The sequence below is a fragment of the Equus caballus genome, chromosome 26 (assembly GCF_041296265.1).
Source record: "Equus caballus isolate H_3958 breed thoroughbred chromosome 26, TB-T2T, whole genome shotgun sequence".
NCBI lineage: Eukaryota > Metazoa > Chordata > Mammalia > Perissodactyla > Equidae > Equus > Equus caballus.
In genome coordinates this window covers 34,135,075-34,207,163 of record NC_091709.1, presented here as the reverse complement: position 1 = coordinate 34,207,163, position 72,089 = coordinate 34,135,075, and the positions used below count along the sequence as shown (strand labels likewise).

Sequence of the window (72,089 nt, the reverse complement as noted above, 5' to 3'; positions counted from 1 at the left end):
CTGTGGCAGCATCCCACATACAAAATAGAGGGAGATTGGCAACAGATGTTAGGTCAGGGCTAATCTTCCAGAAAGAAAGAAAGAAAGAAGGAAAGAAGGAAATAAAGAAAGAAAGAAAGAGAAACAGAATGATAATGTCATTTGCTACATACACTTCAGAAAGCAAATGTCATTTTCCCATTGCATCTTTGTAGCAGTATATATTTTGTTGTTAAAAAATAGACTTCTTAAGGTAACTTTTGTTCTCATATTTTGCATTTGTTCAGGGAATCAATACCTAAAGTTTAAATAGATGTTTTTTTCTTAGCATCTTCTATACATTAAAACTTTTAATCATTGAATTAAGTGTACAAGAGCTTGTGTCAGATGGGAAACTATTAAAAAGCAAATTAAAACGAATTCCCATTTTTCCATATAGTCACAGGGAAGCCAAACTAAGAGTTTCATTAAATCTAACAGACTCATTTTAGCCATTAGTTTCAACCTCTTCCTCCTACCAAACCTCTGGCCAGAGCTGCTTAATTAATTCATTTGACTTTTCCCCTTTTCCTTTCTCGAGCCTTCCCTCTGGGGCTAATGAGTAGCTACTTGTCTAGTAGGTAGACAGCAGGAGGGAGCAAATGGTAATCAGCCCCATGAAGAGCTGATATTCTTTCCCTTCATTTCTGTTTCACAGACTGGTGAAACGGAGCAAAGGCCTTCAAGTCGCAAAACTTTAGCAATTAGTTCAGCATTTGCAGGAAGTTGCTGCATTTTCAGAATTTTTAGTCTTGGAAAGTTTCTCAATGCATGCTGTTCCTTTCGTTCACAGTTTTTTTTTTTTTTTTTTTATTGTGCCGGGAAAATACCTATTTATCTCCACAGTCCTATCTGAGGCATTAGCTCAGTGTCCCCCAGACGGCTTGGCGCAGAGTTAACCCCCCTTTACCCAGCATCTCCGTGTTCCCGGTGCAGGTTTTCTTTTGACAGGAATGTATTGACTGCCCTCTTCCTGGAAAGCATGATGGTGCTCACCACCAAGTGGTCTTAAATGTTTTTCTTTTTGTCTTTAGTAAATATCTGTATTCAAATATTATATAAAAAGAGAAAAGAGAAAAAATGTTAACATTGTACATGGATGAATCATCAAAAATTGAAAACATTTGTGTAACCAGCACTCATATCAGCAAACAGGACATCATTATCGTTCCAGAACGACGTTGATCACTCCTCCCCGTCGTTCACTGCCTCTCCTTCCCAAAGACAATCACAGCCCTGACTTTTACCATAAATTAGTTTTCCCCCACTTTTGAACCTTATATAAAGCATATACTCTTTGACATCTACTTTTTGCTCAAAATTATGTCTGTAAGATTCTCGCATATGGTTTTATCATTTTCATTGCTGAATAGTATACCATTGGATGTATAACGATTTTATTTATATATTCTAGTATGAGAGCATTTAGATTGTTTCAGGGTTTTTTTTTTTTTTTCAGTATGGCGAATAGAGCTGTTATAAACATTATTGTACATATCTTTAGGTGCATATATGCTCACATCTCTCTGGAATAGAATTTCTGAAATACTGGACATACTAATGATCAGCTTTAGTAGATACTGCCATATACTTTTGCAAAGTGTTGTCAATTTATACATGCCCAGCATTATATGAGAGCTCCAGCTGTCCACATTACATGCTCAGCAACGCTGGTTCTTCTCCTTTAATTTTAGTCATCCTGCTCTGTGTGCATGAAGTGGTATGTATGTGGGGTTTTTTTTTTTTTTTTTTTTTAAAGATTTTATTTTTTCCTTTTTCTCCCCAAAGCCCCCCAGTACATAGTTGTGTATTCTTCGTTGTGGGTTCTTCTAGTTGTGGGATGTGGGACGCTGCCTCAGCATGGTCTGATGAACAGTGCCATGTCCGCGCCCAGGATTCGAACCAACGAAACACTGGGCCGCCTGCTGCGGAGTGCGCGAACCTAACCACTCGGCCACAGGGCCAGCCCCCGTATGTGTGGTTTTTACTTTGCTTTTCTGTTATCACTAATGAGGTTTAGTGGCTTTTTCTTCTGTGTATTGGCCATTTTGCACATTCTCTTTTGTGAAATATCTGCTTAAGTTTTGCAGATTTCTTTATTGTATCTCCCATTCTATCATATATATATATATTTTTTTACATATTTTTTGTAAATATCGCAAATATCTTCACCTATGGTATGAGGTTTGCATTTTCACTAATTTATTAGTATTTTTTGTATTCCTATTTGTAATATTGTTCATTTTTCATTTTCTTATTTATGTTAATGCTTATTGTGATCTACTGAAGAATTGTTGCTTACTTCTAAAGTCATGAATGTATTTCTGTCTTCTGTATTCTAGAAGTTTTCATGTTTACCGTTTGCACATGAATCTAGAGTCCATTGGAGATTTATTTTTGTGCAAAGTGTGATGTAAGGAGTCAAGTTCCAATTTTTTTCCTTATGAATATCCAGTTGAATTAGCAACATTTTCTGAAAGACTATTCTTTCTCCACTACATTGCAGAGAAACCTTTGTCATAAATCAAATGTCCATACATGTGAGTCTATTTCTGGATTCCTTTATCTTTTATCTACTCTTGCACCAATACCCACACTAACCTAACTACTACAGCTCTATGAAAGGGATTGATATCCTATTTTGTAAGTCCTCTGGCTTGGTTCTTCTTTATGTTGTCTTAGCTATTTTTTGCCCTTTTCATTTCCATACAAACTTTAGAATCAGCTTGGCAATTTCTAAAAAAATCTTGATGAGATTTTGATTGAGATGGTCCTGAATCTACAGACCGATTGGGACGAGTTGGCTTTTTAACAGTATTACACCTTCCAATCAACACTTGTGGTAAATACCTCCATTTATTTAGATCTTCTTAAGTTAAATTTAAAGTGAGATATTTGTTTAAACGCAATTGCGAAGTCTATTATTACATTTCATTTAAAAGCTTTATTGCTGGTATAAAGAAATGCACTGATTTTGTATTCATTATCTTCAATGACCTTGTTGAGTTCATTTATTAATTACAATAATCTATCTGTAGAATCCTTTGGATTACCTACATATATAGTCATATCATTTTGAATAATGTTTGTGCTATTTATTTCTGCATAATTCTTCTACATTTTTTTTCTCCTTGAATTATTATAGTGGGTAGGAACTCCAGTACAAAAATAAGTAGCAGAGCTCACTCTGATCTCCTTGATTCATTCTCAGGCTTGAGAGCGAGGGATTTCTATATATCACCATTGAACAAAAGGTTTGATGTAGGTTTTCTTGTAGATACCTTCTATCAGTTTAAGAAAATCTCCATTTATTCCTAGCTTACAATGTTCATTTGTTTTATAAATGAAGGCTGAGTTTTGTAACCTGCTTTTACTGTATCTATTGAGAATATCCTGGGCTACCTCCTTTTTTTCTGCTTATGGAGAATTTAAGTGACTATTTTTTAAATGTCAAATCATATTCATATTCTTAGAATAAACATATTTTGTTTGTGATATGCTATCCTTTTAAAACATTGCAAGACTGGGGCTGGCCCCGTGGCCGAGTGGTTAAGTTCGCGCACTCCGCAGCAGGCGGCCCAGTGTTTCGTTAGTTCGAATCCTGGGCGCGGACATGGCACTGCTCATCAGACCACGCTGAGGCAGCGTCCCACATGCCACAACTAGAAGAACCCACAACGAAGAATATGCAACTATGTACCGGGGGGCTTTGGGGAGAAAAAGGAAAAAATAAAATCTTTAAAAAAAAAAAAAAAAAAAAAAAACATTGCAAGACTTAATTTGTTAACATTTGGTTTAAAATTTTTACATCTAAATTCACATGAAAGAATGGCCTGTTGTTTCACATTTTTGCAATGTCATTGTTCAGTTTCATATCACTATCTGGACCATGTATGGATGTGTTTCCATTGTCTCTCTCTTTTTCTTTTTTTCTTTGTCACATTTCTTGGACTGCTGACATTTTTGATTGAAAACAGGCCTTGTAGAAGCTTTGCATTGATGTTATTTTCTCTAGATGATTCCTTTCATTTTCTGGTAGTTGGGTAGATGAAGACCGGATAACATTAATACTCGCAGTGTTTTAGCCGATTTAAGGGTGGGTTGCAGTCTTCGTAAATTATGATATACTTATGTTTTATCTTTACTTCCAGAATGTCATCCTTCAGGGATACCCACTGAAAGCCTGGCTTGTTTACCAGAAACTGTCCACACTGAAGTTCAGTTTTTAGTTCTCCAGTGTTGAGAAGTGCCAACATGTCTGCATAACTTTTCAGCCTCTTAGGAGCAGCTGTTTTCCTAAGTGTCTCCATCTCTTGGCCTGAGCCACTTCTGAATGGATGAATGCTTTGAGGGGAAAAGAGGTTCAAGTGTTGAGCTCCCTTCTTTTCCCTCCAGGCTCTCAGGCTCTCAATAACTGGCCACTTTGGTAGCACGCAATACCATTTGAATTCTCCAACTCCAAAGGCTGTCACCATCTCTACTCAGTATTTTTGCCTTTTAGTACCAGCTTGAGTTTGTCACCTCAGCCTTTCTGTTCATCTCTCCTGTGAACTGGCAAACATCCTGAGGGGAAACGTGATCTAGAATATTTGGCTCACTCTTATGAGAACCACTTCTCTCTGGAATATTGGCTGCTCACGTCCTGGTGGCCTTGGTAGCTCTCAGATGCCTTTAAACAGATTTTTTTTTCTTAATCCAGCTAATCAAGTTGTTTTTAATGGAAGAATTGTTCTGCTGCAATCTAGACCATGATAACCTGAATCAGAATTACCAATTAAGATTTGAAATAAGAAAACTACTTCCGTGTCACCTATTAGCGACTATCTTGCCTCTAAACCTTAGTTTCTACACTGTAAGGATCATAAAGTTTTTGGGAATCAGACATTTCTTTCAAGCCTAAATTTCAGTGGTCTGGGAGTCTTGCTGGACTCTAGAAATTCTAGTCTGTAGCAAATATTACTCTCCCATGTCTACCTTCAGAATGGAGTTCAGCTTTTCTTAATGATACCTCCGTAATCTTGAGTCTACTTCCTTCAAATAGAAGCAAGCCCATAATACACACACACACACACACACACACACCATACGCATACATACACACACACTCCTTAGCACCGACACAGGCAGTATGGCAGTATCTTAACATCCCCTCTAAACAACAAAGAACAGAATGTGTGTGTGTGTGTGTGTGTGTGTGTGTGTGTGTGTGAGTGTGTGTGTCTGTGTTTGGATACCAAATAGAAATCACAAAGCAATAAAATCCATAAATAAAATATCAGGTCCCAGAGTCCATATGCCCTGACCTCCAGGAATCTCCTCTCAGCTGTCTCTCTCTTTAGGCTCCAACCTACATCTCTGTGGCAGTAGCCAGCTCTCCTCCCCACCGTGGGCTCACCCTGAGCATTTCTCTTCTATGCAAAGTTAGGTTCTAACTCCCCTCAGCACCACAGACAGGAACAAATCAGTTTTCCTCAGAGGACACACAATGCAGGAAAATACAACCTCATCCATTAGAAAGATAACTTTCCAAGTTACTCTGCTGACCAATTTTACTCTTCTGTTTCTGGAATCTCAGTTTCACAATAGTCTTTACTTGAATCTAACTGAAATTCCTATTAAAGTTTTATTGCCCTCCCCGACCTTCAAACAAAAGAGCCATCTACTCTCAAAGGTAAATTCAAGTTTCCACCCTCAGGAAAACATTTGTAATATTTAAAGCACAAATCTTGTCCTAGTAAATTTAATTTAAGGAAATTTTCCCATTGCTGGGCACTGAAACATCAGTAAATACTGGGATCCAGTTTAAACCAGGGCATCCCATTATATCATAGATTTACTAAGAGAATGGAGGAAATAAAATAATCTCATTCAAGACACTAAGTGGCTGCTTAGTGGCATGCATTTCCTTGAGGTCACCTTGTACCATCAGCCCTCAATCCAGACAGAACCTGGTATATTTCTTATTAAATGAGATAATCAATGTAAGAGCTCAGACTAACCTTGTGGACCTGTGCTCTTTCCACAGTACCCAGTTATTAACTTTGGTCTCTTATCTGGCAAATGAATGTGCCCAGAAAAACACACCCATTCAAAGGAACTGAAGGCTGACTCATATTTTAGTGACCTTGTTAAATCTGTTTCCATGAAAAAGTTGGTTAACTCGCTGTACCAAAATCACATTCCAGGTGAGAAACAGTTGTTAGACATTAATTATGTGTCAGGATGTTGAAAGACCACTCAGCAGGCTGGTGGCTAGCTCATGAATTGACTCTATTAACCTAAAAATAAAGAGCCAAAATGAGAGGCAGAGAGGCATTTATTCTGAGATCTAAGAACTGCATTTAGGGATACACAGACTCGGGTAGCAATGCTAATAATGTCCCACTAGAAACTAGGAGGCAGGGGCATTTAAAGGCAAAAGAGGGAGGTTTGCATTACAAAGAATGTTAATTGGATTTGGCAGGAGAAAACTAATTTTGGCTAAACATAATTGATTGTTAAGGCTAGGTAGCTAAAAGTTCATCATTGTGGAGAGCTGCAGGCTTCATGCAGCGTTACTCAGTTCAAAAGTTTATGTCCTGCCTGCTGAGGACGTGCATGAGACCCATTTCCTTACTGGCTTCCCTGCTCCTTTTTCAAGCCCTTAGACATAAGAGACCCTGTTTTGTTTCACATTTCACGACTCTATTCAATCACGCTCTAAAACCAAGGAAAAATCCCTGTAGCTATGTTGTTTTCATATGAATTGACAAGGGTAAATAACTACAAGGATGTAACTAAATACCTGGCTTAAAAAAAGACAAAAGAGAGACACCTATGGGGACTTCACTGTTGACATGTAGGAAGACAAAGTGCCCCCACTCACCTAAACCCCTCCTTCCTTCAACATGGAAGGTTTTAGCTTTGGGCAAAACTGAAGAATTTTTTATTTTCTTAAGTGGGTAAAAAGTGTGAGAAACCAAGTAAAATAGTCATAGATTATAAATCAGTCATTTTTAGAATCCATTTGCCCTACTTTCCTCTACTTCTTACACAACTTTGGAGTATAATTCATCATTTTAAAGATGTGATTTAACGTAACGGGCTCTGAAAACAAGCTGATAGAAGCATAACTTGGTTAACTTAATTTTTTGCAACTATTAATTAAAAATAGATTAAGGCTCTTGCCTTCTTCTTTATTTGGTTTTAATATGCTTACATACAGCAAATTAAACAGAGTCAGGCGACCTAACCATGTAAGCACTCTGTTCCTTAAGAAGATCCCTGCAGTCTTCACGGGCCAGTCTCTGTCCTGTGTTTGAGGACATGACATCCTGTGAACAGATGGGTCCTTCAACCCTGGGAAGAGAGAGTTGTGATTCTCTGTTCATTGAGCACAGTATCTTCCAAAATACAAATATGACAAAATAAATTAACTAGATATAGATTAAAGGAAATAATCCTTCTGATAGCTAGAGGTAGTTAATGTCTATTTCCTTGTAATCTTTTTGCTAATTCACAAATGCAAAATGATTAGTACGGTAAAAAGAGAACAGGCTTTCTTACATAGCCATTTTGACAAGAAATACTGATACTCATGACTTGTGGGGGCAGCAATATCGAGGATCCTGAGGGCAACGTTAAGGTTAAAAAAACAAGTTGGCTTATCTCTTCATTAAATGTAACTCAATATGCTTTTCAGGGCTAAACTCTAGAGCTCTTGGGCATCCCCCAATAAATTCTACGTTTGGCATCCACTCACTCCTGCTTCACATGCCCTCAGTGTTCCCCATCAAGGTGTGTGGCTGTCAGGCATTTCCTCTAAGGTATCCGATGGTTGGACTGGCTAACCATGAATGGCAGATCTCAGCCTTAGCTTTGCAGAGTTTAGATCAGTCATGACAATTAGAGTATAAAACACAAAGCAGTTGCTGCCCAGAAAGTTATTTTGAGAAGGATTTTAAGGCCAAATTTGGGATCAGTAAGTAAAATCATTTGGCACCAAATTCTATGTATATTAGGAAGGGAAAGTGCTACAATGGATGACATGTATTTTCCATCCCAAATCTAAAGAGTTATTTGCAGACAAATGTTTGGGGTCACACAAAGAAGAACCGTGTTTAAAATAGGCCAGCCAACAGCAATTTTTTTAACTTTTTTTCTTTTTTCTTTGCGGAAGATTAGCCTTGAGCTAAAATCTGTTGCCAATCCTCCTCTTTTTTGCTGAGAAAGACTGGACCTGAGCTAACATCCGTGCCCATCGTCCTCTACTTTATATGTGGGATGCCTGCCACAGCATGGCTTGACAAGCTGTGCGTAGGTCCACACCCAGGATCTGAACTGGTGAACCCCGGGCCCCTGAAGCAGAACGTGCAAAATTAACCACTGCAGCACTGGGCCAGCCCGCAAACAGCACATTTTTTAGAAATCTTAAGTTCAAAAAATAAATAAATATTTATTTATTATCTTTCATTTTAGCTAAAAGGTGAAAGAGCAATAAATGTTCACTACAATTTTATTGAATGCCATTGGCTACTTGCTGAAGACAGCCTTATCAAAGTGATAATAGTAATTAAGCACTTCACTTTTATAGTCTACTTGTTTTAGTTTAAAATTATTTATGTAAAGTAATACATATATATTTTTTTCAGAGTTGGAAGGACTTAGCAGGGTTAGTTGTGTTATAGATGAACATGGGAGAATCTGTAGATTTGCAGATATATGCCAACCAGTGACTTTTTTTTTAATGGGCCCTACTCATCTGGAATCACCAAATGAAAATGTCAATTTGTTTTCTCTGCAGGTAACAGTTAAGCGAATAAACAAATGAATACATTCTTAGTAGGCTACCTATCAGGCATTTAAACTCTGAGGTTGTCTCCTATTAACATTACAGCATTCTGTAACAATCTCAATGATTCTACTTAAACCAAACACATATATTCATTTTTATAACAATCTTCAATTCTAAATTTTTCTGTAGGTCTTCTTTCCTTTGAAGTCATCTTTATATGTTACAGTTTGAAAAATGAATTACTGTTCTCAACAAAAACTAGGGTGAGGAATAAAATATGTGCTAAAGATTTGTTTCCTAACACATAATAAAACTTAATATGAAAATCTCTCTTCTTAATGTGACTTAAAATTAAGTACCTCCATTGAAGAAAAGCTTTGTAATAATTAAGCAGGGCAAGCATCACTACTTAATTACAGGAAAAGTAGAAGGTATTGTAGTACACAGGAAGAGAATATAAATATTTAACCACTATTACTGTCTTGGAAGCTCTTTACTGAACACATGGTTAGTATGTGAGCTTGAAATATGTTCTTTCAGAAGTAAGATGTCTCCCTTCTGCCTGCAAACATTTAATATTATTATTATTGCATTAGTTGCAACAAGACAGATAATAAGGATGTACTCCTTGGCACGAATTATATCTACATTAAATAAAGACATTAAGATTTGCATGTAGCCTCAAAAATTTTAGAAACAACTAGCTATTATTAAGGTAGTTTCAGTATTTCACCTTGTAGTTAACAGAGCTTTGATAAATTGAGCTTAACTGGAGCACAAAAAATAAACATTAGTGTTCTCAAAGAGAAGGTAATCATCTATCAAAATTCAGTTTGAGACTACTGGCATTTGAGAGTACTTAAGAACCAACAGTTGGCTGCTAAGTATTTGCATGTGAAGATATTTGACCTCTGCAATCTACATAAAGTTATGCCAGAACTATGTATTTTATACTTTCATATGATAAACTTTCATCAACCAGGTGCCTTTGTTAAGCACTCATACATGAGGTGTCATATAAAAATTATATACTAGATACAACTGTTAGATGCAGTTTTGATTGAACAAAGTGATGCTGAGTGATTGTAAATGATAAATAGAGATTTGTCCCTGAACTCATATTTTAAGTCCTACAGATCTGAAGTTCATTTCAATTGATGGAACACACAAAAAGATGACTGAGTCAGGAGTCAAAAGACTGCATGTGAAATCACCACTTTCCAGTTGTGTTAAGTTAGGCAGGCTACTTAACCTTAGTCTCAATTGTCTTACCTTTTAAGTAGTAATTATACTACTTACCTCTTGAGATAGATGTGATAATTAATTGAAGAAAAGTGTTTTGAAAAGTATTTGCCATACAATAGGGGCTTCATAATTTAATTCTTCCACTTTTGGCAGAGACACCATCATGGTATAGAACAAAAAGTATCTATCTGACGTCATCGGTGGGACACGTGATCAGAAAACCTTATTTGTATAAGTCATGTGACTACCTTACTAGCTTTTTAAAAAAATTACAAGTGTGGTTGGCCTCAAAAAAAATACAGTCATCTTTATTTATATAAAAACATGGAGGCCTTGTCTACACACTGTTTACTATTGATCAAGTCAAATATTGCTTGTATTTACCAGAGGCATTCTAGAGCATCTTGGGATGCATTCAGCCTGGGTCTAGATCAGTTCAGATGAGAGGTGCACCACTGGAAGAGATTCTCACTTCCTGTACCAACAGTTTCATAAAAGTCAGCATACTCCCATGCAGCTACCTGGAGTAATAGCACTGTCTTAAGTTTCAGGATAATTTTGTACTTCATTTACATATCTCAAAAATTGTATGATGCTGTGTCTTCTTGTTGGTCAAAATTGGCTGTTTGCTCGATTTCTTTAGAAGTACAGTGACACAAACGTTTCATCATTCAGACATGTTCTTAGATGTGCGTGCATTCAAGACTGTGAATCTTTTCGGAACTTGAGGCTTTGGGTCCACAAAATAATTGTGCCACTTCTCGAAAGCCATGACTCCATTCAGCTTCTGGTGGTTCAGCAGTGGGAAATGAGTGGAGCCTTCATTTGCCATCTGCTCTGTTTGGTTGGGTTCTGAAAATCTGAACTTCACGAATAAATCAATGGTGCATATTCTCCCCCCCCCCGCCCCGGTTTTAAATGCTGTACTTTCAGATTCTTATAATATTAGCCAAAAAGGTAAAAACATTTTGGAGTCATTGGGGGCCGTACAAATTTGAGTTTCGGGGGCACTGCAACGTCAAAAGTTTCCTATCTGAGAGAGTGGCTTATTAATTCTCCCCAGCAATTTCCATGTCCTGTTCCAATGACTTCATTAAAAGAAAACTAAAGCTCCCTTTTCCCGTTTTCCCCCCTAAATCAGTGCTTCTCAGCTTCTCTAGTGATACCTCAAAACAACAAAGGCATGCCGTCGGAAGACGGAAGGAGAACTAATAGGCAAACCCTCAGCTGCAGTCATGAAGTCTCTTAGAAACGTCATCTGAGAATTTGTTTAAATTAATGTAATATCAGGTCATATGTTTGTTGCAACATATTAACTAGTATTTAAAATCACCAGTTAAGTCACTTAATTTTATTTCTCCCAAATCTCTGAGAAAGTTGACAATTGAGTAAAATTTCATATTGTTCTTTCAGTACACATCTATTCTGTCGCCTCCTCACCCTCACCCCCAGTATACCACTGTGTACTTCCAGCCATATGTGTAAACTCATTTTGAGAAGTAAGAGCATGAGCTTTTGATGTTTGACGGCATAAATATGAAGGATATTTTTCATATCGACTACTTCCCCCTTTCATCAATGACCCTGATTTGCAAAGTTCAGGTCATAATCTCTCCTGACAAATGTGATGGAATGTGGCCAAATCAATCTTCTCTATGAATTGAATAAACATTTGAAACATTCTGTTTTTTAAATACCCCTATCATCACAGGGACCAAACTAATGGCAAATGACCTGATCATTTCTGCGTTTAAGACAAATGCCTCAAATTCCTTTCTGCAGGTGGTTACTGCTCACTAATTTAAAAATACTAGCTAATTGTTTTAAAATGTTTCATCATTTAAAAACATCTCATGAGGTTAGCACTTTGCAGTTGAAGCAAGTGGGCATAATTTGGCAGACTACATCTTGGGTGAAACTTGGAGGTGGGAAAAAATAGATCTAAAGTTGGAAGACTTTAATAAGACTTTAACAGCTGGGAGCTATTTTAGGTAACTTACATAATAAATTTGAATTTCCCCCATTCATAAATTTTAAATGATAAAATTTACCGTATCTACCTTAATAGATATTTTGAGGATGAAATGGGATAATTATGCTCCTTTTTAAGAAGTCTAAACTATATGTATGTGAAATGACGTCTACATATCTATGTGTTGAGATGGGAAAGAGTGGTTCAGGGTATTACCCACCGATTAAACAATAATGCCTCTGAATTACTTGTAAGTTACTGCTACCTCTGGAAGAACAAAGTAGGCTGTGAAAGGGGTGATTTACTGGATTTAAAGCCATGTGCACCACTTACAAGCTGTGCACCCTTAAGCAAGTTGCTTCAGTTTCCTCATATGAAAATGCAGATAATAATAAAAAAATACTTACCATCTGGAGGCAGCTGATCGGCTAGGATAATGTACATAATGCCCTATAGTGACCAAAACAAAATAAGTTCCTAATAAACAGTAGCTGTTGACAATCAACAGTAGTAATAGTAGTAATAATAAAATGCCATCTGTTCTTAAGTAACAAATAACTTTTTTCCGGAAGACTAAATTAAAAAAATACTCTTCTTCATAAAGTTAATTAAATGCTGTTCTAATAATCAAAAAAAGAGTGGGATTCCAGGGATGGAATGGAGCCATCATATTTAATAAGATATAGAAATATAGTGTTTAGGATAGAGTGATGGAACTAAAAAATTGTGCATTTCCAGTCAATATTCACAGTATTTTAGGACGCAAATTCACTTTCTGGAAAGCAAATGGAGATAAATCAACACACAAGATTTTACTTGGAGCAAAGTTATGGGCAAAGTTCAGGACCATGAAGGCAGAGAGTCTCAACTCTACTGCCTACCCAGTCAAATGGGAGTTTACTGTATTCCTGTCTGCAATAAAACCTTTATAGAGTTTACATATTTACATAAAATATAGCTCTATAAAGGATGCCTAGAGGAACATGGAATTATTCTTCACTTCCTCCTCTCTAAGGAACTGGTGAGAGTTCATAGAAGGCGTAATTAAGCAAACGTTCCCTAAGCTGAATCTCACATTGTTCTCAGTTCACGTAATCACTTAGGGGTTTCTGACACCATCCTCAGGATACCTATTGCTAAATTTTGGTCACGGCTTATATATTTGCTTAAATCTTTATTAACTGGGAGATGGAAAATAGAAAATGATTCTCCTTTCTAATATCTCTGAAAAACTCTCACCTTGTCCATGGATTGCTACTTGACATTCTCATCTGGACCTACTGTTTAAACATTCTCTGCAGGAATCGATGTTCATTTCCCCATTAGGAAGAAAGTGGCTGAGATGGTTAAAGTCTCTTTACTGGAAAAATTCTCCTTCCTGCTTGGAAGTGAGATCAACATCATCTTCCTGTTTGTACAGAGTGATGACAATTTAAACATCACATTGCTAAGTATCTTTTTTGGGAAAAGTGAGTTGAATTTAGTGTTAACTCAAACCTTCTGTACTATTGTTTGGCTTCCACAAGTGTAGCATTAATATTTAAGATTGTGCCCAAGAAAACAGCCAAGGGAAATGTCATGAGGGGTCCTAAATTGAGAGGTGTGTCTTTTTGCAAACATCATGTTCCTTTCCTTATTCCTCACCATCCCCACTTCCAGCAGTCTCTCCCTCCAATTAAAGATATTCACACACCATAAAAGCCATAAAGCCAAATTCTACGGCATATTAATCTACTTTCCAGGCCTATTGACTTTTCCAGGGAGCCTCTGTAATATTCCAAGGATGGAATCTTGCTTTTTCTCTATTTGCTATTTCTTAATGTTCCCAGAGGTAAATCTTCTCCCACATCAGAAGCCGTTAGCACAGTTATAGAATGCAAAGGGACTAGGCTGGCTTCAATGTGATCTTGATTTTTCCATTTGAGATTTACTTTGATTCCCTTCCAGGAAGTGACTGAGCACCTAAAGTTCCTACTTGCTCTAAGAAACTTGTGATTTGGGACATGAAAAATACTATTTTTTAAGGCACAATGCCTTAGAGAAGAGCTTACTGACTTTAACCTGAGACACTTGAGCTTCTTTAAGAGAATTTCATCAGAATCCTCTTTTTCTGTCTCACTTGGAACGAGCGACCCTGCTCAGCCCTTAACCTCACTGCATTTCTCAGCTTTCTTTGTATGTTTTTTCTTTTCATGACTCTGTAGTAAATACTCTGTTTACCTTAATATATATAACGCATGTTGCATTCATTTTATCCAGTCATTCATGAATGAGTCTGTTTCTTCTTACGTATTTCTATTTCTCAGCATATTGGGAAAAGTCATTCTTCTTCCCTACACCTCAAGCAGCTGACATAAACTCATTGTTTCTTCCCCTGACTAAACTTGGCTTTTTCCTACACATTTTAACTAACGGTGCATTCAAATTGGCATGTTATTCTCAACCATGTTCCTTTCTGATATTCTACTCCTAGTAAAACCAACAATTGATTTTGTAATAATCTTTGAAAACAAAACAAAACAAAAGAAGCTATTACCAGTGTTTAAATATTCACCATGAATCAGGAACCTTTTGGCACGCTGACTTGATTTTATTTGACTAAGATATGTATTTCATTGATAGATCCAAGTGAATTTGTCCACTAATAGGATATGAACATTATCATGTTCAAAGCAGACCCACTAAAACTTTAAAGACTAAAGAACTCCTGTGAACAGAGATTAATTAGTCAACATTCCAAAACTGAGTGGAAAACAAGTTCACAGCCCTGTTCAACAACACTAATACTGAAAATTGTGGAATGTCTTTCCTTTTGATCCCACCCAACCCAACTCTCTCTTTCTGTAATGTCCAAATACTGGTATCCAACAATTCATGACTGAGACCCACAAACCCACTCTAGTTAGAGTCTAAAGAGGAGTACTTCCAAAGAGATAGTTAGAAAGCTCATAGAATTATTGGAAAGAATGAGGAATGATCCTCAAAACCACTAAGCAAATCTGAGCCACCAAGAAAGGTGCCACTTCTGCCACGATGTGAAACTTAAAGTATCTAGAAGCTTCATTCTGTGTTAGCTAGTCACCTCCACAGTTGCTGTCTCCAGAAACATGTGTCCTCTGTCATTGCTAAGGCCAGTAAAATGTATATGCTGCAACCACTGACTCTCTTCGTATGTAACTCAGGGCCCAAGCAACTTTCATGCAAGTTCATCTAATTTTTGAAACTTATGTCCAGAATAACCTGAAAAACAGTGTGTAAAATACAATTTTTCACTCTCCAACCTCCTTAGTACAGGAAAACATGCCAGAAAAGGGGTGGAAGGTGTTGTGTGAACTCCATACCTGCCTTCTTCAGGTCTGTGTATGTCTCCTTGTCCTTTTCTTTCCTTTTCTATCTCTATTTTTATGACCTCTGTTCTCACAGTCTCCCATTTTCTCCTCATTTCTTTCAATGTTTGCATCTTTTTTATGTTTTACTCCACCAACAGACTTTTTTTCTTTTTTTCCCCCAAATCTAACCATAGTCTAAAACTCAAATATGTTTCAGAGATTTTTTAATATTTATTGAAAATAATTTTAATTATTTCATTCTTTGTATAAGACACAGTGAGTTGAATGTGTTATATTCTTTTAAGGAAATATTTTACTCAGGTTGCTTTTTTATAATGAACTAGGGCCGAACACTGAGCACACTGAAGTAGGAAGCATTTACGGACTTTGGATGAAAAAGACTCAATTCGGTGTCCCAACTCTGAAATATGTTATTCTTAATCTCCGTGGGCCCCTGTTCCTTAAACTGGAAAGTGGATACAGCAATATCTGTCTTGGGAGGATGTCACAAGGATTAATGCTATAATCCTTTTAAAGCACCTGGAAAATTATAAGTTTCAATAGTCAGTTCTGCAGGCGCTGATTCCCTATACCCCTTACCTCTCCCAACTCTATGGTTCACTCTCTATACACAAAGTACCTTTCCTATTTAACCTCATTTACATATGACCATTTCTTTGTTTATTTGTTTAAGTACCAGAGAGAGACCGTGGTAGCCTCAATTTTCATTTCATATCATTTAAAACTATTAATGGCCACAATAGCAGTAGACTTTCTTCTTGAAATGTCCTTGAGCTCCAAGAAGAGACCATAATTTTTCAGTAGGCAGCAGCTTTTTCTCTAGAGCTAAGACTAATAAATTCTACACTCACATCATTGGATACAAATCAAGATGTTATCCAAGGCTCAATTTTATAGAGGAGACAGAAATTCGAATATTAATTAAGTGATGCTCTTTAATAATCCTCCTGTATCTTTTTTGTTAAGAATAATGATAGTATACCAGGTACTTAAATGAACTTATAACAAATTACCTCAAAACATGTTGGGTCTGTGTTTTGGGAATAAAAACGTAAGCCTGCATTACTTTTCCAACACTGCTAAGAAACTCAAGAGTGAATATTTGAAACTTGGCCTTTTTAATTCCAATGTACTCTTTTATCTGTGAGTCCATGTTGTCGCTTTGATGGTTATCATGACTGTATGGCCACTGTGAAATAAATCAGTCCTGTGATCATAATTCTATTTGAATTACGTCAGATCTTAAGCCGGATATTGTATACAGCAATCTTATCATCTTGTACAATTTTATGGTAGGAGAAAACAGAAGAAATTTCTTTGTATTAGCTCTGCTGCAAATTTGCCATGTGAATTTTGAATTATCTTAATGTTTGCACATTGATGGCAATGTTTAAAAATAGTTCTTAAATCATTTCCAATACTGGATATTTCATATCTTGAGCCATATGACAAACTCCACTAGAAGAGCTTATGAATCTTTTTTTTTTTGGTCTCTAGCAAAGCACTTTTTTTTAAATGGGTGATTACTACCAACATTATGTTATCGTAAGGTGGAAGTAACCGTATAGTATATATGTTCCTTACAGGGCCAACATCTTCCAATATTTGACACTTCTTGCACTTAGGGAAGAGTCTTTATTTCTTGAGTTGATACTATATATTGGAGAGCAATGCTACATAGTGTTCCGAATTGAAATACTTAAGAAGCCTGTGTTTGTCTGACCCAAGAGTTAATATCTACTATTTACACTTATGGTACGACTTGGATGATGGACAAAGTTGTTTACAATCAGGGCAGAGGCTCCAGCAACCTTTGGAGCTAGCTATGTGGTTAGCCAGGTTTAACCCCAAACCTGTCCATCAACATTTCTTGGGAGAAAGGAGATCTAGATTAATTTATTGCCCTCACACATAATGTTTCAGAGAACACTTTTAAAAACTCACTGGATAATGAATCTTACTGGATTGCATTATTTATCCAACAGATGCTTATTTTTTCTGTTCAACATTGGGCAGTCTGGGTCTCTTAGGAATTTATCTCTGTCGTGATCAGCTCTGCAGTACTCAAAGGAGCACAATGAAGATGAAGCTGAGTAACAGCATATCTTAAGCTGCCAACCTAACCAACACATGACATTGGCCTCTGTTTCAACCTAAGCACCAGGACAAACAGGGGAGCAAGAGAAAGCACACAATGCATTCACACAGGTAAACATAGGTTTTGACTGACCAACAATATTAACAAAACAGAATTTGAGTTAGGGAAAAGAATCTACAGAAGTCAGCTTTGCTGTATCCACTTCCTTGTTTTAGGGATCATGAAGCAGTGGAAAGATCAGCAGAGGGGTTGTCAACCGCTGTTCTTTTTCCACCAGGCAAACCAGTGCCCTTTTTGGGAGTGGAAAAGTTTGGTATGCAGTGCTCCATAAGAGAATTGGAGCGTGTACCAGTCAGTCTCCTTTTCTAATGTTTTAACAGGAATTTAAGTCCCCACAACTTCATCACATGGGAAAAAACATGAGCAGCTCACAAATTATTAAGGCTACCTTTTACAATCAAGACTGTTTTAGAAAGCAGATTTGGTAGGCTTTCAAACTGCTCTAGATAGTGTACAAATAATATACATAGTCAACAATGTGCAAGGGTGTTATTTAAGGGAAAAATCCAGAAGTTGATATTAAATGGCTCTAATGACGTTCTTCTCTACTATGTTTGTGCAACATGCAGAACTGGGTTGCCATAGGTTGGGACAATTAGTGCAAATCTTCAGGGTGAAACATAATATTAGCGATCGCAATGTTTACTTGTACAGTTTCTTTATCCAAGGAGATCTAGTTCCCTCACAGGGTCATTAATTCTTTTGACATTCCAAGGAGGCAGCAAGCGAGTTGTGCTCTCCTAGTCTTGCCGGAGAAACTGAAACATGGATGGATGGGTTCAGTGATCACTCAAGGAAGAAGCTTTCTTCTAGGCAGTTTGTACCTGGAGGTCACTGGGTCTTGACAAGTGGTTAGAAGCTGGCAAACCTTGAACTAAATTTGTCCCACATATTTTGTTCTGCAACCACACTGTTGGTAATGCTAAAAATTGGAGAATTCCCTTTAAAAACGCAGATTTCTGACTTCTTGCTAAGGTTGGAAAGCTCTAGTAACGCCAGGTGTGCGCCCATGTGGCAAACATCAGCTGGATTTGGGTAGCTTTTGCTTTATTAGTGGAGGATGCACTGTCCTCACCTATCTTGCTTCATTCTTTTCTGTTCCCTCCCTGGTCCCTGCAGGCATTTGCATTTGGGACACCATGCCATAAATCCTATGATTTTACAATCAACTGAAAGGGTGGTTCTGAAAGGAAGTCATGCCTGCAGCAACTGTTCTCCCCTAATTAGTCCACAAGCTCCTCGAGGCAGGGATTGTGACTTCTTCATGGTTTAGTCTTCAGGACGTAGCACAATGTCTGTCCTGTAGTCATTGGGTAATAAAAATTTAATGAATTAATGAAGGAATAAACAAATAAAAGCCTTAAAATGACATTTGAGTCAAGCTTTTAATTACTGGGACTGTTTATGACAGGAAATTTTCTGTTTAGATGGACAATAGACTTGAGAGGTTTTTCCAGAATTGACATTTGTTGGTTGATTTTACATTATCTGTAACGTTCAGTACCTGACACAAAGGGCTCACTGTAACCGGGATTTCAAGCCTAGAGTCAAGGATGATAGAGTGTGGCCATAGAACATAACAAATATGTAGAGGAGAAAGATGTAAAATTAGACAATAGTCTATGAAAGCAGAGCTTGGGAGTGTCAAAATACAGATATGCTGCTACCTTATTTTCCTAGTCTATTCACTGCGATTTCAGAGAGTCAGCTGTAAATTGCTCTGTAAAGAGAATGTTCCTGCTTTCATGAAACTTGCACACCATCAGGGACCCTTTTTTTTTTAATGTCAGAATCTGTGTAAAGGGGATTTTCTATCTCCAAATTAAGGAATAGCCTAATTCAATTACAATAGTATATGCAATGTTTCTTGCATGTGTTAGACTATCAATAAATGTTATTTAAATAGCATCTGAATCTCAAGTGAATGGTAAGAACCATATTTGCATTTAGATAGATGTTACACGCAAAAATGTACTTTGTTTTTCTGTATTATATGGACATAGAATGTACAGAATTCAACCAACATAGAGTCTACAAAACAGAATCTGAAAGTCATTCCTTTACGACCCCACCCATAAACATATACACATCTGAGTTACTATCTCTGAGAGAGCCACTATCCACAATTGGAGATACCAAAAGCATAGTTAAATAAGCATTTTTCTGTTTTGCTAATTCTAAAACTAGCTGTTCAAAATAGCATAAAATTTGAAACAAAGTTTGATTGAAAGGTAAGGGAAACACACACACGCAAATGGTAATCCACTCAAGTTTCTAATTATTTTCAAATAAAGATGGTTTCAAGTTCTACAGTTGCTAGTCTGTTCATCGAAAGTCAATAATAAATCTCCAATAATAGTTCACTGATGGACTTACCGTTCACTCATTTGTAGAGGGAGTTCTTTCTCAATTCAGAGTAAATCACAAGGCAAATTGATAAAGGTAGGCCAATGCAATTGAGACTGCTATTTCAGTAACTTAATGCTCCTTCTACATGAAACCCCTTCCTAGTAATATTATTAACTCTTAGGAATCCAAATTTAAAGATAGGCAAAGAACACTAAAGTTTCCAAAGACATCAGAACAATTCCTAAATAGTAGCAGGGAAAAAATAGTATTTTTCCAACGACAGAATGCATAGACCATACATGGAAATTCTTTCCAAAATTAAAAAATATATATTATAAGGGTATTAGTTTTTATTAATTATCTCACATTCTATATCGTATCATTTTTCTACTTTTGTTAGTATATTTAGAGAATAATTATAGTTGACTTAAAATTGTAATTCTATATTGTAATCCTCTATATTATATTTCTCTACTATATTAAAATTATATATTAATTAAAAATGGCAGTCTAGACTCCCAGTCCACCAATATTTGCCATGATTATTGGAGGAGTATTAGACTAATAATAGTAAGCAGTAGAAAAATGGGATGTGTGTACTGTCAAGAAAGAAAGGAGGTAAAACAAATAAGAAAATGGAAGTCTATTTTCAGAGAATACTTAAGAAACTTGATGAAAGCTAAAGCAAAATACTTGGGCCCACTGGGACATTATTTTTACCTCTTAGAGGGTGTAGCTAAATGTGTAGTGAGAGACCGATAGAGCCAATGCTGAGTATTATTTTAGATTCTTCTCTGCTTAGGTATTGACCTGAAAAACTCTGAAAAAGTTACATAACTTACATGCAGGGGATTAACAAAATTCTGTGTGCTTAGAGATTTTTCTTAAATTATATTATTCATTTGTTTATCAAATATTCCCTGAGCTCATGCTATGAACAAGGTAATATTCTAGAAGTTGGAGAAAACATTAGGGAACAAGACAAAGTCGTTTAGCCCACAGCAGTTACATTCTATTGGGGAAAACAAATAATAAAAAAAATAGACAAATACGTAAATAAGCAAAAGATAGTTTTCTTGGCTACTGTGTTCTAGTTACCGAGAGTCACTAAGGAGATATCAAGAACTGAGACACAGAGATCTCAGCACTACTATGGATATTAAATAAATATTGAGTGCCTTCTCTGTGTCAGGCACTTTGCAAGTACTCTGATACAAGGATGGGTAGAAGAGAGATGGCTCCTGCCTTCGTGGAGCTTTTGGTCCCCGTGTCTATAGAATGAGATGTGCAGATGACCACTCAGATGTGTTCTGGGTCTAATATTACATCCTGCTGCCGTGCACAAAGACATTCTTCACTGTTCCAGGCTCTTGGCCTGGAAGGAGGCCCACCTGGATGGGAACAGCCAGTATGGGAACAAAGGAAAAAGACACAATGTTGTTGGCAAGTGAGGGAGACTGGAGGGCTAGCTGAAACTATGTCTGAGAGAGACTTTCAGAAGCCACTCCAATAATCACACAGGAGTCCCCATAGCAGAAATTCTAAAGAAGGTGTTAGGAACAAGGGTCAGAGAGAAGGAAAGAGGAGAACAAGAAACAGCAGGTTGAACGAACCAGGAAGTTGTGTAAACTACCAGGGACACGTGACTTGCCTCTGAAGGTTTACAGGCTCTTATAGGTGCTTCCATGGGTGGTTTGTTTTAATTTCAAGGGCTTCAAATGCCTTGTGGCTGTTTTTTTCACGAGGTGAAGATAGGCTGTTCTCTCACTGACTGTGCAGTGAATGGTGTACTTTTTCAAGAGAAAGAAAGGTTTGGATTGTTGGTGCAGTGTCACCGTGACCAAAGTAAGACCTACTGACCAGACAGCAGTAAACTCAAGACCCTGACTCAGTTCAGCACACAATTATCCAGTGTCTTTTATGGTCTGAGCGCTGGGCAAATATTGCGAATGTAAAGCAGGACAAGGTTCCCGTTCTTGAGGAGACTAGCGTCTGCAGTGTTGCAATAGCACCACAAGAATGAAAAACACATAGCTGCTCTTTCAAAAGATTTTCAAAAGCAATACTTAGAAGTGTTCTCACAACTCTTTCCCATGAACATAAAGGACTAAAGGAGGGGCTTTTGTTTGTCGTGCTGGAACAAATAAGTCTGATATTTTTAAAGCTGTGCAATCATGGACAGACATTATTAATATTAGTTTTAATGATTTGGTTTGCTGTGACAGGATTAACTGACCCAGCAGTTCTTTCTCCCACTGCCCCTCAGTACTCTGCATATATAAAATCATAAAGAGCAGAGACTGACTTACATTTCTTGATCCCTGGAGTCTATCACAGTGCTATGTACATAGTGTACTTGTCGGGCTGTTAGAAATGTTCAGAAGATACCTTATGAGAGATCATTTTGAAAATCTTACAAAAATTACAATATCTCTATAAATATTTCAGATAAGAATTTGTACAACTTCTAATTTTCTTCATATTCTTATTGAAAAGACATTAATAAGTCCAGCACATTGCAATATATTGTAATATTTTATTTATTTTTTTTAATAACTGAAAACCACGAATGCCATGCACTACTTGTTCCAATAATATTCTTACCCAGTGTGATCTGAAGTTGGTTTTAAGTAAGGCACTTAATGTCTAACCCTATTAAAATTTGCTAACACTGGTTGCCTAAGGCAGACAGAATCTTAATTTGAATTTTAAGTGGAAAGTTAATTGTTTTGTAAATTAATCAGTAATGTGGCTTAGCTCTATTTGCCCGGTTAATTACTTTTCCCTGTCCTGTTAAACTCCAGTCTTACAAAAGAAAGTCATCTTTTGTGTTCCCATGTTCATTGTTTGCTTCTAAGGACGTGTGTGTGTGTGTGTGTGTGTGTGTGTGTGTGTTTTCCATGGGTGTGACCTTTTCACTCCTAAATTTCCATTTTTCTCATATTGACCAATGGCTTTTGCTGTAGGAGATGGAGACACCATATTTATCTTCATCCTGCTCAAAATGCTTTTAAAAACCTGCAGTGTGCATGTATTATTCCAGAGAATGGCAAGATTCAAGGAATGGGTAAGAAGTGGAGTAAGGTGTATGTCATAATGTCATAGTGGGTCCAGAGCATGGCCTCAGATGTCTGAAGACTTGAGTTCCTACATCAGCTCTTCCACCTGTTAGTCATGAAGCATTGGGCCAGTTATTTAAACTTCATAAGTCTCAGTTTCCTTAGTAAAATTGATATGATAATGTTACTGTTCTTATAAGGTGATTGGCAGGATCAAATCATAGAATTAACTACTTATATCACTTAATCTTAATTGTTAATATAACTTAGTAATTATTGAATTGTTCTCATGATTATCATAATAATATTCAGTAAAATTTCTTAAAATATATTAAGCATATGTTGTCATTATGAAGATATATCCTATGTGCTTTTTCTTTTCTCTTCCTCTTCATAATTAACCTGACTTAAACTTGATGTGAATTGCTGTGGATTCTAAATAAAATTATGAGAAGTGCTCTTTTTTGACCCTATTCATTATCTGATGTTACCATTTCTAGTCCTGATTAATGTCTCCACCTGGCCAGACATTTGTGTTCTTTCTTAAGAGTGGTGTTATGTGTATCTGAATTCTGTCACAGATCCTTTGTTTTCATTCAAGGGTGCACATCATTCTTTACTGTTCAGTAGGATTATTACATGAAATTAAGAGATTTTTAAAAATTTATTTTTCAAGCAATTCCAAAAATAACCATGTGGAATACAGTTTTATTCAACTTAAAAAATGTTTTCTGTTTTGCCTTTGGTTAAAGATAGAAAAGTTGTTAGTGAGTCACTGAAAAGAACAATTCTACTGGACTAACGAAGGTAACTAGAGCATATTACCTTGGTTGGCCACTTCTATCCATAAATAATACAGCCCTGTAAACACAAGAGAAAGTTTTCCTGTATTATAATAAGCCGAGGGCACTGATACACGAAGCTGTTCATTTCATTGCACTGAATTTGTTTAATTCTTATTTTAGCCAAGTATGTGTTCAGTGCTGGTTAGATCATTAAGTATCATGACCTAGTCTGTAATTAAGAAACTATCAAGTTGGAGATGAGAATGGGAGACTGATAAGAAAGGGGGTGCCATTGGTGACTTCAGAGTAGAGGACTCTCTGAAACTCTAAATAAGAGATAATTGTGGCATGATCTCCCTGGTAGAAACTTCTCTGAATAGAATATCAACAGAAATATATTTAAATTTCCATGAATCAGATATTTGAAAAAAAAATAACAAAGCTTGGCCATACAAATAATTTTCAACAAAGTGCTAGCATGAAAAAAATTGTTGAACAAATTTTGCTTTTTCATTATCTCTGACCATATGTGTCAATGTAAGAAGTTTGCTTTCTCTGGTTTCCTTTGGGAGATAGAAGATAATACAGGATGGAACATGAGTTTTAGGTCCAAATATAGGTTCCATTTCTTTCATTCAGCAAGCAAAAGCAGCATGGCCTGAGAAAAAGCATAGTTGCTATTGAGTTTTAAATTATTCAATTATAAAAAGGAGCTAATAACCCCTACCCTCTAGCGATGTTTTAAATATAAGGTGTAGCACATGTAAGGAATCTGAGGCATGGAGAACATTTAATGCTCAGCAGCTATTACTATTGCTAGCAAATTCTAGGTCCTTTAAAAAATTTTCTCAAATCATTACAGTTAGGGTGGGTCATGTCAATTCTCTCCACAGAAATTCTGTCCAAAAATTACTGGTTAATTCAGAGAAAAGAATCCCACAGGATTTGCAGGACTTTATGGGCAATATCAAATACACTGTACTCAAAAAAGCACCCAGACTTGTCTCCTAAAATATATCAGAATTCACTGCAACTAAGATTTTAATTTCATTCATTTATTTATTTATTTACTTATTTATTTTTTGCTGAGGAAGATTAGCCCTGAGCTAACATCTGTTGCCAATCTTCCTCCACTTTTTTCATATGTGGGTCACTGCCACAGCATGGCTGATGAGTGGTGTAGGTCTGCACCCAGGATCTGAACCTGTGGGCTTGGGCCACAGAAGCAGAGCATGCTGACCTTAACCACTATGCCACAGGGCCGGGTTCCTCAGATTTGAATTTTAATAAACACAATGAAAAGTAGAAGAAAGACAAGAACATTTCAATAACCATTATTCCCATTGTCTATTTATAGTCAGCATTTTTTTTTTTTTTTTGATACTGGAAAAAAGAGATCTCCTGAGGCAATGAGAACAGACCCTTTGGAAATAGATGAATTTACTTGCTTAGATATGTTGGTAACTAGATGTTATGGATTGCACGTTTGTGTCCTCCCCCAATTCATATATTGAAACTCTAATCCTCAATGTGATGGTATTTGGAGGGGGGCTTTCTGGGAGAAACTTAGGTCATGATGAGGTCACGAAAGTAGAGCTCTTGTGGTGGGATTAGTGTCCTTATAAGAAGAGGAAGAGAATAGAGCTCTCTCACTCTCTCTCTCTGCCAAGTGAGGGCACAGCAAGAAGATGGCCACCTGCAAACCAGAAAGAGGGGTCTCACCACAACTCCACCATCTGGTGCCCTGATTTCAGACTTCCCAGCCCCTAGACTGTGAAAAATTAATTTCTGCTTTTTAAGCTACCCAGTCTATTGTACTTTGTTAAAGCAGCATTAACTAAGACACTGGACAATTCCTATATTGGAAGGAGCTCATTTTTAAGCAGAACAATTGAGTAGAAACTATAGAGAAGTGGAGAATATGGAGGATTGCTAATGGGTACAGAACTTTGAGAGAACATGAACAGCTCGTCATCGTGAAGGACAAACAGGATAATAGTTGAACTCGTACCAATGCACAATGTTATTTTGGGAACAACAAACAAAGAGATCTATTGATGTGCTCACTTGTTTTTTAAGGACAAGATAGTCAGCCAAGTATAGTTCATTAACAGTGAAAAATAATTAAAAATAAATACAGGTTGAAAACTGTCAACACAACAAAGAAAATTAAATACGAAAACAAATCCCGAAAACAATAGAAATTGGCAACTGCTTGATTGGCAGAAGCAAAAATTATTTCAAGTAGTGATGAGAATAGGAACCTCAGACTAAAGCATTGTTGGTTAAGGATTAACTGCTGTAAGAATAAGGATGACAAAACCAAGGCAGTGTGACAGTGATATTGTATGTTTTCAGTTATAAAGAGAAAGCATTTGCTGTGTTATGTAGTTATTAGGACTGCATTTAATTTAGTAAATTTAATTGCCAAGTTTAAATCATCCTTCTGATAATGTAGACAAAGGGAGATTTCTAGAGAGTAAACACAGTGGATCAACACGAGCATGGTTTTTTCTTTCTTGGGTTCTTGGTAATATTTTGGTCCTTCCGTAGAAATGCAAGTACAAATTACACAATAATCTGTGTAGGTTGCTCTGTAGTTCTGAATTAAAGAACAGTAAAAATGTTGTCAATTTGCTAATTCTCTAAACATTACTGCTGTTTGAATTTTACAGACAAGTTAATCATCTTAGTAGGAACAGAGTATTATAGAAAAGTAGGTAAACAGTTAACTTCACTTTTTAATCTCTGAATGTAGGCCTTTCTGGCCCTCGTAAACTTGGTATTACCATTTTTCCCTGTCTTTCTCATTTCCAGTGACCTTAAGGGCACAGTTAATTTCAAAATAGCATGGGATTAAATGGATCACTGTGTGATAAGAAACGTACCTGGATGCCCTTGGGTTAACTGGATCCTTGTTTGATAAGAATCATACCCGGAATGGACGCTCTGGGCTAGTTTCTGCAGGGGCAGCTAAGTCTGTAATTATTCCAATGTAAACCTATGGTTGATTTCTCATTCTGATCCTAATCTTTTGGTGGGGACAATTCCAGTGGTAAAGTACTAATATTTTTGAAATGAGGAAAATGTTTTTGGGGGAAATAACGTCCTGGTAAAGCTCAGTGCTCGAGGAAAGAGATGGTTGGTGGTACATGAAGCCAACAGATACATCAGTGCACACTTGGGAGGGAGCTCCTAGCAAGGCCAAGGCTTTCGAGAACATAGATACCTACTTGTCTCCAGTTTCCCCAGTTTTATCTGGATATTCACCAATATTTACATAGAGCTCCTAAAAAATACGTCACACACAAATTTAGAAAAGAAATTTCCGTTTGATTTCCAACAAATACATTTTTTTTTTTAAGTTTGTCATTATCTCAACCAGTGATGTCATTTCTTTCCCATTTGCTAATTCCGTCAGTCATTCCCTTTTGCCAGGTTGGCAACTAAAGATAAAGAAAAAAAATCTGCTATTTTGATTTCAACTCTCCTTTGGTGGATTGCAGATTCTTTTTCCAGGACTAATCTATTTCCCTCTCCACCACAAATCTCTACTGACACAAGCCTGAAGGAGAAAATGCTAGATATTTTCTGTCAGCATAAGGGACTTGCTATAGGTTAGCCCTTAACAGTTCAACAAATGAGGAAATTACTGTAAATATCAAGATTTAATTTTTTCTAACTTTCGATATATCTGGTCTAATAAAATAATAACAACATGGACATTCCTGTTTTTTTTTTCTTTTTAGAAGACAGTTTACTTTGGCATATTCCTCTTCCCCTCCCTAACATGTATCATTTTCATATTCATAATCTCTGTGAACTACTCACGTTTTTTGGACCATTAAAATTTCAAAGTTTAATAAGTGAGCAGGAAGCACTCTCTCCCATACTCAGATTTAAGGTGGTACAAGGAAGCAGAAAGGAAGTAAAACTGTAAAGAAAAGATCATTTTTACAATGTAAAGATGAAAGGAAATTGAAGTACAGCTTGAAGCTTGGAAAGACAGAACAGAGCGCTCAAGGTGATGCGCTCCAGGAGAAAATTGATAGTGGACTGCTGTTTTCCTGAAACAACATGTATGTTTATTTTGGCACCACTGTTGTCGTACCGTTATTTTGAGAAGAGACAGTTCAAATTGCAGTACACATAGGGGCTTCCGTCTCTTCTTGCAGACGTGGTATTAAAGACAAATTTAGTTAGCACCTAATATAATTCAGTCCAATGAATGTAGTCACCTTGTCTTGTAAATATTTTATTTAGAAATATCAGTCATTTCTATAGACCCATCACTCTTATACCATCTGTAGAATTCTAGTTGCTTCTAGAAATTCAGAGAAAGACAGAGCAGCAAAGACAGAGCCACAGAATAAGTCAGCAATCTGTAAATCACTTCATCATTTAATTGCTATTGTGAGTGCTTGCTATATAAGAAAATCATGGATTCTTTTTCGGATTTTGCAAATTTTTTTCTTACAAATCAAGATTATCAGAAAAACAGCAACAAGTAGTTTCCCTGGCTCAAAAGAAAACAGGTGTTTGGTGCCACGGAGGAGGACGACTTTGTGTATTTAGTTACTTTAGCCTTACTTTGTCCTCTGGCATGATCTGTTCCCTGATTTCAGTGCAGTCGAGCTTGCTTTAAAATTGTACACAAAGTAAGTTAACCACTTGGATCATATGTGTCCCAAAGAATGTGGTTTCTCAGGTATGAGCAATTTACCAATCCCCTACTCTCCTTTCACGTTGGCATTTTGACAGTCCTAGCAAATTTCTCAGGCAGATATTTTAGTTTGCACCTTGATCACGGCAGCTCTTACTGAGTTTCAGAATTGCTCATACCAGATGCACCTTTCCAGTCGGAAGGGATAGGTGTACTTCTTAATGATTGTGCAAACATGCATAATTATGCCTGCAGGTAAACGTTCTGCTGTCCTCTTAGAAAACTGAGAAGTACAAAGAATGTTTATGAGCAGGTCCAGCCGTTCCAAGTATCTTGTCGGTTTAGACACACCTGAGTTACCATCCCCCTCTTATTGGCTGAGAAAGTTGCCGCACCTGATTTGTAAGTTTACCCGTCCTAGTCAACAGAGGGGGCACCTCAGCCAGCCAACGCTGGCTTTAATCTAGCTAGAAGCAGCGAAAGCAGCTATTTGAAAAATCACTGGGTTCTGAGTTCATTACTACAGGAAAACTGTTCTCTCCTGGGGCACAGAGAACTTACTTCGGAGCAGCCCTACCAGCTCGGAAGTCCGGCCGGATAAAACGCATCGTGGAGGATAATGGCTACCTATGTCCTGCAAATCGCCGGACTGGTGCTTGGTGGTGTAGGCATGGTGGGCACAGTGGCTGTCACCATCATGCCTCAGTGGAGAGTGTCTGCCTTCATTGAAAGCAACATTGTGGTTTTTGAAAACCTCTGGGAAGGGCTGTGGATGAGTTGCATGAGGCACGCTAATATCAGAATGCAGTGCAAAGTCTATGATTCCCTGCTGGCTCTCTCTCCGGACCTGCAGGCATCCAGGGGACTCATGTGTACTGCTTGTGTGCTGGCCTTCCTGGCTTTCATGACGGCCATCCTTGGCATGAAGTGTACCAGGTGCACCGGGGACGACGAGAAGGTGAAGGGTTACATCCTGCTCACGGCTGGAATCATCTTCATCATCACAGGCATGATGGTGCTCATCCCTGTGAGCTGGGTTGCCAATTCCATCATCAGAGATTTCTACAACCCCATAGTGGAAGTTGCCCAGAAACGTGAGCTTGGAGAAGCCCTCTATATAGGCTGGACCACGGCGCTGATGCTGATTGTTGGCGGGGCACTCTTCTGTTGTGTTTCTTGTTGCAATGAAAAGAGCAGTAGCTACAGATACTCTGTACCTTCCCATCGCACAACCCAAAAAAGCTATCACGTGGAGAAGAAGTCACCGAGCGTGTACTCCAGAAGTCAGTATGTGTAGTTGCGTATATTTTTTAACTTTACCTACAAAGCCATGCAGGTGACTAAAATGTCCACTATTTTCTACAAATGGAACACAAAGGAACATTGATTTGCTGTTCTTAACTGCTCAACATTAATCACCGGAACGGTGCATGAGCTATTTATGATTCTATAAGCTGTTTCAGCAGAATGAGATATTCCACAGCCTGCTTTGATTATTCTAAGAAGTACAGTAATTTGTTTTCTGAAATGGTTCATGCATCTTTTCTTTTTATCGGTTACTTCAAAATGACATTGTTAAAGACTATTATTTTACGACTGTGATTTCTCTATGACATGGCATTTCTTATGTAGATGAGAGTGACGTTTGTATCTCACATAAATAGAGACAGGCTTATGTGGTTCTATTTTAAATGAAATACTGATCCATTAAACTGAATAAATAGAATTCAACTATTGCTTTCCTGGGGAATTGGGGATAAGATTGAAGAAGGTTAATATTAATTGTTTAAAAATGGCTTAGTGATTAATGCACTTGATTTATAATGAAGGTTAAAATTAAGGCTTTAATCAGCAGTGTAAAGGAAATTAATTGACTTTCTGATATCCTATTTTTTAGCCTAAGAGTTAGAAATTCTAACTCCTTTATCCTCTTTCCCCAGAGACCTTCCTTTTCTTGTATATTAAATTAACATCTTTTAAAAGGCAGACATTTGTCAAGGGGCTTTGCATTCCAACTGCTTTTCCAGAGCTGTACTAAGAAGAAAGATAAAACTGCGGTCTAAGAAACATGAAAGACCTCAGGAAAGGGAAATTTTCTTTCCTCTTAAGTTTCTGTGGTTGGAGAAGGATGCATTTTGACAAGAAATCATACATATATATGTGAATATTTTAATAACTATTTGAATACTGACTTTGGACTTTTATCAACATAAATAACAGAACAGAAAAATCATATGTCTTGGTTTTTATTTGCTTACCAAAGAACAACCAAAAAAACTGTGCTTTGTGAACTCCATCTGCTCCTATGTGCGTACCTAAGTCAAAATTGTCATCTCAGTCCTGCCAAAGATAAATTTTTTACCTGTTCCATTTTTGTTTGCTTTTACTAAGGTACAGAAATACCATATCTTTTTGTTTTCCCCAAATTTGATGCAACCGATAATCCAATTTGCAAGTTTGTATCTATATTTTTCTGGTTTAAATGACTGTGTGTCATCTGCTGTATGTTCTTTATATAATAATTTGTGCCTTTTTATATTAATTTGACATTCGTTCATTATTCTCCATTTTTTCTGTTTTATTATCTTGTAAATACTTTTTAAAAACTGATATTTTCAGCTCTGCAATTTTAGAAAGATTATCAAGCCCACAGTTTAAAGATAAAGGTAGATTCAGCATTAATTTTTGAGAATATAAAATACTCTAAATCATTTAACAACAGCATGCTTTATAATCATTGGATTCGCATGCTGCTATTTGGTGCACATATTTATAATTTATTAAGATAATATTATGGATTCAAACAAACCTATATAGTGTAAATATTATGTATGTAATAGACATTTCTGTAAAGACTTTCCATAGCTAAATATGTCTCTACCTCTGAGAAATAGTATTAATTAATAATAGTGGCTAACGTTTTGGGAGTACCTATTATGTGCTGGGAACTCTACTGCTTTATATGAATTATATCATTAAATCTTTTATGAGATTGGTATGATTAGTTCAATTCACAGATGAGGAGACCTCAGAACACATCATGGATTACCCAATTGAGTCAGGAGAAACGAAGAGGAGTGTCCGACTTCATAGCTTATGTTCCTTCTTTTTAGGGAAAGTGGATTTTCTTCAGCAGTGTCTAGTTTATAAATTGATCTTTGTATGTGAAAATGACATGCTTAACTACTGTTAGTTGGAAAAACTTTTAGTATTTTTTCTGGGATTGGTGATTTTCCAATAGCTAAGTGTTAATTTATCCTAGGCAATTTTACACCCTTGGGTCAAAACTCTCATGAGAGCAGAATTAAAGGGAAACTGAGCACTTTGGAGAAGAAACCCAATCTTCTAAAAACCAGTCTGTAATCAAACTTCTTTTTTGCCTCGAAATCTCTCCTGAATGCCCCAGACTCAATTTACCATTTCCCTCCTCTTTCCCCTCAAACAGAATTATACCACTGCTGGTTTTCCTTATGGCATCACCTCTTGGCTACTTCTGAAGTCTTTCTCCAACTTTCCACACTATCCTCACCTTCTCTCTGTCTTTCCTGGCTGAAGGCCTTCCAGACTGTGTTACTGCCTGCAGCTGTCCCTCCTCCAGCTCTTCTCTATATTCTTATCTTAGTTTTTTGTAAAATGCAAGTTAGGCCCATCATGCAAGCCCTCCCCGTAATTCTAGTGGGAATGCTTCGCTGCCTATCAGGTAAGTCCAGATGCCTGAGCACATGAGAACTGACAGGAAGGGAAATCTTCATGGCAAATTTTATCACCCAGTAACATCAATGTATCACGAGAATAATAACAGTTATAAAGCTACTCTCCAGAAACTAGGATGATTCACATGTCAAAGGTCTTCAGTATCCTGGAAGAGATGCATTGGAATTAGGAAACGGTTTGATTGGAGGCAAATTATGTGCAAGTGGACATTTTATAGCGTAGTTTTATGATGTAGTTTTATGGGGAAATAATGCGATGGGATGGAACGAGCCCATGGAGGCAGAAGGGGTGGCTTTATGCCTTCACTTTCCTGCTAGTCTTTTTTCTCTTTCATACTATACCATATGTTGCCATCACCATGAGCCCCTTCTGCTGATTCTCTATCCAAAACGACTCCTTCATGCACTGCAAAAACAGTTATTAAGCTACGTTATGCCAAGTGCTAGGGACATGGGGATGGATGAGACAGTTTTTTTGTTTTTAAGGAATTTGCAGTCTAAGAGGAAGAGACAAGAGTGAGAAATGTAGCCTTCACTGCACACTTATCAGGTACTTGGAGCTTTGCTTTCTGTGCCTCAGCAGTCCTCTAAGAAGTCCATGAATTATATACAGAGTCATGAGAACGCTGAGTCTCAAAGATATCTATATATCTCTATATACTATATCTATATCTATATAGTATATATAGATACATATCTATATATACACTGGTGGTCTCGTGGTTAAGAATCAGTGCTCTCATCACCACAGTCTGGCTTCATTTCCTGGTCAGTTGTCATACGGTAGTGGCTGCATGTTGCTGGGGTGCTGAAAGCTATGACACTGCAGGGTCATCCATGGTGGACAGGCCTCAGTAGAGCTTCCAGACTGGGACAGACTAGGAAAAAGAACCTGACCAGTCACCTGCAAAAAAAAAATTGGCCATTGGCCAGCTCCGTGGCACAGTGGTTAAGTTCACACCTTTTGCTTCGGAGGCCTGGGGTACGCCGATTCGGATCCTGGCTGCAGATCTACTCACCGCTTGTCCAGCCATGCAGTGTCCGGTGTCCCACATATAAAGCAGAGGAAGATGGGCACGGATGTTAGCTCAGGGCCAGTCTTCCTCAGCAAAAAGAGGAGGATTGGTGGCAGATGTTAGCTCAGGGCTAATCTTCCTCAAAAAAAAAAAAAAAGCCATGAAAACCCTATGAATAACAGCAGAGGAGCATTGTCTGATACAGCACTGGAAGGTGAGAGGATGGCACAAAAAGACCAGGCAGGGTTCTGCTCTGCTGTCCACAGGGTCGCCTGGAGTCGGAATTGACTTGATGGCACTAATAATTATATGTGTATACCAAACATCCCCTAATATAAACATCCTCCTAACTATAGACTAACAGAATCCCTGATTCAGGAGCCTGTGCTCTTCCTGCTACAATATTGTCCAAAGACATCCCTCCCAGAGTTAACTTTCCGAACAAATGCCATCTCACCACCCCATCTCCAGGGCTTCCCTGTGACTCATTGGTCACAGACTCTTTCTCCTGAGTCCCAGGGCCCACCTCAGCATCAGTCTTTACTACGTTTTTGCTCCCCTCTCTCCTCCCTCCCAACCTCTACGTAATGTACTATTTTTTGGTTTCTGACATCCATTACCTTTCTCTTGGAATACACTCTAGTTTTTGAAACTCCTATCATATGTCAAACATCGCATTTCAAATTCACTAGATCTCCTTCCTTGTTCTAAGAATGCTGCCTGAACAGTATCCCAGGAAGCCCCTCCTCCCAGCTCTGATCCTGCTACCAGGCAGAGCGGAGCAGAGCAGCAGCTGGGATCCAGCCAACAAGCAGAGCCCAGAGGCCTGCTTTCCACAAAGCTTCAGGCTCTGCCAGATTCCAGGAGGAAAGAGCAGCGCTGTGTTCCACTCTGAGAGGAATGAGGTGCAGAGGCCCGAGGCTAAGCCTGAAGCTCTCTCCTGGGGGTGAGGGGGCAGGGGGAGACATGTGGGCCTAACTGCTTCACAAAGAGTCCTGGAAGGAGGGAGACATTTGTACACCTGTGTAGTCTCAGGGGAATAACCTGGAGGCCAGAAAAACTCTGGGAGAATCATGCAGAGACTGGGTTCTTCTTCCTGTGGGGCCTCCACTGTCACTGAGAGGGAGGATATCGAGAGCTGGGAGCAGAGGTTACTTCCCAGGGCCCCAGGAGTGAGAGAGCAACTTTCTGCCACTAGATCCCAGCCAACAACAATGAGAATTCCTGCCACCCGAGGGTGTGCCAAGGGTGTGCCCAGGAGGGGTTCTGGGAAGGAAGCACTTTCTTCTTTGTTTTTGTCTGTAACTCAGTAAGAATGTACTTGGGCAAGCATCATAAATGAATAATCTTTGTCCCTCTTTTTTTCTGAATTGGACCAGCTTTCCTATGCTTTTTTTGGAGAGTAGAGATACAGGTAGATATCTCTTCAGAGCTATATGGAGATTCTCTTTGAAGAGAAAATTTCCTTTACTAGATGCTACACTGTACAAATGCTTTAGAAATTAAACTGCCCTCCAGCATTAAAGCTAAGAAACCCTCTGAGGGAAATGAATCCCACTCTCTTAGCCCAGCCATGGTCCAACACTGAATCTTTGACTTTTATCAAAGGATGAATGAAGAGAGAGAAAAAGATTCTGCATTAGGCCCTGTTCTGGTTATTTCTTGCTGTGTAACAAATTACCCCAAAACTTGGAGACTTAAAACAACCACTATTGGGGCCAGCCCGGTGGTGTAGCGGTTAAGTGCACATGTTCCGCTTCTTGGCAGCCTGGGGTTCGCTGGTTCAGATGCCAGGTGCAGACATGGCACCGCTTGGCAAAAGCCATGCTGTGGTAGGTGTCCCACGTATAAAGTAGAGGAAGATGGGCATGGATGTGAGCTCAGGGCCAGTCTTCCTCAGCAAAAAGAGGAAGATTGGCGGTAGTTAGCTCAGGACTAATCTTCCTCAAAAAAACAAAAAAACCCACTATTTTGTTACTTTACCTTTTTTTGGTGAGGAAGATTGGTCACAAGTTAATATCTGTTGCCAATCTTCCTCTTTTCACTTGAGGAAGATTGTTGCAGAGCTAACATCTGAGTCAATCTTCCTTTATTTTTATATGTGGGATGCCACCCCAGCATGGCTTGATGAGCAGTGGGTGGGTCTGTTCCCAGGATCTGAGCTGGCAAACCTGGGTTGCTGAAGTGGAGTGCCTGAACTTAACCGCTATGCCACCAGGCCAGCCCCTCACCATTTTATATCTCATGGTTTTGTGAGTTAGGAAATTAGGTAAGGCTCAGGTGGCCTGTGGCAATGATTTCAGGTAGTAGCTGGGGTCTACAGTCAACAATAATTCCTCTCACTGCCTGGCAGTTGGCAATGATGTCTGAAAGTCTGGGTTCAGAAGGGCCCTTCTGCCTAAGACCTGTGGTCTTAGGGCCTCTTCACCATGTCTTTCCAGCAAGTGGTCAGACGTGCAGCATGGTGGCTGAGGGCTCTAAGGATCCATAGGAAAAAACACCAATACTTTTAGGAGACCTAGGGTCCCTTCTACCATTTGCAATTGATCAAAGCCGTCTCCGGGTCTAGGAAAGGGAAAATGAATTCTACTTCTTGACGGGAGGAGCATCAAAGAATCTGGAGCCATCTTTAACCCATTCTAGGTCCAAAGTGGGGTTTTAAGAACTTAAAGAGGAATTTTTCTTTCACATTGACTTATGTCATGAAACAAAGGCATAGTTTAAAAGGGGTGTTTTGTATTTTAAATGAGATAAAAGAGAACATGTGTTTTCTATTAAGCAGAAGCAGATGCAAAGAAAAACACAAATTAAATACAAGAGGCTTAATTCTCCCTGTAGAAAATAAGGGAAGAGATTTCTTTCCCCTCCTTTTTCTTAGAGCATTTACTTTGGAAAACGTGTAAGTGCTTTCTTCTGTCCTTGGAATGTATATAGATCCTTTTACAAAACTAAATAGTTTTTCTGTCAGCTTTATGACCCAGGAATGCCTTTCTCTAGGACCTGGGAGCCATCTTGTCTGAAATGTAAACCTCAAAGGAGATAGCACCTCTATTTCCTGTTGACTGTGGGATGTGGGGAGTCTAACTTCGGTGGGCATCTTGCTCCAAATTGCCAAACAACCAATCATAAGGATATGAGAAGTTTGTTTCTCCTCTGGATAAATCCAATTAGCTAACATAAACGGTCACCCTAATTACCAGGTCAATTTAGGACCAACTATGTGTGACAAAGGTGCTGTCGAGTCCTTTTCCTTGAGGAATAGTTAATTGCTTATCTTGAAAACATGTATGTAATGAGTTGTATCTGCTTGGCTATATAAAAAGATGATATTTCTTTCTGTCTTTGCAAGCGCTTAGCAGATTGCCTGTGATATGCACCACATGCTGATTTAATGCTTATTTAATGGTGAAACTGTTTTCTTTCTTTACTACCTTTGTGGCGAGGTTTTCTGTGTTTGAACATTTTGTTTTTAATTATATTTCCCCAACACAGGTCAAGATAAGAAAAGAGATGAGAAAACATTTCATAATCTAGAAATTTATGTTTGGTAATAATCAGAGATGTTCCCAAAAGGTTTGGAAATACGTGCTCATCTGAGCACTACTTACAATGATGAAAAGTTGGAAACAATCCAAGTGTCTCACAGAGAAAGGTTGAATAAACGATGATGGCATGTTGGTCCACTCAGTTACATATTTTCCTGCTATTGAAGAACCCCTAATGACCTGAGTATTGCTCCTGATATAATGTTATGAGAATAGAACGAAAACAGTCTAACAGTTCCATACTTGCCATAATCATGGTTAAAACTCTCTTTCTCTCACACACACGCCAAAACTCACGCACACATGCCCACCTGAAAAGAAACTGCTGGAAAGAAAATGGTTAAAATGTAAACTTATTTGTGATTATTGTTTTCTTTTACAAATTTTTTTGTTTTTTCATTTTTTAATGAACAAATATTTTCACAGTAAGAAAAATCAAAAATGTATAAATGAGAATATTTTAAGGATAGAAGTACATAAAAAACAAGAATTGTTTGACTTGGCAGAAAATCAAACAGGGCTGTGGAAGAAAGGGGAGAGAAAAAGTCATTAAATTTTGAGGAAAATAACAAAACTATGGGAAGAGGTGATGATAAATAACAAAAGAGGATAAAAAAATGACAGGTAAGCAAGACAACAAAAGGAAGAATCAAGGAATATTTTCCAGCCCTGTAGAAACAAAGACTTGTGATTGAAAGACCACTGGCTTATCATTTTTGAAGCAAAATTAATGATCTTCAATAAAGCCTCAGAGCTAGTTTGCTGAAAGTTTCATATTTTAAGTTTAACTAAAGGATTTTGGAAATATCCAAATGGAAAAAAAAATTGTCAGATCAAATAAATATAAGTTGCATGTTTCATTTCTGCCTTTAAACAATAGTGCAATAAAGAAAGTAGTTTTTAAATTTCATTTTGCCCTTTGACTTCGATTTTTGCCTTTAATCCCTTAAGCCGTTTTATTCCAGAGAGAGAGTGCACTTTTGTTGCATGGTACCAGGCAAATATAAACTTTTAATTTCCCAAGTAGTTGATTTTTTAGCTCCATTTGTTAAATAATCCATTCTCTCTGGTTTGTTGATGCGTTATTTATCAAGTAGTTAATACATACACATCTCACTGTCTATTTCTGGGCTGTTTATTCTGATTCATTGATCTCTGGATATTTTTGAAAGTAGATTATCACTAATTGTTGCAAAGCTGGTGGTTTCATCAAGTCTGTGGATACTTGTCTTGAACATACTTCATATTCTTCTGACTTCTTGACGGAAATACTTTCACAGAGTGTTTGCCCCAATTCACTGCAGAATGAGTGCTGAGAAGGAGAAAATATTGTCTTAATAATGAGGAGACTCAGATCGAATCTTCTTTCTTTCTTTTCTTTTTAATTTGGCAACTGTGGCAGGCACACTCAGATACTATCTTGTTCCCGTCTATGATAAATTCCAAAATCAGCCATGATATAAAAGGAGTTTTGACTTAGAACACAGATGGCATTATTCAATTGGAGAAAGCTTTTGTAAATGAAGATTTAATCAGAAAGCCTTCCACCAAAAATCTGTCAAGTCCAGTGTAGAAGCCTGGAATCTCATCCAGAAAGCCAAGATTCCAGTGTTTTCCCCAACTAGCTGTGTAACCTTGAGCAATGTACGTAACTAATTTCAGAATCTATTTCCTCACCAATAAATAAAGATTTATCAGGTGGACCAGATGATACCTTAGAACGCCATCAATCCCAAACTTCTGAATTTTGAGGGAGGGATTTCAGGTTCAAAAAGAAAGATCTCAGTTTATTTTTGCCAACTGCCCTAAACAGAAAATCATTCATGCTATTTTGGAACCAGAATCTTTCTACGCCGTTTGCTCCCATTTGTACCTTCCCACAATGATAACTGAAGCCTTAACCTAGGAACAAATTTACACTAGATTTGCCCAGGCTCCCAGACAGGTAGGTATCTACTGCTGTTGGCCATACCACGTACTTTAGGATACGGGCATCTCTGACAGCCAATAATGATCTGTTTTGTTTCCATTCCTCAAGTAACTGGAGAATGTTTTCAGGCATCCGGAGAATAGTTACATAAGAGCCAAGTTCATAAGTGATAGAAAAAATTGCTAGATTTTGTTCATATAGGTCAAGCAGTTAACGGGTAGACCCGGAAAACAAGTGTTTATTGAAAACGCATTATATAAGCAATAGTCTTTTAATAGTAAATCTTTTGAAAACATGATGAACTGAGAAACAATCCAGAAGCATCAATTTGAAACCATGTCTTCAACACACTCCAAAATACTGAGGTTACTACGAAGTCTTTCTATCCAACTCACTATGGATGGAATGGAATTTGTCTGTCATCTCAGATTACATGACCTGGGGTCTTAAGTACATGCCACGACAAATTCCGTAGTAATGGAGGATCGTGAGGCTTCCACATAACATTTGAAAATAAACTTTGGATTAGCCCAGATCAAAATTCTGTCTTGCATTCCCTTGGATCTATAGCCTGAAATCCATCCAAGTGTATTTTTACGTTTCATAATCAAAATCAATTTGTTGTGAGAATCAAAAACAATTGGCTGTGTTTCTGATTATATATACATATATGTCTATATCTATAGCATATAAAATGTTATGTAATATTTTCAGCTAAACAAGTAATGTACAAAAAATGGAAATCATCCTGAATGCCACCAAAAAAGATATAACAAATATTAATGTTTTGGTATTTAATTTTAAATTACAACTCTTCCCAAATATTGCCAGTATTCGGAAAGGGAAATACGAATATACTGAAAATCATGGAAGTTAACCTTTTTATGAGGCATGCCCTCTGTGCTTGGAGTTTGCAAAGACGACCTGCAAGCGTCATGTAAACATGGAAAAGAAGCTCTTTCATCTGTGGAAAATGATGTTCAGAATGGTTAAAGAACATGGCTAGAAAGTGGAGGAGCAATACACAAGTGTGAATATATCTGTATCTAAGGCCCATGCCTTTCCGTCACCCTGGGATCCTTGCACACTAGTGTTATTTCCAGTTTTGCGGCAGATGGGGCTGGTTTGTATCCTGGACAAGATGATAATTTTAGCACCTCAAACTAATGTCCTTCAAATATCCGTTCAATAGTTATGTAGTGGAAACAGGAAAAGCCTATTTATTTTTGGCTATCTTAATGTAATGTAGATACAAGTTCACTTACTGATTCAATTCTAGAAACTAAGGCAAAGACAACATTCTTTAAAAATTTAGCAAAACATTTTTATCCTCTTGGTGTTGTCTTCTTTCTCTTTGAGGTTCTTTGGTTGTTTTCCAAACTACACCACTTCTTAGGAGGCAAATTAAAGGTCTTTAACTTTAGATGTAAAAATTGTTACTCGTTCCCAGTAAAGAGCATCACTCAATGTATTAACGTGTTTCAGAATTTCAGCAGAGTTGGACTTTACGTACAAGGGAGAAAAATATAGAGCAGAGATAGGTATTTGTTGGCAAAAAGTGCCTTGAAAATTTCTAATCTAAGGCGATATTACTTTTCCAGACTCAGGCCCAATATTTTATATATTCATGGGGTTTAAAAAGAATAAATAGTAGGCCAACCCCAAACTCCAGAGGTCTGGGTTCACAGGTTCGGATCCTGGGTAAGGACCTACACCACTTGTCTGTCAGTGGCCATGCTATAGTGGCAGCTCACATACAAGATAGAGGAGGATGGGCATAGATGTTAGCTCAGGGCAAATCTTCCTCAAGCAGGAAGAGTAAGATTGGCTACAGATGTTGACTCAGGGCAAATATTCCTCAGCAAAAAAAGGAATAAATGGTGGTTTTATTCTTATCTGGGTTGTTTTGGTTATTGCAATGAGTAAGAGAATCTCTAGAGACTTAATGTATTCATACTAAGAGAGGTATCTTACCTATCATTGTTTAAAAGGAGAACAAAAGTGAGGCATAAGAAAATAGAATTATGAGAAACACATTCTTTAAACAGTGGTGAAGCTTTCTCTTGAAGCATCATCCAGTTAAAAATGAGAGGTCCTTCTAATACACTATTATTTCCTATGTCCCGGTTTTGATGGACTCCTTCTCCTCCTTCCCTCTAAGCTTAGCATCAATCTCCTGAAATTACTTTTTTCTAAAAACTACCCAGTTTTACACATTACCATAAGTGGATTGCATTCGTGCATGTTCATTCTCTCAGTAAATAATTAGTGACCACCTAGTACCTATCTACACCATTCTAGATCTCAACTTTTAAGGAACCCTGGATTATCTTCAAGGACCTTTTACAATTAAAGTATCTTTTATTTCATGAATGTTAGGGGAGTTTTTTGCTGGATTCTATGATGCTCAAAAGAGCATCAGGACTGCAGCATACGAGAAAAAGCTAAAATCAAGTAATGGAGGATAAAGGGAGTATAGAGGGGCAGCACAGGGTTCTTGGGACCTAAATAATTGATCTGTATCATAATTTTTCTTAGGATCAGATACATCTTTTAGTCTTGGAACTTTAGTTCCAATTAAGAGGACCACATGGGGCCAGCCCTGTGGCATAGTGGTTAAGTTTGGCATACTCTGCTTTGGCAGCCTGGGTTCGTAGGTTCAGACCCCAGGCACGGACCTACACCACTTGTCAGTCATACCATGGCAGCGACTCACATATAAAATGGAGGAAGATTGGCACAGACGTTAGCTCAGGGTGAATCTTCCTCAGCAAAAGAAAAGGAGGACCACATGATCATCTTTAGGAAGTAAAGAATCCATATATATGTTGTTGTGGGGGGAGAACTCTTTATTCATGAAGAAGACAAGAGTCTGGACAAATCAAAATAAAACATGTAAGAATGAGGCCATACTGTACACTACTTAAGCTATCTAGCTCTCCAGATGTATAGGCTCAGCTGCAAATCCCACCTTCATGACCCGCTAGTGGTAAAAACCTATTATAAGTCATTAAGTCTCTTAGAGAGACAGTTTGATCATTTGCAAAGTTGCAGTAATAGCAGAACCTCACAAGTTACTTGGGAAGATTCAATATAGTGATGCCTGTAGAGCACTTAACCAGGGCCCATAACAGTGTAGGTGTCCCCAATAATATTTAATTCTATATAGCCCTTCTTGAAAGGTGAGTGGATGCCTGTATACGGCTTAAAGATTATATGTACATTCAGTAGTCACCTCCTTATCAGCAGTTTCACTTTCCGCGGATTCAGATACTCTGGGTCAACTGTGGTGTGAAAATAACACTATGTCACGTGCCTATGTCATTTATCTTACTTCTCACCACGAAGGCATTGCATCATTTTACATCATCACAAGAAGAAGGGTGAGTACAGTACAATAAGACATTTTGAGAGAGAGTAAGACCATATTCACATAACTTTATTACCATATATTGTTATAATTGTTGTTTTATTAGTTGTTGTTAATCTCCTACTGTGTCTAATTTATAAATTAAACTTTATCATAGGTATGTATGTATAGGAGAAAAACAGTAAATGTAGTGTTCAGCGCTATCTGCTGTTTCAGACATCCACTGGGGGTCTTGGAATGTATCCCCCTCAGATAAGGAGAAACTACTGTCGATATTTAAGTATTTTGGATAAAGATAGGGTAAGATTTGGGGGGAAACATTTGCAATTCTGAGCTCAGATGGGAATTAGTAGATCAATGGTGCCCTAAATTCAAAATGGCCATAAAACAACTGATTAGGCTCAGTATTAAGTGTCGGAGATTAAAACCTCTAAACCTTCTTCCTCTTGCTCACTTTCTGGAGACTTTCCTCTTATGCACCTTCATGGAAACAGAAACCCCTTTCTGAGTAGGAAACTGAAGAGAGAGTAGTGATGTCACCCAAACACCAGGGGGCGCTCCCGTTTACTTTGTGAGGGAAAAAGGAGCACGAAATCACCCTTGTAAATTGAGAAGATAAAAGGTATTTGGTGAGACGTGCTAAATGATCAGGATAGACTTTTGGAACAATTCGCTGTTGTGGTTTATATTTAGAATTTATTACAACTGTATTTTTTGTCTTTATTTCTTTGGCTTTCAGAAGTGACCTATAGAAAGGAGAAAACAATGTAATGTTATTTCTAATTAAGGCCAACATTGCATAATACGACTTGTGCCAGATGAGTTTTGTTTTTTTTTATTTTAACTCTCTTTAGAGACTCAATCGTTTTAAAGGTCATTTCCAAGTCATTTACAGGCAAGAGATATTGCATCTATACAAACAAAATAGAGGAGAGAGAGAGTATTTCTTCAATCTTGGCTTCTCAAACTGCTTTAAATAATTTGGTTTCCATTTTCTCCCTGATGTGGCTTATCATTAATATAACCATTCATGAAAATAGATAAGAGCATATCTGCCCCATTTTTATTCATTCACTCCATAACTGTTTACTGAGCATGGACTATGTGCAAGGTACTGGGAATAAGGCAAGTCATAAACCTCGATTGTGATTACTCACATAAAAAATCACCAGGCACTGTCTCTGCCCCACGCTTACATGATGGTGGGGAGAGACAGACAATAGACATCTAAAGGGGCAAAAATATGAGACACTGAATATGCAAATGGATAATGGCCAAACCAAGTATAAAAGTAGAAGGCTGGGTGCTGGCCTGGTGGTGTAGTGGTTAAGTTTGCCTTCTTTGCTTTGGAGGCCTGGTGTTCACAGATTTAAATCCCGGGTACAGACCTACACACCACTCATCAAGCTATGCTTTGGCAACATCCCACATACAAAATAGAAGAAGATTGGCACCTATTTTTAGCTCAGGGACAATCTTCCTCAGGCAAGAAGAGGAGGATTGGCAACAGATGTTAGCTCAGGACCAATCTTCCTCACAGAACAAAATAGAACTCTGTCCCACAACCTGCAGCAACCTGTCCAAGATACCAACTCCTTTAGCTACAATAAACAGCTGAGGAAGACAGCTTGCTATAAGTCCATTTTGTCAGAAGTCAAACAACTATCTCTAGCAATAATTCAGGAAGCTGAGTAATAACTTCTGTAACAATCACCCCAAATGCTCACTTCGTGATTAATAACTGCCAGCTTCCCTAATTTTTGTCCCTCCTTCCAACTTAAGACCAACCAGAGAAAGCCAAATATGTTCCCCTAACCGATTGCATAGGACACCCCCTTCTAGTCAGCCCACCTGCAGCTTCCCCAGGCCCACAGCTTCTGACCAGGTCACACCTAAAGATTTCCCTTTTCTCCACTATGAAGCGTTCCCACTTCTCTGCTTGCCTGTGAGTCTTTGCCAAAACACCAATGCCAGTGGCCAACTTCCTTGCTATAGCAAGCTCTGAATAAATAGCCTTTGCTTTTCTCTTGTGTTTTGTCTTCATTTATTTCCACAAATATAATATGACAGGTTGGGAGAAGCACTATTGAGAAAAATAAATCAGAATGAAAGATTAGGAGTACCCTTGGGGCAGAGGGTTTATTTTATGTAGAGTGGTCAGGCAAGACTTTTTGAGCAAAGACCCAAAGGAAGTTAGGACCTGAGTTATGTGGGTATCCCAGGAGAGGCATTCTCTTATGGAGAGAAGAGCGAGTGCAACCTTGAAGGGAAAGATTGCTTATGCGGTTTGAAGAACTTCCATTTTTAGCTTCACTTGAGCAATGCAGGCAAGAGAGAGAGTGGCTGCATAGGATATGATTTCAGAGAGAAAGTGAGCCATAGAAGGCTCTAACTCGGAGTAGGAGGAGAGGCCTTTGGAGTGTTAAGCAAACGAATGCCATGATCTGACTTTGTTTTCAAAGGATCGCCGTGGCTGATGTGTTGAAGTAGACTGTAGGACCCAAGGGTAAAAGCTGGGTGACCAGATTGCAGTAACATAGACAAAAGATGCTGGTGGTTTGGATTAAAGAGTAGTGGTGGGCATGGTGAAAAGCCATTTGTTTCTGGATACATTTGAAGGCAAAACTGACAGATGGAATCTGAAGGATGAAATAAAAGAGGACATGAGGATAAAAACCAAGGTTTTTGGATGCATGAACTCTGAAGGACAGAGTTGCCACTGAGAAGAGGATGAGCAGTTTTGGGTAGTTGTTCGTAGCAATTGGTAATTTGGTTCTAATCATGCTAAATCTGAGATGCCTGTAAGATTTTCAAGGGAAATTATGGAAAGCTCCAGACTGGGGATAAAAATGTGGGTGCTGTCAGCATGTATATAGAGGTAAAGCCAACCATATGGTCTCCCCAGAACACTGTGGTGTTTACAGGCTGGGAAAATGAGGAAGCTTTCACAAAGAAGAATGAGCAAAAGCGGCCAGAGAGGCAGGAAAATAACCATTAGAGAGAGTGGCCCCTCTGTCAGCGAGTGAAGAAATCACAGGAAGAATAAGGGAGCTGTCAACTGGGACCAATCTTCTGATCAATTAAGTAGGATGAGAACGAAGAGTGAATGGTGGAATTTAACAATGCAGAGTTCATCAATGACATTTAAAACAGTTTTTATGGGAATTGTGAAGAATGAAGTCTATTTGAAAAGAGAATGGGAGAGGATAAATCAAAGATAGCAAGAAAAGGCAACCCTTCTGTCAATGTTTACTTTAAAAAAGAGATAGGAGACAACAGTAGGAAGGGGTTGTGGGGTCATGGGAACTTTTTTTCAAAATTTGGCTGTATTGCAATAGGCTTGAATGTTTACGGTAGGCAGAATAATGGCTCACCTAAAATGTCCCTGGCCTAATCCCCAGGTCCTGTGAAATATGTCACCTTACATGTCAAAAGGGATTTTGCTGCTACACTTGAAGACAGGAGAAGGGAGCATGAGCCAAGGAGGCAGGTAGCTTCTGGAAGCTGGAAGAGACAAATGAATGGATTCTTCTCTAGAGCCTCCAGAAGGAATACAGCACTGCAAATCCATTTTTGATTTCTGACCCCTAGAACTGTAAGATAATAAGTTAATATTCTTTTAAACCACTTGATTCGTGGTAATCTATAATGCATCAATAGGAAACTAATACAATGCTGTTGCGAATCATGCAATCAAGACGGGAAAATGATAATGCAGGAAAGAGATGGCCAATGTTTGGAACGATGTCTTTCAGACCATATCCTTGATATATCAAATGGGATCTGGTGCACAGGAGAATGGACATAGGATTTCATTCGCTGTAACAGGGATAGTATAAAATGCAGTTGCAATTACTGATAGATTCAGTAACAGAAGAATTTCCTATTTCTTCAGGGAAGTAAAAATCAATGCTATCAACCAAAATTAGACAAGTGGAGAGAGACATTGAGGAAAAGTATGCAGCAGTCCTTTAGGGATGTGGGCAAATAATAGATGAGGGAAGAGCAATATAACTGCATGGCAGAAATAAGGACCCACGTGGGGCCAGCTCGGTAGCGCAGCGGTTAAGTGCACATGTTCTGCTTCAGCAGCCTGGGGTTTGCTGGTTCGGATCCCAGGTGTGGACATGGCACCGCTTGGCAAGCTATGCTGTGGTAGGTGTCCCACATGTACAGTAGAGGAAGATGGGCATGGATGTTAGCTCAGGGCCAGTCTTCCTCGGCAAAAAGAGGAGGATTGGCAGTAGTTAGCTCAGGGCTAATCTTCCTCAAAGAAAAAAAATAAGGGCCCACGTGAGGTTAGTGACAAGGGATTATTTATTTGTTTTAAATTTTTCTTCAGTTATATTTAGCTTCCTGGATTTACTACAGAGTCCATGAATTTAACCAAAACTGAGGTTTTGCCAGAGGAGTTAGACAGAGAAAGTTGAGGTTAGAAATTGAGTGTGTATGCAGGGGAATCTCAGGTACTTTAGGGAGGACATGAGGACAGGGAGAAGGTTAGAGACATTGAAAATGTGGTGAATCAATGAATTGTAGCTTTCAGTGGGGTTGAAGAGTTACTGGAAATAGTGTAGGGAGGGGGTGGTGGTCAGAGAGTGAGATGTTCAAGATTCAGCTGTGGAGGGGGTGAAGTTAATGGGAATAAAAAGGTCTAGGTCGTCATTCTCTGGGGCTGCACATTAGCATCATCTGGGGAGTTTAAATCAAAACTGAGTTAATTCAGCATCTCTGGGGATGAAACCCAGACGTTAGTATTTCCTTAAATTTCTCCTATATGATTCTAATATGCGGCTAAGATTGGAGTACCGTAAAAGTGGGTGGCTGAGGTGGAGTGAAGAACAGGGTCATTAGAGACACAGGAGATTACATGTATGTTGCAAAGATGAACGAGATAACATGTGAGCTGGAACTGACCTCTTTCAAGGACAGCAATAAGGAAATCTCAGCTGTTTTATGATACAGTTATGAAACTTTCATAATTATCATAAATTTGACTTCTGTCCTTCTTAGCACAAGGACAATTGACTTAATTATTTTTCTAAGGAATCTTGGATAGGGTGTTGCCTGGCTGTTGTGAAAGGAATAAGAAAGAGATGAGTTTCTCTCCATCGCCCTGTATCATTACATATGGGGAATGTTTATAGAATTCTAATTTAAAATATTTAATAAATATATGGCCCTACACTACAAGTTATGTGTAACAGTGGTTTTGTTCAGAAACATACAATTTTACCCCAAGATGAAACCCAAGCATCACTAGGCAGCTAACCATTGAGTAAGATATAACTCTTATGCATATATTTCTGTTAACAGACGGTGATAGCTACATGCCCAGAATCTATTTTTCCTTCTTCTTTACTAAGAGAATCTCAATTTTCTTTAGAGTAGAAATGTGCTTTGTTAAAAATATGCCCCTCCTGGGGCTGGCTGGATGGCGTGGTGGTTAGGTTTGTGCACTCCCTTTAGCGGCCTTGGGCTCACAGGTGCGGATCCTGGGCGCAGACCTAGTGCCACTTAGCAGGTCATGCTGTGGCGGCATCCCACAAAAAATAGAGGAAGATTGGTACAGATGTTAGCTCAGGGACAATCTTCCTCACACACACACACACACACACACGCACCTTCCTTCTTCTTTTCTGTTTGTGGTCTGTTTGTGGTGAGTTTGTGGTCTGTTTGTGGTGAGTCGCAGTTGTAGAAAAGGTAGAGCCAATGAGGAGATGTGTCTTGAGAACTAGTCTATGGAACGCCAAAGAGACAGCAGTTTAGGCAAAGTCTGGAGCAGCTGGCTGCATCGTCATAAGGGAAAGCAAGATCTGTTTATCCTTCTTATGTCGCTGGAGGTGGTAATGGATCTGTGAAAATCTCAAGAAACCAACATAAAGAAAGTTTTGCAAATTACAATATTACTTTTTCTTTCTTCCTTCTTAAGTTTATTGGCTAATGTTTTGCCAAGATATACCTTATTATTGTAGAAGAAAAAAACCTTTTCACCATTAATGTTAGGGAGATCAATTATTGATAGATATTATGCCCACAAAACTTAAATTTGTTAAGTGACGCTTAGGGGCTTTTTTGGGGGTAACTTTTTAGAACTCAGAAGACCTTGAGTCTCCAATTATTTTTTATGTTGTACTCATTTATTTGCAGTCAAAAATCATTTCATAATCTGGCTTGTAAATTCACATTTGATATGCTCCAGGGAGCACTGTTTTCATGATTTTTAAATGCTCTTTAATTGCTATCCATGTAATTATAAGAAAAAGGTAAAGTGTAAAACTACCCTGAATCCAAGGGCCATGCATTTAAGCAGTTGAATAAACAATGAGCACTTCTATTTAGAAACACGTTTAATACTGGCAGAGTCCCCAGTGTGAAGTGTAACGTGGTTCAGTGAAACCTTTATACACACTCAACTCACAAGTGCTCGGGTTATTTTACAAACCTAAATAGCATATTTTGTAACCCTTCACATCATTTGGGCAAAACTTATGATTAATAAAAAAAATCCACAGTTTTTACACATTTTCTCCCCAAATCATTAATTAGTAAATTTATAGTCAGCTAAGAGCTGCATTTGTCTTTTTAATTTATGACTGGTAGTTTTTGGATGCTCTTTAGAAAATGCTATTCTCTAGAGGTCACCACTTGATCGACTTTTGAAGGTTTGTCCACTCAGGTGAACGAAGCTTTGACATTTCATTCCCTTAGACATGGATCACTCACCTGGAGCACGACAGAAAGAACAAGAGCCATTTTTACTTATCAAGAGAGTCATATCTAAAATATTAAGTAAGATGAAACTTTTCGTGATCAGTAATTCTCTCAGGGCTTATGTGTGTGTTTTAAAAAAAATTTTGTACATATCTCTAATAACTACATGAAAAAGTACAGCTGATTTATGTGACTGCTATTTCCTTTGCATGTGGCTGTCTAGTTTTCCCCAATACCATTTATTGAAGAGATTGTCTTTTCCCCATTGTATATTCTTGGCTCCTTTGTCATAAATTAATTTACCATATATGTGTGGGTTTTTACTCCCCTCTCTCATTTTAGGTTTTTGATGTCACATTTTACATCTTTTTATCTTGTGTGTCCCTTAACTAATTACTATAATCATATTATTTTTACTGTTTGTCTTTTAACCTTCCTATTCGCTTTACAAATGATTAATCCATTACTTTTACTATATATTTATCTCTTTAGTGTGATTTATTTTTTCAAACTTTTTCAATTAAGAATTAGTACTCTTTCTTTTCAGCTTAGAGAAGTCCCTTTAACATTTCTTGTAAGGCCAGTTTAGTGGTGATGAACTCCTTTAGCTTTTGCTTGTCTAGAAAACTCTTAATCTGTCCTTCAATTCTGAATGATATCTTTGCTCAGTAGAGTATGCATGGCTGGAAGTTTTTTTCTTTCAGTACTTTGAATATGTTGTGTGACTCCTTTCCGGTCTGCAAAGTTTCTGCTGAAAAATCTGCTCATAGTCTTATGGGGGTTCCCTTGTACATAACAAGTTGATTTTCTCTTGCTGCTTTTAATATTCTCTCTTTGCCTTAAACTTTTAGCATTTTAATTATAATGCTTCTTGGTGTGAGTCTCTTTGGGTTCATCTTTTTTGAAACTCTTTGTGCTTCCTGGATCTGGACATCTGTTTCCTTCCACAGGCTGGGAAGTTTTCAGCCATTATTTCTTCAAACAAGATTTCTGCCCCCCCCCCCCTTTTCCTTCTGTGACCCTTATAATGCAAATGTTAGTCCATTTGACATTGTCCCATAAACCCCTTAAGCTGTCAACTTTTTTCTTCTTTTTTTTTTAAATTTTTGCTCCTCTGATTAGGTGAGTTCCACTGCCTTGTCTTTGAGTTGACTGATCTTTTCTTCTGCTTCATTTAGCCTGCTGTTCAACCCCTCCAGTGTATTTTCTTTGTGTTTTTTTTTTTTGGTGAGGAAGATTGGCCATGAGCTAACATCTGTTGCCAATCTTCCTCTTTTTGCCTGAGGAAGATTGTCCCTCAGCTGGCATCTGTGCCAGTATTCCTCTACTTCACCTGTGGGATGCCACCACAGCATGACCTGATGAGTAGTGTGTAGGTCTGCACACGGGATCTGAACCCACGAACCCTGGGCTGCTGAAGCAGAGCACACAAACTTAACCACTATGCCACTAAGCCAGCCCCCACCTAGTGTATTTTTGAGTTCAATTATTGTATTTTTCATCTCTATGACTTCAGTTGGGTACTTTCTTATATTTTCTAGCTCTTTATTGAAGTTCTCACTGCGTTCGTTCCTTCTTCTAGAACCCTGGTTTGGTGAGCATCTTTATGACCATTACTCTGAACTCTTTATCAGGTAAATTCCTTATGTACATTTCATTAAGGTTTTTTTCCTGAGGATTTATCATTCGCTTATTTAGAATGTTTTCCGTGGTTTCTCCATTTTGCTTGACTCTCTGTGTTAGTTTCTGTACAGTAGATGAGACAGGTATCTCTCCCAGTCTTGGAGAAGCGGCCTTGTATGGGAGATGAAGCTTGTCATTCAACCAGTTCTGCCCAGGATCTTTGTCATCTCTCAAATCTTTGTGCTTGTCCAAGCAGCCTACCATATTTTCAATAACTCCTAGTAGTTGAGAATGTGCCAAGACCCATCAGTGTCCCTAAGGGAAGGATCTAAGCACCTAGATTCAAACTGTTTGGAAGTCAGACCCTTAGGCAACGGCTTTTAAAAGTATGGAAATATATACAGTCCTGTGAGACCACAAGTGTAAGCCCATTGGTGGTTTTGTCTCAAATAAACCTGCTAAGTTTTGATAAACTTTTCCTTCTTAATTTGAGCCTACATTTTATTTCATTACACATATTTTATTTTATAATTTGCTCCCAATAATTTCAATATCATGTTTGGAGGTCTGATTCTGCTGTTTTTTCTTCTGCCAGTTCTCACATATTGTGATGGTTCCTTGTGTGTGTTGGGATTTGTGATTCTGAGTCCTGTTTAGTGGAAATTTGTGGAAATTCATTGAGGACTCCTTCAGAGAAGAGTTACATTTGTTTTTGTTAGGCACTTTTAGGCACAACCAGCCCAGATTACTTTAAATTAAAATTCCAAACTTGCAATTTTGTGGACCACACAAATAGTGTTAATCTAGACCCAAATTTCTAGATGGTCACAATGTCTCAGGCTACTTTTGAAATTCTAGTCTGAGACTAGAAACTTGCCTTTTTTGTTGGACTTACTGGTGGAAATTCTTTCTAATTGAATCTTTCTTCTTAAGTTGCTGCTCGTTGAGAATTTTAAGGTTATTCTAAGGTGTCTAATCTGAATCCAGGCTTGTTGCCCAAACCTTGTGCACCAGCCACCCTAACTGCAGCTCTTGGCCACCAGGGTATGGTAAATTCCCTCAGAGAATTCACAATTCCTGTTTTGCTAGTCCCTCAATAGTTAAATTCCTACTTAGTTCTCATTCTCAAGATATTTCTCTTATTTTCTTGAAAACTTCCTACGCATTAAATAAAGTGATTTATCTTCTAATAAGTTGAGATTTTTTTATGAGGAATTTATGGAATGTTAGTCTAAATATCAACAGAAAGTGCTGAATAGCAATTGAAGTGCTGAATTGATATTGGATGCTTAATAGCATGAGAAGAGTCTCTAATTGAAATTAAATAACCATGACCTAAATTGAACAAAAATATAAAAACATATTTTTCAGATTTTATGATTCATTTTAATACTTCTTTTCAAGTAAATAACCTGCCCAAGAAACTTATAATTGGCCTCAATTTTTTATCTCAAAAAAATCTAAACTATTCTTTCTTCTTAAGGCTCTCTATTATTTATCCCGACCTCATTCCTTTATTATGTGAATCTTACTAAAGTGTTTAAAAATGTGTAAAAATAAAATTTTCAATAAGTTAAAAGTATGGTTCTTATGTTAATATAGAATAAGCATGTTTAAAAGATGTATTTTACTCATGAATGAGAGCCACTAGGTTATGAAGGCTGGTTGCAAGGGCATTTGAGGAAAGCCATACTGAAATATATTTGGTAAGTTATAAAAAAATCTGTCTAGTCTCCTAAGAGAAATAAAATCATAAGTTATTTTATACTGTCCAGAAATTATTTGCATCTCTACAGGAAAAAAAAAATCCGTAAGTTAGCATATAACTTCACGAAGTTTGAGCCATAACCAATAGCAAATACCAATTAAAACAAAGGTACAATCCCCTAGAGAATTAAATAAACCTTGGTTGAGTCTGTTAAGCAATGTTTCTGCATGACGTTAAAAGGACACGCAAGCCTTATTTTGTCTTATTTGTAAGTGTTAGACCTTTTTTTCATTACAAATGTTAGGCCTATGAGAACAGGGACTTTACCATACTTGTCCATTGTTCTATCATCAGTGCAAGTAGAGTGCTCTGACACATAGTAGGTGCTCAAATAATATGTTGAAATAATGAATCAATGAATCAATGAAACTGTCGTACTCCCTATGCCCTTTTTTCATATATTAATCTTAATTAGAATATCATTGCTCCATCAGACTTGAAGCTTCCTTTTATTTCAAATATTTGGTAATGTCCCATGTTCTATTCTGAAATGAAAGTCACAGATGATATAAAATAGTCATTTGGAAATGTCAATATCATGTCCTACCTATAGTATAATGAAAATTTCAAAGGAAGATAATTTATTTAAAATAATATATGTTTCATCATGTAGGCGAATGAGTTCTGGCGAGAACCTACTCTGAGTGATATAAAAATTACAATGAGTGATATAAAAATTAGCCACTACCCTGAGTGATATAAAAATCTACAGAGTGATATAGAATCTAAACTGAGTGATATAGAAATTAGCCAGATGTTTGCTTCTATATGTGGATTCACTCACAATATGAAAGCTACAGAAGCAGATTGATACAGACTCAAATTCCATGACTACCATTGCCATGGATGACATGATTTTTTTAAATGATGAATAATACTTAGTGTAAGTTCTAAACAAAACAAAATTCAACCTTCCTTCAATTTACTGGTTACTACATTCCTGAATTTTTACCATGCATTAAAAAAATTACTTTGGGTTTAAATGTAAAATGGAGTAGGGTTCTGCGTTCATAATCATAAACAGGTTCTTCAGTTACCATCAAAAATATCATTAGAAAGTTTCATAAGATGCAACACAATGCATCCTTGTGCAGGACTGTCTTTTACATCTTGTCTGTATGAGAGGACTAGCAGGATTCCACCAATTAAATGCCAGCGAAGTTCCCAATCATTGCGGCAACCAAATTCCACTCCCCCAAACACATACACATTTTCAAAATGCTCCCAGGTCAGTATATCCCCAGTTCGGGACCACAGATTGAGGCACATTTTACCCATTTTTAAAGGGTCAGTTTGAATATTGGACCTTCATAGTATTTGCCAGTGATTTCTGTGGACATTCTTCTCTTATACTTGACAAGTTTTATGGTTCGTATATCTAGTGTAGTCATTGAGAGTGTGTGCTCTGTAATCTCCTTGGCTGGGTTTCTATCTCCAGCACCATCAGTGGCCTTGGGCAGCTCACCTAACTTCTCTGTGTTTCAATTTTTCCGTCTGTAAAAAGTGAATGAAATTGGTATCTATCTCACTGGGTTGTTGTGATAAAAAATTTATGTCAATTACAAGATTGCAGAGGTATCTTAGTACGTATCAGCTATTTTTTCTTACTAGTACCAGTCAGTTGATCCCTTAAATATGAACTACTAGTTCTACTTCTTTAAATAGACAGTAAGCTGCTTAAGGGCAGGGCTTTTGAACAATGGTGGATAAACTTTTGATAAACACATATTTATCTATCAATTTTGTATATTTAGTTTAAGCCATTGCATAAGCACACTATTGGCATAACAAAACTCTAGAAAGTGCAAATGTTAGAATTGCAAAGCATACTACAAATATTCCCACAAATGAATTATTAGTTCAAAGAAGAGTGTTCAAAAGCAGAGGACACTGAAAACATTTTTCTCTTTACTGATTTATACAATGCCTTTGGCCAAGTCACTGAGCTGGTTTATATTCTTATTTTCCCACAACTAAGTACAGATGTAGCACTTGTTCCTTCCCTCTCTCTTGGGAATGTTCTAAGGTTAGATACATATATAAAGCCTTTGTTCCTCAGGCCATGGTACAATTGTCTGTCCTCTTATTAACATTTCTCTGTCCTGTGACTTCAGGTATTGTAAAGGGTCTTGGTGAATCACGTTCTTCTGTGGATTTTCTCTGCTAGGGGGAGGTGTGTCTCTTTTCTCTGATCCACTAAACAATACAAAATATTCACCACCTTATTATATAGTTGGGTAGTGTTGCATAAAGCTTCAAGTGTCCCCACAAACAGCTTTTATGATCCCCATAAAAAAGTTCAGGAGAAATCACTGAACTCAGATGGCAGAGAACCTTCGTTTTCTATTCTCTTCTTTCACAGCGAAACATTAACTTTCAAATTAACTTTGGAAGAAACTGACAACTTTCCATCTCTACACAATTAAGTTAATAATTATGTGCCAATTGTTACTGATTTTAATTTGTTTTTGTAAGATAAATTCGTAGGGTTTTTAGGCTGAAGGAGACCTTAACTTGAATTTAATTAAATCCAACAGACTTAAGGTAGTGTATAGTATTGTAAAATGTGGCTCTGAGGCCACACTGGCTGAGGCTGAATCTTAGCTTTACCTATTAGCTGCATGACACTACATCTTAGTTTGTCATGCACTGTATCCTCTTCTGAAGGATGGAGATGAAGACGATGCCAACCCCATAGAGTTATTTTGAGTCTTAATGATGATAAGCAATGCAAGGATTACATGAGTAATGGTAATACATGTCTGCGTGGCATATCTACGTGCTTAGTTAAGTGTTAACTATGATTCTTTGTGGTGGAGCCTGTCCTGTGCAGCACAGGATGTTCAGTAGCATCCTTAGCTTCTACTCACTAGATGTCAGTACAATCTCCCTAGTGGACCAAAAATGTTTCTAGCTATTGCCAAATGTCCCCAGGGGAAAAATCACTCCCAATTAAGAAGCACTGTTTTATATTGTAATCGATTTTATGGGGAGGAGGGGGGCCAACTATGAAATGACAGTTCCTGAAAGCCAGAGCTATAGTCTAATGGGGGCAGAGAACTTTAAAGCATAGAATTTGAACTGAGATACATCAGAGCTTGAATTCGGATGCTGAACATTCTTAGCTATCTCTAGTTGCCTCATTTCATCATCTGTAACATGTAAATAACCATTAGAACTAAGAAAATAGTTTGGCAACTTGGTGGCAAAATAAGTGCGTAAAGATAAATAATTTTCCTATTTTACAGTTTAAAATTATAATGGATAAAAGATCCAAATCATAATAGCAAAAAAATATAAAAAATATCTAGGAACAAAATTAGCAAAACAAAAACACCCCAAATTCAAGCTATACACAGTAATTACTAAGGCATGTAAATTAAGAAATGGATACAAAGCTTTAATATTGTAAAACTGTTGAGCATTCCCAACGTAATAATACCATTTACATATTTCCTATCAGAGTCCAATGTGTTTTTTTCTGCTGTTAATTTACAAAAACTATTTTAAAGTTCATCTGGAAAAGAAAAAGCCAAACATATTTAAAAGGTAGCAAAAAGGAGATTTAAAAAAATTAATAAAATTACAATAACTAAAATATTATTTTATTAATGTGAAAATAGACTAAAAAGAAATCCAGCCTAATTACAAAAGGAAACAAAGAATATGACTAGATCTCTAGCAAATTAAATTGTATAGAATGGACCCATTAAGCAGAATAGAAACTCCAGAAACAATCCAAGTATGCTTTTAATAAATTAAATTATTCCAAAAAATACTTGCTGAACCCATACTATCTTCCCGGCACTGGTCTAAATATCGGGAATATATTAGTACATAAAGCAGAATATGTCCTTGTTCTCTCAGAATTTTCTTAGAGTAGGCAGAAAGACAACGTTAAAAATCACCTCATAGATTTATTATATAATGTCTGAGTGATAAGTGATTTAAAAAATCGTAAAGAAGGATAAAGTGACAGCAATGGTGGAGTTCCAATGTAGATAAGGTGGTCACTGGTCAGGGGAGTCTTTTTTTAATTGGTAGCATTTGAGCATCAATCTTAAAAAAGCAGACAGGGAGCCCCACAAATTCCTGATGGAAGAGCATGGAGGGCTTCAGAGCCAGAGCAGTGGGAGATTAAGTCAGGTAGCTAGGGACCATATATTGATGGGATCACAGATTTTATTCTCAGTACGATGAAAAGCAATAGGAAGAAGCAAAAGAATTCTGTGGAGAATAAACAGTAACAGACAAAATGGCAGCAGTAAGTCTAACTAGAAAAAAATTTCTGTAGTTCAGTAGGTTGGACCATGACATTTGTGGTGGAGGAGGTGAAAAACAGTTAGACTTGGGATCAGAAGGTTGAACATTCAGAATAGCTGATGGATTGCATGTTGGATGTGAGACAAAGAGGTGAGTTAAGGATGGCTTCAACTTTTCTGGTCTGAGCAACTGGACATGGAGAGGTTGTATTTACTAAGACAGGGAAGACATAATTTGGGGAAGTTCGGATAATCAAGAGTTTGATTATGGATAAATTATATTTGAGATGTCTATTGGACTCGAATGTGGAGAAATGTCTAATAGGCTGTTAGATAGAAGAGCCCGGAGTACAAGGAAGTGGCAGCAACTGGAGATACAAATTTAGAGATGGTTTTAAAGCTACAGGCTGGATGAAGTCACCAAGAATGTGCATGCAGTTGAAGAATTTTAGACTTCTAAGGTGCTGGGTGCTTCAAGCATAGGACAATTTGATATAGTATGTATATTTGTTTCCAGTTGTTGTTATAACAAATTACCATAAACTTGTGGTTTAAATTTCACAAATTTATTATCTTATAGTTCTGCAGGTAAGAGACTCAAAATGAGTCCCATTGGACAAAATCAAGATGTCAGTGGGGCTGGGTTCTTTCCAGCTTTTAGATGCAAGCTACATTCCTTGGCTCATGACCTCCACTCTTCATCTTGAAAGTCAGCAGCATCTGTCTGTCCACGTGCTGCCATCTCTCTGATTCTTCTTCTGCCTCCCATTTTTAAAGGTCCTCTTGATTACATTGTACCCATCCAGGTGATCCAGGATAATCTTCCTATCTTAAAGTCATCTGCAATCATCTAAGTTCATCTACAAACTTAACTCCTCTTTTCCGTGTAACTGAACATATTAACAGGTTCCAAATATTAGGATGTGGGCATCTTTGGGGGACCATTCTTCTGCATACTACAGTGTGTAATCAAGACAGCATGTTAAAAAAAAATGAGAAAACATCACTTATTCAATTAAAGATATACATATAACTGGCTAAAAATGTGAAAAAAGGAATTAGACTGAATTCCTCATCTCACATAGTACCTCAATTTGTATTAAAATTTCCTTGTAAAGATAAGAATCTTTTGAGAGCTAGAATAATTTATGGAAGAGCATACTGAGGAATTTAATAAAAGCGTAAAGGAAAATATTAACTGATTTGACTGTAACACATCAGTACATATGAAGCTTGTCCCTCAAAGAAAAACATAATTAAAATCTAAAGGCAGGCAACAAACAAAACTATTTACAGCAAGGATGCAGATTTCATAGTGTTATTTCTAATATATAAAGTTATCATAAGTAATTTTATTTTGAGGAAGATTAGTCCTGAGCTAACATCTGTCGCCAATCCTCCTCTTTTTGCTGAGGAAGACTGGCCCTGAGCTAACATCCCTGCCCATCTTCCTCTACTTTATATGTGGGACGCCTGACACAGCATGGCTTACCAAGCAGTGCCATGTCCACCCCTGGGATCCGAACCGGCAAACTCCAGGCTACCAAAGCGGGACGTGTGGACTTAACCGCTGCACCACTGGGCTGGCCCCATATCATAAATAATTTTAAAGCACATACACCAAGAGCAGAAGTGATGAAAGAAAATGAATTGATAATTAGTAAAATTTTTACAAATGCTGAGGAGACATGAAATAAAAGTTTAGCCTCGCCAGTAATCAAAGGAATGCGAATTCTAACAATCATAAGATACTATACTTCACCTGCTAAATTGTAATTTTTTATTATGATAATCCAGGGATGGTAAAGAAATAGAGTAATAGGTACTTTCAAACACTGCCGGTGGAAAGTAATTTTCAAACCTATACCAAAAATCTGTACAGTGTTTGTATTATTTGACCTAATAATTACAAATCTAAGGAAATAATCAGAACTGCTCAAAAATAAATTTAAAGTATTTTAAATTTGGAAACAACCTAGAGATAAGTTAAATAAAAACTTTTCTTGAGTTCCTACTATATATTAAGCATTGTTATGAGGTACTTTATATGTTTTACTATTAACTCTTAAGTAATACAGTAATACCTATAATAGTGACATTCAACTCTGAAAATGATCTCAGGGAAAAATATTCAGTGAAATAGAAAGATATTCAGGGTATATAGTTAATCGAAATTATCAGGGCCTTTGTTCACTTTTTTATTCAACATAGTCATCTTGCACTAACTTACATGCCAGGTGTTTGTTGTTGGAAAGACAGTAAATGATAAGATAAAAGGCTTGTATCCTCATTCAGCTTACACAGTCAATAAGTAAGTAATTGCCAGTGGTTAAGAGCTAAATGTGTGAGTATATGTGTACACATCTGTGTGTGGGCATGGGCTAATATACACACATATTTCTTTAATGTGTTTGCTGAGGGGGCCCAAAAGAAATGGCACCACAGTAGGAGTGAGCACACTTAAAACTAAGATCTTGGTTTCTAATGCCATTATTCAGCAAGAGGAATCAGATCTCCTTGGAGAAATGGCTGATTCTAGGATTGGGGCAGGAAATGTACAAAATGAGCCTGGAGCATCTCGCAGTGCCTGGAAGTAAGAGTTAAAGGGGCACAGGAGATAACTGAAAGAATTTCCAGTGGCCAAAACTGGAAAAATCTGAGTAGCAAAATAGTTTGGGGTTACAACTCAAAGTATAAAATAAATATCCGTAAGGCTATACTGATATAACTAAATGATTGAATAAATTAACAAGTGGGAGAAGAATGACAAATCTCCCATGCAGAAGAATTCCAAGTAATTTATGTAAATACTCCACTCCTTAAGTGTGGGCTGTGTATAGTGACTTCCTTCCAAGGGGTACAGTATGGAAGGCAGGTGGGAGTAATTTTACAGTGTAGAAATCTGACAAACCCTACCCCAGCCAGATGAACAAGGTCAACATCAACACTCATATCTAGTGTTGACAGTATGCACCCTTGAAATAATGGGATGAAAATGGCACTTTACCTTTGTGAACTACTTCCTCAAAACCAATAACTCCAATCTAATCATGAGAAAAATATCAGACAAATTCTAACAGAAGGGCGTGCTACAGAATAATTGAGCAGCACTTCCAACTTTTAAGGTCATCAGGTATAAGAGAAGTTTGAGTAACTGTCACAGCTAGGAGGAGCCTAAGGAAACATTACAACGAAAGGTAACGTGGTATCCTGCATGGGATCTTGGAACAAAGAAAGGATCCTAGCTAAAAACTAAGAAAATCTGAATAAACCATGGACATTAGTTAATAATAATGTATCAATATTGGTTTATTAATTGTGGCAAATGCTCATACCAATGGACTATGTTAGTAATAGGGGAAACAGAGTGTAAGATACAAAAACTCTCTGTTATGTCCTTAATTTTTCTCTAAATTTAAAACTGTCCTAAAGAAAAGTCTATATAAAATATAACAGAATGGACTGTTTAGTTTATCTCAAAGGAACGCCATAAAATAAGTATTAAATGAGTACTTTTTGATCAATTTTTATTATAAAATTAGCATATGGAAAACTTGTTTACTGTATGCAGCAAGTTAACTGATTTACATTATTTCATTTAATCCATTTATACCAAAGAGGAAACTGAGAGAAAGTTACCTTTGTCCCCTTTAAACTGATAGCCATAGGAATCTGAGAGTCTCCAAAATATTTAGAGAGACACATCTGCTCAATGACAGTTTCTGGTGATGTTGGATTATCTGGATGACAAGTCTACTTGTCTACAGTCCTATGAGTGCCCCAAGTGATTACCTAAGGAGAAAATGTTGAACATAGAATGCCTTGATGTGCATCTGACTTCTCTTAGGTTGCCTTGTCCAAATTTTAAAGTAAGAATATTTAGTCTGCATAATATAGTGACTGGTTGAATTATTTTTACTACTTGTACCATTATGATATTTTTATAGTGATAGTTTTCAATGTGAAGAATTTCAAAATTAGTCTATAGTTTTTTAAATCATTTAACAAATTGAGACATTGATTTGCCATCATGAAAATGACATTGCACAATGGAATAATTTTCAAAAGAAATGTGGTCATGGTACACTGTAGATATGTGGAGTTCACAGTCACAAAGCCAACTCATAGGATATTGGGTCCTTAGATTATACAGAGAAGTTGAGGCAATATCAAATGAAAGAAAGAACTTGCTGCACTTTCTTATGTTTGGATCAAATGCAATGAACAGATCTGATCTTTCTTCAGCTCGTGAGTGAATATGGAGGTAAAAACCCAAGGAAAGACGGTACATTTTAATTTGCCAATATTTTACTTAGGGGCATGCTCTCAAACGTTTTGGCCCATTGGAATACTGGATCAGATTAAGAACAAACTCATTGTTAAAATGAAAAAAAAAATGATAGTGATAAATGGATGCTTCAAATAATGGTGCACTACACTTGAAAGTTAACAAATAAAAAACGACAAGTGGCAAACAAATTATGAAAGTGTATCTTTCTGCTAGTAAATCTATCACCCAGTTTCAAAAATTCAATATTATCTACTAAATCAAAGTAGCATTGATAATTTAAATTTTATCAATTGTGAAGTTTTGTTTGTATTTGTTCATTATTTTGGTTTTATGGTTTTTGTAAGAACTATAAGTATAAAAGTTTATACCATGTTTTGTGTCTGAACATAATTGAAGTATATTGCAATATAATTTTTTTTAATTTGCTTTTCAGAGATATTTGAACACAATTCACAGTTGAGAAGCACCGTGTTAACTCCAGCTGAGGTTTTTCAATCATAACCGATAAATATCACACATCACTCTCCTTCTTTGTTTGTTTGTTTTTGGTGAGGAAGATTTGCCCTGAGCTAACATCCCTTGCCAATTTTCCTTTTTTTTTTTTTTTGCCTGTGGGAAATTAGCCCTGAGCTAACATCCATTCCAATCTTCCTTCACTTCATATATGGGATGCCCCCACAACGTGGCTGGTGAGTGGAGTAGATCAGCACCCTGGATCTGAACCCTTGAACCTGGGCCGCAGAAGCGGGGCATGCAAAGTTTTAACCACTTGGCCCTGGGCTGGCCCCTCATCCTACTTTTTAAAAAATAACATGCCTTATTGCAGAGAGATAAGAGCAATAAATTTATGATTTTTATTTCAAAGCTTTTCACCACTTACATAAGACTGAGTATAACTAGCAATGTAGAATATTTATACTCTAGGTTCTCGTCAACCTCAGTCACTCTCAAGTCTCAAAAGCTCTACTTAGAGAGCTAACATGAGTGTAAAACTACCGTAAGCATATACAATCCATCCATTCATACAGATCAGTGGCTCTCAACCCCAGCTGCATACTAGAATCATCTAAAACTTAAAAAATACTAGTGCTTGGGTCGCATCTTGAGCTATTTTGATTTACTTGGTTTGGTGTGGAAGTAGATATGGTTAATGAGTTTCCTTATATGATTCTAGTTAAAAATCAAAACTGAGAACCACTGGAATAGAAACTGTAAAGCAATGCTTCTGATTGCAGTCTGCAGATGAGTATCACAGCGGATGATTTTAAAATATTGAGGCAACTACAACGAAACGTAACAAAAACAAAAATACTGAGGTCAGGGCCCCACCCGAGGATTCTGGTTTAATTGGTGTGGGGTGGAGCCCCAGGCACTGGTATTTTTTCAAAGCTCTCACAGCTGATTCTAATGTGAAGCCAAGGCTGAGAACCACTGATTAAGACCTGAACACCTAGACCACATTATTTAGACTCCTGTAAAAGAACACCTGGGCTAATTTGTCTACATATTTACTGTAAGGATGTTGTTCATTGTATTCCACAATGAAAGAGGTTTCTTTCTGATGTCAGAAGCAAGAAGAGTTATGCAACTCCTGAAAAAATATGTCTGTTTTTATTGCAGGGACAGTCTGCCTTGCTGCTAAAAGGCTTGGAGGCAAATTCATGGCTGACACTTACCAAATGTGGCACATATTTTGTAAATAAACTCACACCATTTTTCGCCCCTATTTTCTTATTCTTGTTTTACCCTGCCCCCCCAAATCCTCATTTGCTTTTCATGAATCACAAGAGTTCTTGTTTTATTTTCTTTTTTTACAAGCCTTCCTAAATTATTTCTGCAGCCATATGAAATGGAAAAAAGAAAGGGGAGAAGGAAGATGGAGGGAGGAAGATAAATTAAAAGCTTTCTGTAGTGTATACTCAACTTCGTGTGCAGAAGCAAAAACATGTACATTTAATACACGTTTGTGTTACTTGGAGTGGACTCTGGGATTTCCCAGATTGGTTTTACAGAAAAGTCCATTGTAAATACTGGGATGTGGGTAGCCTTAAAATAGCTGAAATTTGAGATACTAATGCGAGATAATAGGATAAATCTTATTGACTAGCTGGTGGTATTAAACCTAATTTAGATGGTTTTTAGATTACTCCAAAATGCATTCCTGGAAGTGAAAACAGTATGTTTTTAGATAAATGAGATGTTAAAATTGTTATGTAGTATATTCCATTACACAAATCTGGTCTTTAACTCTGTAGAAATGTATTCAAACTGTGAATCTATAATTTAGGGAGATATAATTAAATACTGATCCTTAAATTAGAGGATGGCCTAACTAAGTGAAACATCGTATTGATTAGTTAATTTGTTATTCACCCAAACAACATTTCTTGGGCAGGCTACTACTGACATACTCTGGATCCAGCTCTCTGCTATGTCCTGGGACTCTAATGGCAAAGCAGACACAGTCTCTGTTCTCTGACAATTTACAGTCTAGATGGGAATTAGACTTAAATGAACACAAATAGAAATGTGTATTTATTTAGAACTTATGAAAAAAATGCTATGGAGAAAAATGCATAGCACTATGCAAGAGTAAAACGATGGCAGAGATCAAGGTGGTATTGCGGCTGATATGATCTGATAATTCTGAAAAAGTTTCTCTTATGACTAAATTTGGATCAAAATCTAAAGGAGAATGAATAATTACTAAATGTGCAATGTATATATGTTGACATGGGTCAGGGGAACTGGGAAAGTGCTTTAGGTAGAAGAAATAGCATGTATGAAAGTAATAGAGTAGAAATCTCTATGTATACATGTGTGTGCTCATACATTGACTTACATACAGCTTAAAATTAATCTAATGGGCATCCAGTTAACAGCTTGTTGAGTCGTTTTCACTTGTTAGAACTTGAACTGGTCACTGAGGGAGACAGAACATTATCTTTCAAAATAGCTGCACAGTAAGTTGGGAGAACGTCTGGACATTTTCAGGTGTGGAGCTCCTGAAAGGGGAGAAAAGTTAGGCCAGCTGAGGATGCTTTGAGTGTTCTAGGTTTTTCATTCTGATATTATTCCTCCTGTCCTATTCGCTTGAAGCTAAGGCTGAAGGTAAAACTCCGACACATTTTTACAGAGAGAAGTCAAAAACCCTCAACCTAGATTAGATTCTCTAAGACCTCAGAACAAAACATGGGAGGGCATGATGACAGAATAAGTCAGTATTTTCAGATTCCTATTACTGATTGTGATCCAATCATGGATAATTTGTGGACAGGATGGAGGTTGTGGATTCTGACATATGTGTACAATCCAGACTTTTCCTATGAGTTACAAAAATTCTAATTGCTCACAACCAACCCAGACTTCACACCTGAAACTTAGGTCTTGATCTGTTTCTTAAATGTCGCCCACCCTTCAGCATCTCACACCTCAGTATAGCACCCCTGTGTATAATGATGCTCATGCATGACGTGACAGTCATCTCTGACTTGTTTTCCAACCTCTAGCTCGTCACCCACCTTTGCCAATTATAAGTCTTATACATAGCATGGTCCATCCACTCCTCTACATTGCAGCTTCCCTAAGCTAACTTCCAGCCTCTCTCATTTGTGCTATTGCAATAACCTTCTAATCGGTTTGTTCATGTTCAATTTTGTGCCTTTCCAATCCATTCCCCCAAAGTAGCAATATGAGGTTTTTTGTTTTTTAAAGAAAACTTGATCATGTCAGTTCCATGCTTAAAATCTTTAGCTGGCTTTGTATTGATATTAGGAGAAGATAATTAAATGGTTGACATTGCCCTGCTATCTGGACTGTGCCTACATTTGCAGCCTCATCTGCCCCTCATTGCAGGTCTCACTTTCCTCATGCTCAAGGCCTTTCATTTGCATTGGCCCCAAGCTCTCTTTGGCCTCAGTGCCTTAACACAGACAGTCACCCACACTTAGAATGCTTCTTGTTCCACTCTTTACCTGATGACCTAATTCGTACTCAAACTTCAGGTTACGGCTTAAATATTGACATTTTAAAGACCTTTTTCTCACCTCATAATTAAAATTAAGGTTTCACCTGTTTATATTCTCTTTATACTTTACATTTTTATACCCTATATTTTTTATCCATAACTATATCTCAATTTGTGATTACGTATATTTTTGCAATTGCTTGTTTAACGTTTACTACTCTCATTAATCTAAACTCTGTGAAGACGTGGAACGGAGTCATGGTCAGAAGATAATTTTAAAGTTAGGCAGAGGCCAATTCTAGGATTGGTCTTTTCATCATGCTAAGGGATTTGGATTTTTATCTTGGAGACAATTGGGAACTATTTTAAAAAGGTAAGCAAGGTACTGGCATGTTCAGAATTTGATTCAGCAAGGTCTTTGTGGTCTCCAGTGGAGTATAGATGAGACAGGAGAAAGACCAGAAGCAAAGAGATAGGTAAGACATTATTGAAGTGATTCAGGTAAGGGATGTTGAAAGACTGAATTAAGGCACAGCAATGTTAAACCAGGAAACATATTTAATAGATTATAATAAGGTGTCAATCAATGGTTGGGTTTCCCGGGAAGGAGACTCAGAGGTGAAGATTAAAATGCATTATGTTTATTTTGGAGTGTTCTTGGGATCAACACCTGAGGGAAAGAAGGGACAAAAGAGGATTGAATAGGAGGAGAAGTCAAGTTGTGGTGCAGACCCAATGAATGCCTGAGCTAAGTCCACAGTAAGCTCTGGAGCTGGGATGGCCCCTCAGAGTTAACCCTTAGTTGTGGGCTGGACTTTTGTACTTCTATATTGATCAGTCGTTCAGTCGTTCATTGGATATGAGCTGCCCCCTTGAATGGGAATGACTTGAGTGAGATGGCTGTTTTCAGGCCATTGCTGAAGGGGGCTGACAGTTGAGGGCCATCTGCCAGTAGCACTCTCAGCAACTGGAAGGAGCATGTGGGTGGATACTGACTGAGAGTCTGAGAGAAAAAAAGGAACTCAGGGATAAACAGAAAGAGGCCTGAGCTGAAGTTAGCAGATGTGGAGCTTGTAGTCTGACGGGAAGTAGTGGACGCTCTGGCCATGGATGAGACTCCCTAGAGAGTGTGTGCTGAGTGAGAAGAGTATTGAGGTTTATGTGGAAGCCTAGAACAAACAGACAGAACAAACATGAGTAAGGGCACCTATGGAGAGAAAAGACCGAGAATGAGCAGGTGGAGAAGTAATAAGTGGGATAATATAACAAAGGCAAAAGAGACAAATGTTACAGCAAACATCTCCTGGTGCTTGCTCAGGGCCAGGTACTTTGCACACATTCCGGGAAATTTAATCTTGAAAGCAGCCCCATGAGATTGGTGCTCTTGTCCTAATTTTGTAGGACAGGAATTTTGAGGAGTTCAAAAACATGCCCCAAGTTGATGGCTAAGGCATCAAGTCAAAACTGAAGCAAGTTTCTATCCAAAACACGTGCTCTTTACTGCCTCAATTAGGAAATGGTCTTTTGACCTTTACAGAAAGGTCAATGAAGCAAAGATATGGAAGTGTTCTCTGGAGATAACAGTTAGGAGGTCCAGGGAGTCTGTCACATTTATAGTAGGTTTTAGTGGGTGGCATCATGATGGAAAGTAGACTTCGGTGATAGAGCAGTGGAAAATGTGAGAGATGGATAAAAGATAATATATGAATAAATAACAGGGAGTATAGATCTGGCAAGAAGGAATTATAATATGGAAGAGAACTTAGTATGTTTATATTCTTAAGGACAGCTCAGAGAGAGGAAGAGGATGTAGGTACAAAGAAGGTAGAGAATGATCAATGGGGCAAGGGCCCTTGAGGAAGTCGAAGGGAGCGAAGGGAGTAAGATTTACAGACAAGTTGGAGATGAAAACAATATCTCCCCCCGCTTTTTTTCTTTTTGAGGAAGATTAGCCCTGAGCTAACTACTTCCAATCCTGCTCTTTTTGCTGAGGAAGACTGGCCCTGAGCTAGTATCACACCCATCTCCCTCTACTTTATACGTGGGACACCTACCGCAGCATGACTTTTGCCAAGCAGTGCCATGTCTGCACCCGGGATCTGAACCGGCCCACCCTGGGCCACCGAGAAGCGGAACGTGCGAATTTCACTGCTACGCCACCACGGGGCTGGCCCCAACATCTCCCCTTAAATGTAAAGAAGAGAAAGTAAACATAGTGTTGACAATTGGCTTTGGCTGTAAGGGGCAAAAAATAAAATCTCTTACCTTATTTGTGTTTCTCAGAATAACCTTATCTTCAGGACGTACCTCCATGTTCCAAGTAAACATATACTCTCACTGCGTTTATCTGTGATACACACCAGATGTTCTATCTGATGAAATGTCAAACAAATTGGAAAAGAACAATAAGTTAGAAACTTTCAGGACAAAATGAAGATAGGATTAAAAATGAGACAGAATGAGGAAGAGGAAGTAGAATGGGGAAGAAGGGTTGGAAGTAACAAGTCAGAGTAATGTCGGAAAATCCCATCAGGGTGGGAACGGTTAAACTTGTGTCTCAGAAGCCTAGAACAAAGGACAGAGTAAGCCCTTCATCCTGAGCTGATGTTAAGAAACTGTGAACTACACAGAGGTCATCTGTTTCCTCAATGATTCACACTCCTTAGAGAAGGAGTTTTCATTTGGTCTAGGATGGTACTAAGAAAGCAACAATAACAACAAAGATAGGTGGATGATAGATAGAGAGAGAGAGAGAGAGCTAGCTAGACCACCCATCTTGAAAACTCAATGGTTCCACATTTCCTAATTCAATTAACAGGATCTTTAAATCTTGTTGGTATTGGACCAATATATTAGCTCTTGGCCTGTGGTTGACTGAAATGGAGGACCTTTTGCAAATCATAACGTCTGCCACCTGGAGTATGCTTGGCGTGCTTGTCTTTGAGTAGTTTTTATCCCTGCAATGGATTCCTTGCAGTCTGATGTGAAAGAAAAAGGGGAAAGGTCCGTGCTTTCCACATTAAGCTCACTCCTCACCCTATGCTGGGCAATGGCGGGGATTCGGCAGTCAAGGATGACAATTTGACTCTTAGATTTTGAAAGAGTCTCAACTGAACTTTGCTTGCTTTGAAAATTTGAAAAACTATTGAAGAGATAGCATTCAATTTCAGGTTTAGACCCATTCATATAAAAATGCACAAAAAAAAATCTCTCCATCCTGTTTTTTGAGTCAGATCAGAAAAAGGAGGTAAGCCTAATAAGACAGAGACCACATTTATCCCTGGATTAGTTACTGCATAGCTAGTTTAGCCAAGCACTCTGAAGACCTCACCTTCCACATCTGGCAAGTGAGAGACTTAAGCCTGATGTCTTTGAAGATACCTTCCATCTCTAAAAAGTTGTCTATTATCCAAATTTAAGTACTTGCATAGCTAATCCAAAGGAGCACTTTCATATTGTTCTGTAAAAGTGAAATATATGTTTTTAGCTTGGATAAATGTGATATATTTCAATCTGCCATTGAAGAAGCATCTCATGAAAGTTTATATACTAAACAGTATTTCACCAGAGAGAAGGACGTTACTCAACAAATAATGTAATAAATAAGTAAGTTCAATTATAAAGAGTGTCTCCCTTGGTCCTTCCTTTCTGGATCTGAAGAATAAATTGTGAAATCTGAATTTCTTGCTTAAGACTCCTCCTTTTATAAACTATAAGTTGTTTTAGTAGAAGTCTTGAAACTAATACCTAAACATTTCTCCATATCCAGAAGACTTATTTAAAACCAGCATTGATTAACCTTATTCAAGAAAGGCAGTTAGATCAAAAGACAGCAGTAGATCATCTAAAGTCCAAAGTGTTTTTCAACTGCTCTCCAAAGAACTGGCAAGATTTTGGTATTGTCTTCAGTTACGGTGTAACATACAAATTTATACTTTTATATCAGTGACTTTCAGACAGGAAGCTTTCAGCGCTGTAATTAGCAATCCACAATGGAAGCTTTGACACTTAATCACAGCATTGCTAAGACAATAATAATATGAGAAATACTAAAGTTGAACGTTGTATTTCTTGACACACCTCTGGCTATCTTCTTATTGGCTGGGGAATAATTATACATGACTAGTAAATAATCCATACAGAAATGAATGTGTGTGTACAAAGACAGCATGCATTTACAACAGGTACTTCTAGTTAAGCCAAGTTCAGCCACTGCTGCTGATTTGGATGAAAATGTTATGGGCAGTAACAGTGGAGAACAGCATTAGAGACTGCTGTCATCTCAAAGAGGCCTCCGCATTCCGGATCTCTAGCAGCCTCCATTCCAGACTGGCTCAGTCTTCAAAGTAAAGGAGATGGCATTTTACCCTGTGCAAATTGCTGGACTGGTGCTTGGGTTCCTCGGCATGGTCGGGACTCTTGCCACCACCCTTCTGCCGCAGTGGAGAGTATCAGCTTTTATTGGCAGCAACATTATTGTCTTTGAAAGGCTCTGGGAAGGGCTCTGGATGACCTGCGTCCGACAAGCCAGGGTCAGGTTGCAGTGCAAGTTCTATAGTTCTTTACTGGCTCTCCCACCTGCCCTAGAAGCGGCCCGGGCCCTCATGTGTGTGTCCGTTGCTCTCTCCTTGATTGCTTTGGTTATTGGCATCTGTGGCATGAAGCAGATCCAGTGCACGGGATCTAACGAGAGGACTAAAGCGTACCTTCTGGGAACGTCTGGAGTGCTCTTCATCCTGACGGGCATCTTCGTTCTGATTCCGGTGTCCTGGACAGCCAATATCATCATCAGAGATTTCTACAACCCAGCCATCAACATAGGTCGGAAACGAGAGCTGGGAGCAGCGCTTTTCCTCGGCTGGGCAAGCACCGCTGTCCTCTTCATTGGAGGGAGTCTGCTATGTGCGTTCTGCTGTTGCAACAGAAAGAAGCAAAGGCTTAGATATCCAGCCCCTGGACATTTTGTGCCACACACAGATAAGCGAAGGAACGTGACAATGCTAAGTAGGACCTCCACCAGTTATGTCTAATGCTTACTTTGGGCTCAAACTACGGATTATGATCAATGTGTTTTATAGAGTCCTGACGGAAGCTGTAAGTATGTCAGGCAGGAGAACTTGCTTTATAACTTCATTTAAATTGAGATAAAAAGCAGAAAGGGCATATAGATTGTAGTTTGTCACCTGTGGTAGGAATAGAAATGGCTTAATTTGGACATTCTGACCTCATGTGTATTAAATGCATTTGCTATATTATTGGACTCAAATAATCCCCATTCCAATTTTTGTAGTCTAAAATCAAATATATCCACAATCCTTAGTATAATGATAGACTACTCTTTTTGACAATCATATATTATCTGCTAAGAAACCCAAAGTATATTGAGATTGATAATACATGGCAATAAGATATATTCTAAAATATGACATCAATTATTTTTCCTTCAAATTATTTCTTATACTAACATAGTAACAACTAAAATGATGATTTTTTTTTCTTTTCTAAACAACCTGAAAAATAACAGACATCAAATAAGGATTTTTTAGTTGAGTTTATCAAATATGGAAATGACCACCCAATGAAAAGATTTGTTATTCCTTTAGGAAACTCAAATGTACTAGAATAAACACTTAAGGAAAATGGACCTCTTATTTCTCTTAGGACATTTAAGAAGATGGATTTTAAAGCATCTAATTTATACAGTCAAACTTGCTTAGAATTATATATTCAAAGGAAAATAATTTATAAGTGAAAAGTCGTATGCTTTCACAACCTATAATTTTCATTTACAAGCAAACGGAAGTATCAGTCTTAACAAGGACATCAATGGAACCTACGAACACTCCTCATACAAGAGGAAATATGGTCCTAACTAGGGGATTGAGGTTTGGGTGTTGAAGGCAATAGTTTCTCTTCCTTGTTTTATTGTTTAGTCATTATACAGGTCTACACATGCCAAGGAAAACGAAAAATCAAGGTAATGATTCAGGCAATTAGTCAGGCTAAAATAAGTACCTCCTGTTTTTCTCTCTCGTAAGTACCTAGGTATGGCTAAGGCATTCTGCTTTGTTTGAATTATATGTGTTATTTTCTCAGTTTTCCACTTCCCGTGTATACATGCTAATATCAAGGTTAAAAATGTGTGTAGGGGGTAGGATGGGGACGAGTAGAGAGTGTTTGTGGAGCAAGGCTACTCCTATGGGTTGCTTCTGAGCATCTCTAATATCTTGCGAATCAATCAATATTTATGCATTCATTTTTAACTCCTCAAATATTGTGTTTATTATATAATAAAAATGTATTTAATTTACAGTATATAATTTCAATGAACAGATTAAATTAGTTCACCAAATGTTTATTGCATGTCCATCCTTATTATAATAAAATAAACTTGTTACATATTTTCAATGATGTTGGTATATTTAACAGCAGGGTCAATTTAAGACTGAATTTCTATCCTCCAAAGATCATGTAGTAACTCTGAAACATTAAATAGGAAATAATTCAAGACTAGGTGTTAGTGTCAAACCCTCACTCCATTCTACAAACCACCAGCAAGGCTTCAGTAAGTGTTACCCTTGGTAATATAAAATAGTACGTTAGTGATAAAGGCCATATAAATGCAAATATCTTCAAATAATAGCGAGAAAAAACAGAAAAGCAATGATTTAGATAGATTTTTCCTAAGATTGTTTTCTTTTTCAGACTTAATTCAGAAAGGCCTAAAAATTGGGTGTGTTGAAAAGGAGTCATTTATCATATACAGGCAAATAAGTAAGACATCAAGGAAAGCAAGACATATGCTTAAAGTTGTCATGGAATCATGTGTCTTACCTTTTAGCTCACTAGAAGAAGTAATTAGCCTAGTAGGATGGGTTCCAGAATCTAAACAAGGCATGCTGTCCTGCTAACCACTGGATCAAAAGGTAAAAATATGTAACACTGAGTGGAATCAGAGAATTATTAACGATAACATTAGCTACTGAATATAGGGCAAAATTTTAGGAACAGGAATTCTTTCACGGCTCTTTCATTCGTCAAGATGTACTTTCAGGAAAAGTTATTTCTGCCTCCTCTACTTAGCAGCAATATTTTCCCTATTACAACAAAAACAAATTTTAATGATTTTCAATGAATTTCAAGATGCATTATGATATAAATCTCATACCACAACCCAAATTATGCAAGAAATACATCTTTATTTTCTAAAATTTAACTTAAATTCAACTTCTGGAGTATTTTCCCACATATTACACAGTTCTTGGAGTCTTAGGCAGGGTTAAGCAGTTTTGAGGTGGTAGGTTCAGGGGATCAGTTCATGATCATTAGTCCGTATAGGTTACTGAGAAGACATCTATTGATTTTATCTGCCCACACGGTTGGTCCCTTTAGGCTTCTCAGCTCTGTCAATTCTCTGTCACGTGTGGAAATCTTTTTTGAGATTCTCTTGTTTTGGCTGCTTGGATCAGTGGATTTTAACCCTGCCAGCGTACTAGAGTTGCTAGGAGAACTTTGAAA

At 37.6% G+C, this 72,089-nt stretch overlaps 2 protein-coding genes across 2 annotated transcripts; both read left to right on the top strand.

The window, feature by feature from the left end:
- The first annotated feature begins 28,504 nt into the window (after positions 1 to 28,504).
- CLDN8 (claudin 8) lies at positions 28,505 to 31,364 on the top strand. The gene has a single exon (XM_005606120.4). The coding sequence runs from the start codon at positions 28,992 to 28,994 to the stop codon at positions 29,667 to 29,669; it is 678 nt and encodes a 225-aa protein (XP_005606177.1). The 5' UTR covers positions 28,505 to 28,991; the 3' UTR covers positions 29,670 to 31,364.
- Positions 31,365 to 68,731: 37,367 nt separating this feature from the next.
- On the top strand, positions 68,732 to 70,973 carry CLDN17 (claudin 17). The gene has a single exon (XM_014736332.2). It carries the CDS (start codon positions 68,927 to 68,929, stop codon positions 69,599 to 69,601), a length of 675 nt encoding a protein of 224 aa, XP_014591818.2. The 5' UTR covers positions 68,732 to 68,926; the 3' UTR covers positions 69,602 to 70,973.
- Positions 70,974 to 72,089: the final 1,116 nt, after the last annotated feature.

Coding starts and splice junctions, on each gene's coding strand:
- CLDN8 (XM_005606120.4), top strand. CDS start 28,992: ATGGCTACCTATGTCCTGCAAATCGCCGGACTGGTGCTTGGTGGTGTA.
- CLDN17 (XM_014736332.2), top strand. CDS start 68,927: ATGGCATTTTACCCTGTGCAAATTGCTGGACTGGTGCTTGGGTTCCTC.